This window comes from Cetorhinus maximus, chromosome 1 (genome assembly GCF_964194155.1).
Source record: "Cetorhinus maximus chromosome 1, sCetMax3.hap1.1, whole genome shotgun sequence".
Lineage (NCBI taxonomy): Eukaryota > Metazoa > Chordata > Chondrichthyes > Lamniformes > Cetorhinidae > Cetorhinus > Cetorhinus maximus.
Genome location: NC_135879.1, coordinates 12523796 through 12595884, shown reverse-complemented (window position 1 = coordinate 12595884; position 72089 = coordinate 12523796). Strand labels below are relative to the sequence as shown.

The 72089-nt window shown below is 42.7% G+C and overlaps 1 protein-coding gene across 1 annotated transcript; it reads left to right on the top strand.

Moving 5' to 3' along the window:
- The first annotated feature begins 25813 nt into the window (after positions 1–25813).
- Positions 25814–52614, top strand: ppp2cb (protein phosphatase 2, catalytic subunit, beta isozyme). The gene is made up of 7 exons (XM_078534305.1): positions 25814–26203; positions 37775–37984; positions 39740–39913; positions 41748–41837; positions 46783–46944; positions 50088–50206; positions 51934–52614. The coding sequence occupies exons 1-7, from the start codon at positions 26102–26104 to the stop codon at positions 52004–52006; spliced, it is 930 nt and encodes a 309-aa protein (XP_078390431.1). The 5' UTR covers positions 25814–26101; the 3' UTR covers positions 52007–52614.
- Positions 52615–72089: the final 19475 nt, after the last annotated feature.

Below are 72089 nucleotides of genomic sequence, written 5' to 3'. Positions count from 1 at the left end.
AAAAATGTCCTGGTTGTTGTTCATAAACCCATCTGGTTCACAAATGTTCTTTAGGGGAAGGAAATCTGCTGTTCGTACCTGGTCTGGCCCCCATGATTCCAGATCTACGGCAATGTGGTTGACTCTTAATTGCCCTCTGAAATGACCTAACAAGTCACTCAGTTCAAGGGCAATGATTAGGGATGGGCAACAAATGCTAGTTTTGCCAGCGATGCCCAAATCCCATGAAAGAATAAATATCCTAGAGATCATATAAAAAAGTGACAAGTCACAATCTGTGACCATCTTCTGAACTGGCAGTGCTTTTGTCATCTTGTACCATAGCATACCCAATTCCTGTAGGGAATTGCTGTTCTAACTGGCTTGGAAAAATGTTCAATAAAATAACCCTAATGTCTAGTGACTAGCTATAGACTCACCACTTTACAACACCCCACTCAGCAATGCAAATGAGACACAGATTGAAGGCATTTGACTACTGGGAGGTTGGGAAACTCAGTGTATCATCCCTAGGGCTATAATGCAAGGGAACCTGGAATTAGCAAATAGTATAGGTCATTTAAGGGGCATCTAGACAGGCAGATGAGCAAGGGGATAGATGGTTATGATGATAGATTTAGATAAGGTGAGATGGGGGCGGGCATGACTGGAGCATAAACACCATGGCATTGACTGGTTGGGCTGAATGGCCTGTTTCTGTGCTGTATACCCTGTACCGTACATCCTATGCAACCCTGTGTAATACATGTGCCAGATTGCAACTCCCTCTTTTAACCAACAGTTTATAAAAGCAAAGCCCCAAATATTAATATTTCACCCTCTTATGTTTCCTTCACAGAGGGTGTAAAATACATTGGGATAGATTTTCATCTTTACCATCCAGTGTTGAACATTGCCTGATCAGAGCACAGAGGAAAATTGGTGGGGTTGGGGGCAGTTGCACTGGGGATTTGTTTTCCCTTAAGGAACACAGTTTGTTTCCCCCCCATTCAAGTTAATGAAAGCCAGTAATCCTGGGGCACTATGAAAGGGGCAGTGAGCCGCATCATGGGTTTCTGTCTCTATTTCCTGTGCTTAGTGTCCAGAGAACAGACACAGGGAAATAGTTACTCAATTGTTGAGGAAATAAATTCCCTATAATCACATTACTAAAGGAAATATTTGACTTTAAAACAGTGTTCACAAGAGTGAACTGTATGAAATGACCCGTGTTGGCCTCATCTGCTGGAGACAAGTTGTCTACTGTGTTGCCAACAATGCCTTGTTAAGGAGCCCCTCACATCACTCCAAATCATTCTGCACATGTCTGAGATGAAAACATCTCAGTGGTGCTAAAACTTGACTTTCAGCCTACCGTTTTGAGGCACCATGCCTCTCCTTTAATACCTGCTGTTGTATATTTTATATATTGGATCTATGCAGAGGTGACACTAGTTTATAAATGTGCAGGAATTTTATTTACAGAGTTGTATACAATGTTTTAAAATGTCTATACCATGTTTCAGCTCCCAGCTTCTAGTAGTTTCTGTGTGCCTGTTTACTTTTCTCTGAGTCAACACCCAGACTTAACCAATCAAACACATTCACATAGATCAATTACCAGGCTCACAAAAGCAAACTCAGAACAGTTGAGCACAACACCTGCTCTTGTACGTTCGTTCAATCTTGGTTTCCTCCTCCTGTTGCGGTGACAGGAGTTTCTGAGGTGGCTTGCTGATGAATGCCAGAAGAACCTTGCAGCTGAGTGAGGGGGTACTCCATTATTTTGGGTATGGGCCAGTTGACGTTTATGAAGAAAGTAAAGAGAATGAGGCCACTCTTTATGCTCCCTTGTGGAATGGAGCCCAACTTTCAGAGGACATTTCTCAATGGGGGTGCGAACCTCCTACCAGCTGATCGAGGAGATGAGTTGCCGTGATCTCGGAAGTGGCCCATTCCTCTTATCACTTCAGCAGCAACCAGTCCAAGCACATGAGAGAATCTGGGTAATTCGCATCCAGTTTTGGACTCCACAACGGATGTTAAGGCAATTGAGAGTATACATTAGAGAGCATACAGCGCAGATACACCAGGATGCTGTCTTTTATGAAGAAATACAAATATGAAGAGGGATTGGGAAAAAAGAAATTGAGACTCTTTAGGAATTAGATCAGATGTCAGAGGTTGTCTGATTGGGATGTTTAAAATTTAGAGGGGACGAGAAGGTAGATAGAATTAAACCGTGTTTCTGTTCTGGATCCTATTCCAGTATTCCCGGCCCCATTCCTGACACAAGCAATTTTCGCTGGCAGAGGATAAGGATGCGGTTAGTGAGCCCACTCCCTGCGTTCCCAACCTGGTCGGCTCCATTATGGGGTAGGTATCTCCTAGCCCCTTGCAATTTTTGTGGAGTTGGGCCAACTTCTCCATGACTTGTGGTTCATGGACCCTCAGAGGAGTTGTGAACCAAAGTCTGGATTCAGAAATCTTTTGAAAGGTAAGTTCAAAAGGTCTTACCCATGACCCCCAGCCACTCCTCAAGGCCAATCATGCCACCCATGCCGACTCATGCCCCCCAGACACTTCCCATAACCACTCAGAATCTCCATGCCAACTCATGCCCATTCACCCCATTATGCACTATGCACAAAACCAATGAGTCAGACAATAGTGCAAGCGTGGAACTGCTGAGAGAGAAAAAAATACCCATTCAGAAGTGTTCTTTGAAAAAAACTGCTGTTCCTACAGCCTGATAAAAGTGTGAATCAGACAGACCATTAAAGTATCAATAGCAGAAACTTCAAACTGCTTAGTCTTGTCTAACTAAACATTGTGTGGCTCAAAGATTGCTGTAGGGGTGGGCTTTCTAACCCGCTCACTTCTGCACTCACTCACCCCCCAAGGTCACCTGGTATCTGCTTCCGGGGTTGGCAGACCCCATTCTATCTCATCCCTGCTTTCCCAAAACAAAAATTATGCCATTCGGGCTTTTTAAACTGATGCGGCTCTGCCAAGTTGGAAAATTACCAGATTCGAGTAACCCCCCCGCCGCCATGTCAACATTTGAGAATAGGTTAGACACGTGGCTGAAACCAAGGAAAATAAAGGGACATTAGAACAAAGTGGGCACATGGGATTAGGACTATTGCTTACGTGTCTTATTTTTGATGAAATGATCAAGATGGTTGCTTTTATTTCAGATTCTTTGGAATGTTGAGCTGGATTTTACCTGCCCGTGCCAAGCGTGTTTTCTGCGGGGAGGGTAATGTAGAATAAGCTGGGTGGCTAGCCCTCCATCTTCCTGCCCACGCCCAAACTCATACCCATAATATGCAAGGTGGGCAGGCACTGAAATCAGCAGCCCGCCTGCCATATATAAATGAATAATTAAGGTTCATTTAGGCTTGTTAACGAGCCGATTGACCTGAATAATATGCTGCCCACACCATAACATGGTTGGCCTGGGCAGTCAGGCAGGAAGGAAGAAGGGGCACACCTCATTTGGGTTGTGCCCTGCAACGCATTGGGGGCACCCCCCCTGCCCCCCCCAGCCAAAATGTCAACCCCCTTTCTTCCACACCGCCTGCCTGATAGAACACACCCCCCACTAACTCCTCCTCCCCCCACTGCCTGGGCCCTGGGATCCCTCCCCGCCCTAAAACCATTCGACTTACCTTCTCGGAGAAGCCATGTTCCTCTTCGGGCTTCTTCCTGCAATCCCGGCAGCACCCACTGCTCAGCTCTGGCGCTATGGGGAGTGATGGAGCTGCCAGTCAATTGGATAGCTGGCAGTTCCCGAGGATGGGTCTTCCTCCCGAGTGAGGGGTGGAGGTCCCAATCCTCCACCAATTTAGCCCGCCTGCAGGGTGTTATGGCTGCAGGGCAGGCTGGCATGGAGTGAGTTGGCTTCTGGCTGACTTTAGTTCCGGGTGGGTGGGTTTGGCAAGCAACCCGCCCTCCTGTAAAATTCTTTATGGCTTTTACAGATAATATAAGAGGCAGCCCTGGAGGATAAATGCTACAATATGCTTACACTCACCAAGGGACCTTGTGGTTTTTCAGTTTCACAACATGCAAGTAGAATATTACTGTGGAGGATAAACACCAACGCGGGCTGGTTGAACCAAATGGCCTGTTTCCGTGCTGCAAATTGTTTGTAATTCTCTGAAAAATTAACGAGAAAGATAACATTCTAACAAATAAGTGGCAAAATTACAAATCTCTACCGAAGTAAATTTTTAAACAGATTTTCAAAATAACCAAGATGTGTTGCAAATTTTCTCTTTGGAATAAGTATATATTACCCCAGTTACCTCTAAGAATTTTGGCGATCCAACTTTTAATGAAGACAGTAAGTGTTATGATCCCCAGCTGAGGCTACCCCTGGACAAGTCTGATCCCAGGGTAGAACCCAGCTTGACAGATCCTAACTTTTATTTATTTGTTTAGATACGTGGAGAGTAGCTACTGAACAGAGTCACAGGAGTCAGCTGATGAACTTTTAATAAAGGAATCAAGCATTATTTAACAAGAAAAGATGAACTATATTACAATACTCCTTCACCCACAACTATACCTTTATAGATATATACAGATTTGTAAGGATAACACAATTACAAAGGCTATCTTATACTCTAATGACCACAGTAAGTACACAGTCAATGAAAAGCAATAGTCAACCTGAGGTCAGACACACCACACTCTGAAACCAAGTGACAGATGCCACCTCAAACAGTTATTATGTGTCTCTCCTCAACTCCCCCCAGACGCTTGTCACACTGTGAACCAACCAGTCTCACTGCACTCCGTCTTTCACACAGGGGTTTCCAATCTCCACTCTCCAAGACCTCGCCTTGGAATCTTCTCCCAAACTGACGCTTTCTCTCAGACGTTTTCTGCAAGGGTTCACCTCCAGGGTTTTGAACTCTCCTTCTGATGTTCCTCTTCCCTGGGTCACCACATGCTGTCTTCCACGCACTTTCTCTCACTGACTCAACCGCCAACAGTACACACTGCTTCACATGCCATTACCAAAGAGTTACAGACCTTCTCTCTGGACCTTCTTCCCTCTTGTAAGCTGCTTTAAATCTGCTTTCTGCAGCTTTTGTCTCTTTAAATCTGAAGCTTGGAGCCTTTCTCTCTGCCCCTCACTCTTACCTTCACTTAACAGGACCTTTTCCAGGTTCCTGTTCTTCCTTTGACTAGAAGGTCTTCTTGGGACTTTCTCCTGGATTTTGGGGTATTTACTTTAGCTTGGGACTAGCTATCTGTCCCCTTTGCTCCAGTCTCTCCTGGCAGCTACTTTCAGAATCAACTGAACTCAAAGAGCTTCCAAAATCAAACTGCTGTTTCTCTTCTGTGTGTGTCTGTGGGAGGGTCCTGCCTCTCTGGACCCTGTTGCTAGACAACAGCACTTTTTTTTCACTCTTGTGTTTGCTTAACTTTTTAAGTCATAAAATGCTCAAGAGAAATGCAAGCACCTTTTAAAGTGAAACTAAAACTCAATTTGACCTTTCTGAGCACAGAAATACAAATCAAATTTAAACACTAAAGGTAAAACTCATTCCTAACACCCACACATACAAATATAACTTCCTTAAACTGTCTTTATTTCCTAACATAAGCAAAACCCAGATCATCCAGTTCATTAAAGCCAATCACACTCACAATCTGGCAGCTCTTGGTCCTGAGAGAGTGGGCTACTGTGAAGGAATTTAGCTTGTGGGCTGTCCTATGAGATTTTGATTGACGGCACAGAATGAGGTATAACTGTGGATGCAGACTGGGGAGACAGTGGTGTAGTGGTAAAGTCATTGGACTAGGAATCCAGAGGCCAAGGGTAATGCTCTGGGAACATGGACTTAAATCACACCATGGCAGCTGGTGGAATTTAAATTTAATTAATAAAAATAGAATATAAAGCTAGCGTCAGTAATGGTGACCATGACGACAATCATTGATTGTTGTAAAAACCCATCTGATTCACTCATGTCCTTCAGGAAAGGAAATCTGTCATCCTTACCTTGTCTGGTCTACATGCCACTCCAGTCCCATGGCATTGCAGTTGACAACTGTCCTCTGAAATGTCCTAACAAGCTAATTAATTACAGGGCAATTAGGACTAGGCAACAAATGCTGGCCTTGCCTGTGATGCTCACATTCCATGAAACAATAAAGAATAATAACTGTTTCTTCCTCTCTTTGATGCCTCAAAATACTTAGAGTGCAACTCCTACTATCATGACCTTATTGTACTTAAGAATATATTGTGTAGCCTGATAAAGAAACAGGAGTTCAGGGAGAGCGCAATCCCATAAAGCAGCAGATGTTTAGAGAGAGAGAGAGAGAGAGCCCATAAAGCAGCAGGAGTTCAAAGAGAGAGAGTGTCCCTAGAGCAGCCAGAGTTTGGAGAGAGAGCCCATAAAGCAGCGGGTGTTTGGAGAGAGAGCCCATAAAGCAGCAAGAGTTCGGAGAGAGAGAGAGTGCCCATAGAGCAGCCAGAGTTCATAGAGAGATAGCCCATAAAGCAGCAGGAGTTCGGGGAGAGAGAGCTCATAAAGCAACAAGTGTTCAGAGAGAGAGAGTCCGTAAAGCAGCAGGAGTCCAGAGAGAGCCCATAAAGCAGTGGGAGTTTGTAGACAGAGAGCACATAAAGCAGCAGGAGTTTAGAGAGAGAGAGCCCATACAGCAGCGGGAGTTCAGAGAGAGAGAGCTCATAAAGCAGCAGAGAGAGAGAGAGAGAGCTGGGAGTTTTCAGATAAAATCTAAAAGTTATGTCACAGGAATCCTGTAAGTTGATTGGTTGGTAATTTTAGGCCTTTTAAGACTGGGCACAGAAGAGACAATTGGTGAGTGACAAGTGAGTTATATTATACCAAACTGTATTAAACACATATTAAGGTTAAGGTGTGTCAGTGCAGCTCAGCTGTGTGGAATGTGCATCCTGCGGGATGTGGGAAGTCATGCAGGCAGAAAGTGCCCTCGATGCCTACGTCTGCAGAAAGTGCCACCAACTGCAGAAACTTGAACTCCGGGTTGTGGAACTCAAGCGGCGGCTGGAGTCACTGTGGTGCATCTGCAAGACAGAGGATTACGTGGATAGCACGTTTAGAGAGGTGGTCACACTGCAGCTAAGGGTTACACAGGCAGAGAGGGAATTGGTGACCACCAGAGTATTTAAGAGAAACAGACAGGTAGCACAGGAAGCCCTGAGGCTATCTCAATCTCTAACTGCTTTTCACTTTGCATACTGGCAAGTGAGATGGTTCCTCAGAGGACTGTAGCAAGAGCCAAGTTCATGGCATCACGGGTGGCTCGGCTGCACAGGAGGGGAGGAGGAAGAGTGGAAGTGCTATAGTGGTATGGGATTCCATAGCTGGGGGAGCACATAGGCTTTTCTGCAGCCATAGACATGACTCCAGGAGAGTATGTTGCCTCCAAAGTGCCAGAGTCAAGGGTGTCACAGAGTGGCTGCAGGACATTCTTTCGGGGAAAGGTGAACAGCCAGAGGTCATGGTTCACATTGGGACCAATGACATAGGTAGGAAAAGGGTTGATGTCTTGAAAGCAGATATTAGGGAGTTAGGAAGAGAATTAAAAAGCAGGACCTCAAGAGCAGTAATCTCAGGATTACTCCCAGTGTCACATGCTAGTGAGCAGAAGAATAGGAAGATTGAGCAGTTCAATACGTGGGTGGTGAAATGGAGTAGGAGGGAGGTCTTTAGATTTCTGAGGCATTGGGACCAGTTCTGGGGCAGGTGGGACCTGTACAAGAAGGACGGGTTCATAGATTAAAGATGGCATTGAAGTACTGGAGAGAGAGGATCTTACAGAGGGGTCAAGGATTGAATCTCTCTGGCTAGAGGTAAGGAATGAAAAAGGTGCAATAACATTGATTGGTGTAATATATAGACCACCAACTAGTGGAAGGGATGTAGAGGAACACATTTGCAAAGAAATTTCAGAGAGTTGCAAGAATTATGAAGTAACAATAATGGGGTACTTCAGTTACCAAAATATAGACTGGGATAGGAATAGTGCAAAGGAACAAGAGTGGCGAGAGTTCCTGGAATGTGTTCAAGGTAATTTTCTGCATCGGTATGTTTCTGGTCCAATGAGGGGGTGGGCACTGTCGGACCTGGTTCTGGGGAATGAGTTGGCCCAGTTGGATCAAATATCAGTGGGAGAGCATTTAGAGGGCAGTGACCATTGTACTATAAGGTTTAGGTTGGTCATGGAGAAGGACAAGGAGCAATCCAGAGCCTGGATAATTAATTGGGGGAAAGCCAACTTCAATGAGATGAGAATGCATGTGGGTCGAGTGAGTTGGAATCAAATGTTGGCAGAAAATACGGTAGCTGGACAATTGGCCACCTTCAAAGAGAAAATATTGCGGGCAATGTCTTGAAGGGGAAAAATAGGACAAATAATTCCAGAGTGCCCTGGATGACGAAAGAGATAGCGGTGAAGATGAAAAGGAAGAATTGCGTGTACGACAGATATCAGGTAGAAAATACAATGGAGAATCAGGCCGAATATAGAGGGACCAGAGGGGAAGTGAAGAAACTAATAAAAAAAGCAAGGAGAGAGCATGAAAAGAGACTGGCAGTGAACATAAAAGGGAATCCCAAGGTCTTCTATAAGCATATAAATAACAAAAGTGTGGTAAAAGAAAGAGTAGGGCCAATTAGGGATAAAAAAGTGGACTTGCACATGGAGGCAGGAGAAATAGTGGAGGGATTAAATGAATACTTTGCATCTGTCTTTACAAAGGAAGAAGATGTTACCCAGGCTGAGGTGAGAGAGGAGGTAACTGGTACACTGGAAGAATTTACAACTGTGAAGGAGGATATGATAAAAAGGCTATCTTTACTTAAAATAGATAAGGTACCAGGACTGGTTGAGATGCATCCAAGGGTACTGGGGGAAGTGAGAGTGGAAATTATACAGACATTAGTGATAAGCTTCCCGTCTTCCTTAGATACAGGGGTAGTGCCAGAGGACTGGAGAATTGTGTATGTTACACCCTTGTTCAAAAAGGGTTGCAAGAATAAACCCAGCAACTACAGACCAGTCAGTTTGACTTCAGTGATAGGGAAACTTCTGGAAACTATAGTTTGGGTCAAAATCAATAGTCACTTAGACATGTGCAGGATAATTTAAAAACTCCAGCATGGATTCATTAAGGGAAAATCATGTTTAACTAACTTGCTGGAATTTTTTTGAGCAACTAACAGGTTGATAAGGACAATTCTGTTGATGTCGTGTAAATGGATTTTCAAAAGGCATTTGATACAGTGCCACACAACAGACTTGTGAGCAAAATTCTAGCTCATTGAATGAAAGGGAGATTAGGCACTTGGGTAAGAAATTGTTCAAGTGACAGGAAACAGAGAGTAGTGATAAATGGTTGTTTTTCAGATTGGAGGAAGGTCTGTAGTGGAGATCTCCAGGGGTCAGTTTTGAGACCCTTACTCTTCCTGATATATACTAATGTGCTAGACTGTGGTGTTCAGGCATGATTTCAAAATTTGCAGATGATACAAAGATTGGAATAGTTGTCAACTGTGGTGAGGATAGTCATGACCTTCAAAAGGACATAGACATGTTGGTGGGTTGGTGGCAGATGAAGTTCAATGCAGAGAAGTGTGAGGTGATTCATTTTGGCAGGAAGAATATGGAGCAACAGTACAAAATATAGGGAGAAACTCTGAAGGAGGTGCAGGAACAGAGGGATCTTGGTGTATGTGTACGTAAGTCATTGAAGATGGAAAGGCATGTTGAGAGAGCAGTTAATAAAGCATATAGTCTCTTAGGCTTCAATAATAGAGGCATTGAGTACAAGGGTAAAGAGGTCATGTTGAATTGGTGTAAGACACTAGTTAGGTCTCATTTCGAGTACTGCATCAAGTTCTGGGCATCATAACTGAGGAAGGATGTGAAGGCATTGGAGAGAGTACAGAGGAGATTGACAAGAATGATTCCAGGGATAAAGAACTATAGCTACAAGAATAGATTGGAGAGGTTGGGACTGTTTTTCTTGGAGAAAAGAAGGCTGAGAGGAGACTTGATAGAGGTATGTAAGATCCTGAGGAGTATGGACAGGGTAAATAATGAAAAAGTATTCTCACTCAAGACAGCATCAAGAACTAGAGGGCACAGATTCAAAATAATTGATAAAAGGAGTAAAAGTGATATGAGGAAAAGTTTTTCCACCCAGAGAGCAGTTGGAGTCAGGAACAAAGTTCCTGAAAGGGTGGTGGAGGCAGGTTTGATCGAGGTATTCAAAAGGGAATTGGATTACTATCTGCAAAGAAAGAATGTGCAAGGTTACGGGGATAAGGCAGGCAAGTGGGACCAGGTAGAATGCTCTTTCAGAGAGCTAATGCAAACTTGATGGGCCGAATGGCCTCCATCTGCAATATAAATATTCTGTAATTCTGATTGAGTTACTGTGTAATGAGTACACAAATAGCTTGACAATAGAAATAATTAGCCACGCTGACTGACTTGGACATATCTCGCCGTTCCTTCAACATTGCTGGGTCGATATTCCGAAATTTCCTTCTTAACATTATTTTGGGATCATTACCACAGGGCTGCATGGATTTAAGAAGAAGTCCCACTACCACATTCTTGGAGCAACTAGGGATGGAGAATAAATGCCGGCCTTGCCATTGATGCCCACATCCCAAGAATAATTTAAAGGTCGTTAGAAGTTGCATGAGAATGAGCCAAGGTGACTGACCCTCTAATGTCATGGGCATTATCAACCTTCTCCACTGGTGGGTTGTTGATTTTAATGGGCCCGAGTATTGTATCCCACTTAATCAAAGTGGAGCAATGGCAGCCCAAAAATCATGGGAAAAGACATACTGCCCCGACCCTCCTGTGACCATGGCAATTCAGAGGGAGATTGTGGCGTAGTGGTACTGTCACTGGGCTAATAATTCAGAGGTCCAGGCTAATGCTCTAGGGACAAAAGCTCAAATCCCACCACGGCAGTTGGTGGAATTTGAATTTAATAAATAAAATCTGGAATATAAAGCTAGACTCAGTAATGGTAACCATGAAACTATCATTGATTGTCATAAAAACTCACCTCATTCACTAATGTCCTTTAGGGAAAGAAATCTGCCATCCTTACCTGGTCTGGCCTACATGTGAGTCCAGTCCACAATATGTGGTTGACTCTTAACTGTCCTCTGAAAAGGCCTAGCAAGCCATTCAGTTCAAGGGCAATTAGGGATGGGCAACAAATGCTGGCCTTGTCAGCGATGACCACATCCCATACAAGAGTAAAGGAAAAGAAAACCTTCCTCTTGGTCTAGCTCTGGTGGCTGCATCAAGCAATAGTACAATTTCAAATGGAATATCTGGATCTTATGATATTCTGGGAATAATGTGTGTCGCACGTGTCCCATCCAGTATCAGCCAAAGAGGATCCCATAAGTAACTCTGTTTGTTTGTGTGGGGCGGGGACATTGCTGCTCTGATTCCTCTCAGCAGTAGCGATTGCAAGGTTGCGAGATGCTATCACAGAATCTTTACAGTGCAGAAGGAGGCCATTCAGCCCATAGAGTCTGCACTGACTCTCTGAAAGAACATTCTAATTAGTCCCCCACAACCCTGCCTTATCCCCTTAACCTTGCACATTCTTTCTTTTCAGATAGCAATCCAATTCACTAGTGAATACCTCGATCAAACCTGCCTCCACTACCCTCTCAGGAAGTTTGTTCAAAGTGGGCTGGCTGTAGAGTGGTACTTGAAACAAGCCTGAAGCCCTGTCTTTTGGCCAGGAAGGTGTCACGATTCAGGCACACCTCAAAGGAAAAACTGGGAACTTGGGTATTTACAGAACATTTATTGCAGTTGGCATAGAGGATTGTGAGGGCAGAGCACTTAGAACAAAACCAAAGAGGCTAGATCGCTTCACACATCCATAACAGAGTCCATCTGATTTTAAGGGATTTAAATTAATGCATAACTTCAGTTATATGAAGAGAGTAGAGAAAATTGGACTGTTCTCCTTAGAGCAGAGAAGTTTAAGGGTGACTTGCTAGAAGTGTTCATAATTATGAAGGGCTTCCAATGGAGTAAATAAGAAGGAACTATTCCTCTAGCAGGATGGGCGGTAACCAGTGAACACGATTTAAAATAATTGGAAAGTGGAGAGTGGGACTAATTGGATAACTCTTTTAAAGAGCTGGCACAGGGACATAAGGATTTATGAATAGATGGAAAAAGAGCATGTTGCGTTGCTAGACAATTCCACCTCAACCCTAATTATCCTCTAAACCCAACTGCAAGAGGAAAGTATGTCCCATACTTTTGGAAAATCAGCATGGAGTGGCTATGAGCTATAGCTAACCTGATTGGGCCCGAGGAAATCTTTGATCCGTTCTTACCATTATTATCTATTCCCCTTTTGTTTATTGTTTCCTTTATTTTGCATAATAAAAATACATTTTTTAAATTTGTAGGTCGCTGGCAATAACCTGAAGAGCCCAGAGTGCGCAACATCCTCCCGTACACAACAAGCTTCAGTGTGCACTTCCTGATCTCTAAGTTGGAATGACAAGTACTAACACAAAACTAAATAGCAAGGGTGAACATTTTCACAATAAATAAAAAAACCTACAAGCAAATGTGATCTTGGTAAAACGGATTGATATTTGAAGTAGGATTACCTGTTTTACTTGCTCTTCACTGTGGGTAACTAGGTAATTACAAGCTAGTCTACACGAGTTAAAATTAACAAATAGTGTAGTGGGGCACTGTATAAATTAGTTCATACTTGTGTGTAAGTGCAAAGTTTGCAGCACATAAAAATGGACAAAAAAACACTCCTGTCTGGTCAAAATAAATGTCTGATCAATGGAATCATGACTTAAATAATACCAATAGGTCTTATAAGAGGAGCAGAACAAAGCACAGCAAGTGTGAACTTTGAATTTTCCACTGGTTTACTGGGAGTACGTTTACAATGTGTTCAGTGGGTTTCAATTTATTTTAATAGGAAAGCATTTTATTCTGTCTCTTTGAATAATAGCAATAGTCTCGGAATTGGTAGCAGTCTGTGTACTAGATGCAAGGCAACAGGAAATAACCACAGCTTGTTGAGCACAATAGAACCTTGAAGTATCTGGGAAATGAACCTTTTTTTTTGCTGATGTGCTGCTTGGTGTTTTAATTTAATAATTTATTTTGCCATGTCTGTTGGAATTTAACTACGTAATGCTCTTTTTTTTGGTTGGTTTTGAAAAGAATCCAAAAATGGAACATAAGTTTGATCCCAAAAATAGTTATTTTGTGGTGATTTTTCCAAAGTGATATTTTCAAGGATGCTGGAACTTGCAAATGGCCTGTGGGTATGCTTTCAGAATTCTGATCTTCCCTCTGTTTATAACAGAGAGGGGAAACACATTCTGACGTGGTATTTTTTTCAGAAGTGCACTAGAGCACTCTGAGACAATTAAAAGTTCATCATTCCCAGTTGAATTCTCTTTAATTTGTTAAAGACCAAAAATAAACACGGAGTCAGATAAAAAAAAGCTTGTGTTTCCCAGTCATGGGAAAATTCCGATTCTTGATATACTTGTCGTGACTGTTTGCATTTTTGAGTGTTTATTATTTTTCTGTCTCTGTTTCTGAGATAAATGTGAAGATGTTGCAATGATGCATAACTTTTTCATTCCATTGCCACCGTTAATGAGTCTAGTGATGCATATTGGTGTGATGTGTGCCACCTATTAAGAAACGTGAGTTGGTGTGTATTTTTATACCTTACTAAGCTTTTGCATTTGATGGAAATACACATTTGATATGGTGCCTGTGTTAAGTGCTTTATTAAACAATCTCCTTTTGAAAAGCAAATAAAGGCTATTCAGGGGCCTTTACTTCATTGGGCCCAGGTTGAGAAAGTCTATCATAAACCTGTAAAACACAAAACTTATGCAACATCTGCAGAAATTATTTAATTTTTACCAATGAATCACAGAAAATGACACCACTGAGGAACACTTCACTATTCTATGAATATCTACTTTAAGCCTTTGCTCAGTGTTACAACCCACTGCGTGAAGTCACCTATTCCTGAAACTATGAAAGACAAAGAACTTGCATTTATATAGCACCTTTCACAACCTCAGGATGTTGCAAAGCACAGCATGGCCAATGAAGTACATTTTAAGTGATGTCACTGTTGCCACGTAGGGAAAGCAGCAACTAATTTGCACACAGTAATGTCCCACGAACAGCAATGAGATAATAACTAGAAAATTTATTTTAGCAATGTTGGTTGAGATATAAATAGTAGCCAGGACACCTAGAAAAAAAACCCTGCTCTTCTTCAAAATGTCAACCTGTGAAGGGAGATGGGGCCTCAGTTTAACATCTTAACTGAAAGATAACACTTCCGACACTTCAGCGCTCCCTCAGTACTGCACTGAAATGTCAACCTGGATTGTGTTCTCAAGTCTCTGGAGTGGGACCTGAATGTCTGACCTTATGACAAAGATGAGAGTGAGCCATGGGTAACACCTATCAGGTTTTGTAGCATCTCAGAAACTGTTTCCAAGAACCCACCAACCAGGCGGGTTTCTGTGCACTGAAACACCATCCATCCCTCTGGTGGCTGCAAACTTCATTCTTCCTGCAAGATGCCAACATTTCCTATTTTGAGCCTTATTGCAGAGAAGTGCAGCAGTCACTACTGTCACACACACACACACACACACACACACAGTTTTACCTGTGCATTTATAAAAAATGGTCACTTTACTTTCATAAACAAAATGGAGAATGGACAATCCGTTTCAAAACAAGATGGAGTTGAGAGGTCAGGTGACCACCCTTCGTCTGCTGATATACCTGGAACTGCACACGGCTGGAAGTTCACCAGCTAGTATGATCAGGACATTAAAATGCAAATGACCTTTTGGGTCACTCCATTGAGGAGACATTAAAATGCAACCGATTTTTCCTATGCATTTAATGGCTGCTATTGTCCAAATACCTGCAGAAACTAGTGCACAATGGTCCTGCAAACATCTTGGCTACAAAATGGAATTCCCCAGAATGGTACTGAGGAGGAAGCCATCCTATCACAAGGAACTGCAAATTGCTGAAACGCAAACCCTTTTGTGTGCCAATGCTTAAGCCATCAGAGACCATTTGTGTGGACAATGGCAAAAAAGATGCTATGTTCACCTCTCGGAAGCATAGAGCCATTGAAAATTTATGGTGCAGAAAGAGGCCATTCAGCCCATTGTGTCTCCACTGGCTAAAAAAAAAACTATCTGCTTATTTTTAATCCCACTTTCTAGCACTTTAGCCAGGTCCATAGCCTTACAGGTTACAGCACTTAAGGTGCAGATCCAGGTATCTTTTAAATGAGTTGAGCATTTTAACCTCAACCACCAATTTAGGCTGAGTGAAAAAGTTTCTCCTCATATCTCTTCTAATTCTTCTACCAATCAGCTTAAATCTATGCCCTCTTGTAATTGACCCCTCAGCTAGGGAAAACAGGTCTTTCCCATCGAACCTATCTAGGCCCCTTATAATCTTGTGCACCTCAATCACATCACCCCTCAGTCTCCTCTGTTCTAAGGAAAACAACCTTGGCCTATCCAATCTTTCCTCAGCTTCAATCTTCGAGCCTTCGTAACATTCTTATAAATCTCCCCCTGTACTGTCTCCAGAGCAATTATGTCCTTCCTGTAATGTGATGTGACCAGATCTGTACACAAAATTCCAGCTGTGGTCTAACCAGCAGTTTATACAGTTCCATCATTACTTCCTTGCTTTTGTATTCTATACCTCATCCAATAAAGGAAAGCATTCCATTTGCTTTTTTTTTTTAACCACCTTTTCCACCTGCCCTACCACCTTCATGGACCTGTGGACATGCACTCCACAGTCTCTCACTTCCTCAATTCCTCTTAATATCCTCCCATTTATTGAGTATTCCCTTGCTTTCTTTGCCCTCCTCAAATGCATTATCTCACACTTTTCTGGATTGAATTCCATTTGCCATTTTCCACCCACTCAACCAACCCATTGAGATCATTCTGGAGACAACAGCTATCCTCTTCACTATCAACTACATGGCCAATTTTTGTGTCATCTGCAAATTTCCCAATCATGCCTCCCACAGTTACGTCCAAATCATTAACACGTACATCAAACAGCAAGGGCCCCAACACTGAGCCCTGCGGAATGCCACTGGAAACCACTTTCCATTCCCAGAATCATTCATCAGCCATTACCCTTTGTTTCCTGTCACTGAGCCAATTTTGGATCCAACTTGTCACCTTCCCCTGTATCCCATGAGATCTCACTTTTTTGACCAGTCTGCCATGTGGGACCTTGTCAAATGCCTTACTAAAATTCATGTGGACAACATCCACTGCGCTACCCTCATCAATCCTCCTTGTTACTTCCTCAAAAAATTCTATTAAGCTAATAAGACATGATTTTACCCTAATAAAACTAAGCTGACTATCCTTAATCAGTTCATGCCTTTCTAAGTACAATTTATCCTGTCTCTCAGAATTGATTCCAATAATTTGCCCGCCACCAAAGTCAGACTGACTGGCTTACAATTTTCTGGCCTATCCCTTGCACCCTTTTTAACTATGGGTACAATGTTCGCAGACTTCCAATCCTCTGGTACCTTGCCTGTATCTAGTGAGGATTGGAAAATGATCCTCAGAGCAATTGTTATTTCTTTCCTGGCTTCCTTTAACAGCCGGGATACAATCCTTCCAGCCCGGGTGATTTATCCACCTTCAAGGATGTCAGTCGCTCCAGTACTTCCTCTCTCATTATGCTTAATGTTTCACAGTCCTCTTTAACTAGAATGTCTGCATCATCCCTCTCCTTAATGAAGACAGAGACAAAGTACTCATTTTGAACCCTACCCAGCATCAACGCACAAGTTACCCTGTACATCTCTGATAGGCCCTACCCTTTCCTTGGTTATTCTCTTGCTCTTAATGCGCTGGTAAAACATCTTTGGGTTTTCTTTGATTTTACCTGCAAATATCCTTTCTTTGCTTTCCTTATTTCCTTTTTTTGCTTCATCCCTGTACTTTCTATACTCCTCTAGGCTTTCTATAGTATTAAGCTTTTTGTGACTGTCATAAGCTTTATTTCTCTGTTTTATCTTACCCTGTATGCTTCTGGATAACTAGGGAGCTCAAGATTTGGCAGTACTGCCCTTTTTCTTTATGGGGATATGTCTACACTGTTCCCATAGAATCTTGTTTTTGGCAGAAACCAGGATGTGATAAGGAACATTCATTAACACATTTTGAGAGCAGCTTTAGTCAGTCAGTTCATCTGGGAGACAAGGAGACTCAGATGGAATAGATCCAGCCCAGCAAAAAAAGACCCTACCTAAAATCCATCCACAGGCAGAGAAGTAGGGCTGGCCTTTTATCTACTGGTTTGAAGAACCAGTCTTTGCTACAAGAGCTCGGCTACAGCAAACCAGTCAGAAACCTGCTGCTGCAAATAGTTAGCCACCATGAACTTGTCATCTGAAACTTCCAACCTCCATTTCTTCAATGAACCAAAAGGAATCAACAGGCCTGCAACATTTCATGCTTCCATCTTGAAAGACTCAAGTAAAACAATGCATTTTTGGACTTTTCAAAAATATAAGTGCATGCTACCTCTTTTGTAATCGCCTTTTCTTCTGTGTGTCTTTGTGCCTGTGTGAGTGGGTGCTGTTGCGAATACATTCGGTTGTTCAGAAATAAACATTTGTTCTTCCTTTTTTTAAACTTCTGAGAAAACCTGCCTTTAGTCTGTTCTTGAGAGTCACAGTACTCAAAGGGTTAAAACACTCGTTGCAAACACAGCTATCTGCGATCAGTCAAGAAGGGGGAACCATGCTACAGTCTCTCCCCTGTCTGTAACACTTTGCAAAATGTGACCATGAACAATCCATACACTGCAAAAACACTGAATACATCTGAAGATTTCCTATAAACTGCACAAGATTGTATGTTCTTCGTTAGACACCTGGTACACAACACTGGATTCATTTCTGCAAATAACATCCAATTTTTGTTTGCCAAGGGTATTAAGGGATATGGAGCCAAGTCAGGTAAATGGAGAGAAGATACAGATCAGCCATGATCTAATTGACTGATGGAACCTTCTTCAACCGGATTGCAGTTCTCTATTTTAGTTGATTCTGTGTGAATTGAACCCAAGCTAAAATCCAAGATCTTTCCCACCTATTCTCTAAATTCAGGCCCTTCTTACCAGTTTGAGAGGGGTACCACCGCAGGTTCATTCTCTGGCCTTGGGAAATTTGATTCTTAAAGATGTGATTGACATTTAGCGTTGTATGTAAAGTTCAACTTTTTAGCTTTGTCTGCATTATCATTGGTGCATTAGTTGATGTCATTTGCCAATCATTTTTGCAATGTTGCCTTTGGAACCCTGTTGTCTTTGGATCCTCCAATGGTAGCTGTGAGGGGGAACAAAAGCAGATACAACTGCACCTCAGGTTCTAACATAAACTCAGCCTCATCCAGGAGCTAGGTCCCCAAGCCTAGACACACCTGACTGAGGCTGTCAGAAGAAACCTGTATTCACCATTATGTTTCACACTGGTTGCTTTCATGGGTTTATGCAGTCTCCTTGTAACTACTACAGGGACAGCCCTATCGATGGCTGTGAGTTCACACTCCAAAGACTTGAGCACATAAGCTAGGCCGACACTTCAGTCAATTCTAGGGTTGTGCTGCACGGTCAGAAGTGCTGCCTTTCAGATGGGATGTAAACTGAGGCTCATCGAGATGAATGTAAATTATGTCACTGCACTGCCTCAAAGGGCAGAGGCGTTTTCCCTACTGCCCTCTTCAATATTTATCATCAACCAACACCACTTTAAAAATAACATTATCCAGTGATGATTTCATTGGTGTTTGTGGGACCTTGCTGTGCACATACTGGCTGCCACATTTTTGACTTTATTGGTTGTAAAGCAACTTAGACATCCTGAGATCCTGAACAGATATAAATTCAACTCTTCCTTTTTGTTATCCGTTCTTTCTTTGATGTGCAAATCAATTAAGAAACTGACCCATATTTCTGACAAGCTGAGATTTAAGGACTTTCTGTGTTTGCTGTTCTTTATGACAGGCCTATTTAATACCTTCACACTGCAAACTGGGCTTCACATTCACAAGGCTGGGATATAATGAAGATATTTTTAGTTGCATTATTAATTTAGCAACTCAGCTCTTTGCATTCAAATATATATTCAATTGAATGGTTATTGTCATCTTTAAATTCTATGAATAGACCTGTGATAGTAGAGTGAAGCCCAGGGACGGCTATATGTACTACCAATAACTAATGTGCTGAGTCATGGGTTGCAAGATTCATTGGCTAATTGTTAAGTCATGACTCAGTTGTTTAAAAATCAATTCTGCATATAAAGATCACCAGTTTCATTACAATATGCAGTATTTGTTCAATGCTGAGTTGATATATTTTACACATTGTAATCAATCTTCCATTAACAAAGAGAGTCAAAATCATGTGATAAAAGCAAAAAACTGCGGATGCTGGAAATCCAAAACAAAAACAAAGATACCTGGAAAAATTCAGCAGGTCTGGCAGCATCTGTGGAGAGGAGCACAGTTAATATTTCGAGTCCGAATGACCCTTCGACAGAACTAAGTAAAAATAGAAGAGAGGTGAAATATAAGCTAGTATAAGGCGGGGGGGGTGGGACAAGTAGAGCTGGATAGAGGGCCAGTGATAGGTGGAGATAACCAAAAGATGTCACAGACAAAAGGACAAAGAGGTGTTGAAGGTGATGATATTATCTGAGGAATGTGCTAATTAAGGGTAGAAAGCAAAACAAGCAAGGTACAGATAGCCCTAGTGGGGGTGGGATGGGGTGAAGGAATCAAAAAAGGCTAAAAGGTAGAGATAAAACAATGGATGGAAATACATTTAAAAATAATGGAAGTAGGTGGGAAAAGAAAAATCTATATAAATTATTGGGGAAAAAAGGGGGGGGAATCGGAAAGGGGGTGGGGATGGAGGAGAGAGTTCATGATCTAAAATTGTTGAACTCAATGTTCAATCCAGAAGGCTGTAAAGTGCCTAGTTGGAAGATGAGGTGCTGTTCCTCCAGTTTGCATTGAGCTTCACTGGAACAATGCAGCAAGCCAAGGACGGACATGTGGGCATGAGAGCAGAGTGGTGTGTTGAAATGGCAAGCGACAAGGAGGTCTGGGTAATGCTTGCGGACAGACCGAAGGTGTTCTGCAAAGCAGTCACCCAGTCTGCGTTTGGTCTCTCCAATGTAGAGGAAACCGCATTGGAGCAACGAATGCAGTAGACTAAACTGAAGGAAGTGCAAGTGAAATGCTGCTTCACTTGAAAGGAGTGTTTGGGCCCTTGGACGGTGAGGAGAGGGGAAGTAAAGGGGCAGGTGTTGCACCTTCTGCGGTTGCATGGGAAGGTGCCGTAGGAGGGGGTTGAGGTGTAGGGGGTGATGGAGGAGTGGACCAGGGTGTCCTGGAGGGAACGATCCCTGCGGAATGCCGCTGGGGGGGTGAAGGGAAGATGTGTTTGGTGGTGGCATCATGCTGGAGTTGGCGGAAATGGCGGAGGATGATCCTTTGAATGCGGAGGCTGGTGGGGTGATAATTGAGGACAAGAGGGACCCTATCATGTTTCTGGGAGGGAGAAGAAGGTGTGAGGGCGGATGCGCGGGAGATGGGCCGGACACAGTTGAGGGCCCTGTCAACCACCATGGGTGGAAAACCTCGGTTAAGGAAGAAGGAGGACATGTCAGAGGAACTGTTTTTGAAAGTGGCGTCATCAGAACAGATGCGACGGAGGCGAAGGAACTGAGAGAATGGGATGGAGTCCTTACAGGAAGTGGGGTGTGAGGAGCTGTAGTCGAGGTAGCTGTGGGAGTCGGTAGGCTTGTAATGGATATTGGTGGACAGTCTATCACCAGAAATTGAGACAGGGAGGTCAAGGAAGGGAAGGGAAGTGTCAGAGATGGACCATGTGAAAATGAGGGAGGGGTGGAAATTGGAAGCAAAATTAATAAATTTTTCCAGGTCCCGACGAGAGCATGAAGCAGCACCGAAGTAATCATCGATGTACCGGAGAAAGAGTTGTGGGAGGGGGCTGGAGTAGGACTGGAACAAGGAATGTTCCACATACCCCATAAAGAGACAGGCATAGCTGGGGCCCATGCGAGTACCCATAGCCACACTTTTTATTTGGAGGAAGTGAGAGGAGTTTAAGGAGAAATTGTTCAGTGTGAAAACAAGTTCAGCCAGACGGAGGAGAGTAGTGGTGGATGGGGATTGTTCGGGCCTCTGTTCTCTCTCTGAATTTACTGCACTCCGTTCTCTCAGGTCCAACCCTGACATTGTCATCAAACCCGCTGACAAGGGTGGTGCTGTTGTTGTCTGGCGCACTGACCTCTACCTCGCAGAGGCTGAGCGTAAACTCACAGACACTTCCTCCTACCTCTCCCTGGACCATGACCCACCACAGAACATCAAGCCATTGTTTCCAGGACTGTTACTGACCTCATCTCATCTGAAGATCTCCCTTCCACAGCTTCCAACCTGATAGTTTCCCAACCTCGGACGGCCCGCTTCTACCTCCTACCCAAAATCCACAAACACAACTGTCCTGGCAGATCGATCGTTTCAGCCTGTTCCTGCCCCACGGAACTCATTTCTTGCTATCTTGACTTCATTCTCTCTCCCCTTGTCCAGTTCCTTCCCACCGACATCCATAATTCCTCTGACACCCTACATCATATCAACAATTTCCAGTTCCCTGGCCCCAACCGCCTCCTCTTCACCATGGACGTCCAATCCCTCTACACCTCCATTCTGCACCAGGATGGTCTGATGGCTCTCCGCTTCTTCCTCAAACAGAGGCCCGAACAATCCCCATCCACCACTACTCTCCTCCGTCTGGCTGAACTTGTTCACACACTGAACAATTTCTCCTTAAACTCCTCTCACTTCCTCCAAATAAAAGGTGTGGTTATGGGTACCCGCATGGGTCCCAGCTATGCCTGTCTCTTTATGGGGTATGTGGAACATTCCTTGTTCCAGTCCTACTCCAGCCCCCTCCCACAACTCTTTCTCCGGTACATCGATGATTACTTCGGTGCTGCTTCATGCTCTCGTCTGACCCTGGAAAAATTTATTAATTTTGCTTCCAATTTCCACCCCTCCCTCATTTTCACATGGTCCATCTCTGACACTTCTCTTCCCTTCCTTGACCTCTCTGTCTCAATTTCTGATGATAGACTGTCCACCAATATCCATTACAAGCCTACCGACTCCAACAGCTACCTCGACTACAGCTCCTCACACCCCACTTCCTGTAAGGACTCCATCCCATTCTCTCAGTTCCTTCCCCTCCGTCGCATCTGTTCTGATGATGCCACTTTCAAAAACAGTTCCTCTGACATGTCCTCCTTCTTCCTTAACTGAGGTTTTCCACCCATGGTGGTTGACAGGGCCCTCAACCGTGTCCGGCCCATCTCCCGCGCATTCGCCCTCACACCTTCCTCTCCCTCCCAGAAACATGATAGGGTCCCCTTTGTCCTCACTTATCACCCCACCAGCCTCCGCATTCAAAGGATCATCCTCCGCCATTTCCACCTACTCCAGCATGATGCCACCACCAAACACATCTTCCCTTCAACCCCCTGGCGGCATTCCGCAGGGATCGTTCCCTCCGGGACACCCTGGTCCACTCCTCCATCACCCCCTACACCTCAACCCCCTCCCACGGCACCTTCCCATGCAACCGCAGAAGGTGCAACACCTGCCCCTTTACTTCCCCTCTCCTCACCGTCCAAAGGCCCAAACACTCCTTTCAAGTGAAGCAGCATTTCACTTGCACTTCCCTTCATTTAGTCTACTGCATTCGTTGCTCCCAATGCGGTTTCCTCTACATTGGAGAGACCAAACGCAGACTGGGTGACTGCTTTGCAGAACATCTTTGGTCTGTCCGCAAGCATTACCCAGACCTCCCAGTCGCCTGCCATTTTAACACTCCACCCTGCTCTCATGTCCACATGTCCGTCTTTGGCTTGCTGCATTGTTTCAGTGAATCTCAACACAAACTGGAGGAACAGCACCTCATCTTCCGACTAGGCACTTTACAGCCTTCCGGATTGAACATTGAGTTCAACAATTTTAGATCATGAACTCTCTCCTCCATCCCCACCCCGTTCCGATTCCCCCCCCTTTTTTTTCCAATAATTTATATAGATTTTTCTTTTCCCACCTACTTCCATTATTTTTTAATGTATTTCCATCCATTGTTTTATCTTTACCTTTTAGCCTTTTTTGATTCCTTCACCCCACCCCACCCCCACTAGGGCTATCTGTACCTTGCTTGTCCTGCTTTCTACCCTTAATTAGCATATTCCTCAGATAATATCACCACCTTCAACACCATTTTTGGCCTTTTGTCTGTGACATATTTTGGTTATCTCCACCTATCACTGGCCCTCTATCCAGCTCTACTTGTCCCACCCACCCCTTAAACTAGCTTATATTTCACCTCTCTTCTATTTTTACATAGTTCTGTTGAAGGGTCATTTGGACTCAAAACGTTAACTGTGCTCCTCTCCACAGATGCTGCCAGACCTGCTGAGTTTTTCCAGGTATTTTTGTTTTTGTTCAAAATCATGTGATGTCTTTAGTGGGAAAGTTACTAGAATCTCTCAGATAAAAGCAAAAAACTGCGGATGCTGGAAATCCAAAACAAAAACAAAAATACCTGGAAAACTCAGCAGGTCTGGCAGCATCAGTGGAGAAGAGCACAGTTAACGTTTCGAGTCCGAATGACCCTTCAACAGAACTAAGTAAAAATAGAAGAGAGGTGAAATATAATCTGTTTTGAGGGGGAGGTGGTGGGACAAGAAGAGCTGGATAGAGGGCCAGTGATAGGTGGAGATAACCAAATGATGTCACAGACAAAAGGACAAAGAGGCGTTGAAGGTGGTGATATTATCTAAAGGAATGTGCTAATTAAGGGTAGAAAGCAGGACGAGCAAGGTACAGATAGCCCTACTGGGGGTGGGGTGGGGGGAAGGGATCTTATCTCTACCTTTTAGTCTATTTCGATCCCTTTCCCCCACCCCATCCCCACTAGGGCTATCTGTACCTTGCTCGTCCTGCTTTCTACCCTTAATTAGTACATTCCTTTAGATAATATCACCACCTTCAACACCTCTTTGTCTTTTTGTAAGGGTGAGGTGAAGCATCAGAATGTTAGGCATGAGTCCTTATTGTTGCTGTTGAGTGATGAGGCTGTGGTGCATTGAGCAATGTGAGAGGTTGGTGGCTTGGTGAGTAGGAGATGCAATTGGAAAATGCCTTCATTGACCTTGACCACTCTCGTGAGGTCATTGAACTTTTTCTGGCACTGCAGCCAGGTTCTCAGGGTCATCGTCCTCAAATTCACTTCCCTGACCATTTGTTCCCATACTCTTTGTAGTGTAGGCTTTGAGAGTCTCCTGAACCCAGGTGGAAACATGACCTCCCTCTTTCTTTTGACCTCCTTGAGCAAGGCTTCCAGGAGTGCATCAGAAAACCTCTAAGCACTCTTCCTGTCCTGTTGCTCTCTTAGCTGTCTTCTTTATTTATCCAATTTTGTTTTGAAATTTATCATTGAATTTGCTTCCGCCACCCTTTCAGGCAGTGAATTCCAGATCATAGCTTGCTGCATTTTTTTTAAAGTTTTCATGTCTCCTTTGCTTCTTTTGCAATTAATGGCCTTCTGCTGCTGGAAATATATATTTTTATTTACCCTCTCTAAATAACTTCATTATTCTGAACCCGAAAGTGGATTTTCCCTTAACCTTCTCTGCTGCAAGGAGAACAAGCACAGTTTCTCTCGCCTCTCTTTATAACTGAAATCTTATACTTGAAAGTCAGAGATGCAGGGATTAGAGAAAGAGCAGAGGTGTGGGAATAGTTGGATAGCAATAAAAACTAAAAACTGCGGATGCTGGAAATCCAAAACAAAAACAGAAATACCTGGAAAAACTCAGCAGGTCTGGCAGCATCGGCGGAGAAGAGCAAAGTTGACGTTTCGAGTCCTCATGACCCTTCAACAGAACTAAGTAGAAATAGGAAAGGGGTGAAATATAAGCTGGTTGCGGGGGTGGGGGGGTTGTTGGGACAAGCAAGCAGTGATAGGAGATAACCAAAAGATGTCACAGACAAAAGAACAAAGAGGTACTTCACTGCTTGTTTGTCCCAAACCACACCTCCCCCCTTAAACCAGCTTATATTTCACCCCTTTCCTATTTCTACTTAATTCTGTTGAAGGGTCATGAGGACTCGAAACGTCAACATTGCTCTTCTCCGCCGATGCTGCCAGACCTGCTGAGTTTTTCCAGGTATTTCAATAATTGGATAGTTCCTTCCAAGAGGCGGCACAGGCATATTGGGCCAAAATGCCTCCTTCAGTACTAAATTATTCAAAAAAGTTGCAAGGGATGGGGTGGTGGTGGTCAACAAATATTGCACAGGGTAAGTGGATTCAATTGGGGGGGGGGGGGGGGCGGGGTTCGCAGAGGTTGCATAGTCAGTCCTCCCGCCCTGAAGGTGACGCAGGTGGCTGGCGGTGGCACCAGGAGAATCACGTGCTGGAGGGCGGAGCAAGAGGGCGTCACGGGGAACAGGAAGGGGCGGGTCTTTATCTGCGTGTGTGTGTGTGTGTGAGAGAGAGATGCCAATGGGGTGACGTCAGGCGCGAGGAAACGAAACGAAAACAGCCTGCGCTCGCGCCCCTCGAAATCGGCTTTCAACCGACCTTCATCCGCGTGAGCGCGCGCTCCCAGCCTTATGCCGCGAGTTTACGTAAGTGCGTGCGCGCACCACGGAGCCGCGCGCCGGTTTTTTTCTCTCTCCTTCCCCACAGTCACAGTGACGGACGGTGCCGAGATCCTCAGGGGTCCCGAATTCATGTAACTTATTTATAATTAAATTTTAATCCCCCCCCCTCCCCTCTTTCCTTTCCCCAAGCTTTTTTTTTCTTTCCTCCTTTCCCTACTAATTTAAAAAGCTGCGCTCCGGCAATTATGGACAATAAGGCGTTCACCAAGGAGCTGGACGATTGGATCGAGCAGCTGAACGAGTGCAAGCAACTCAACGAGAACCAAGTGCGAACCCTGTGCGAGAAGGTGAGGGGGACGCGGGGAGCGCGAAGGAAATCCAGAGGCCCGAGGGCTTCTCCACCGGCGTCTGTGTGAGGGGTGCGAGCCGAGAGGTCGCGGCTGCGCTGCCAGATACTGCGCTCTCACCGACTCCTCCCCCCCACACCCGGGCGGCGAGGCTCGGCGCGGCGACGCGCCGTTCTGGCTGCCAAATAGTGAGACCGCAGCGGCACCGATCACCCTGGCCCCGCCCCCCTGGCTCGTGGGTGGGACTTCCGGTCCGCCGTCGTTTCCGGTCATGAAGTGGGGGAGGGGAAGCTGGGCAGACACCCCCTTCTCTCTCTCTCTCTCTTCTCTCTCCCCCCCATCCAGTCCCAATCCACTGTGTGGGCTACTTCTGTGTTCCTCATACCTGACACTTCGAAAGACGATTGCAGACATTTGCTTCGTGCAAACTCCAATGCAATCACCTCTTGATTTTTTTTTTCCAATGCTGTTTTCATTGAGGCACAAGAAGGAGGCCATGTGGCCCATCGAGCCTGTGCTAGTTCTCTGTGGAACAACCTAGTCAATTCCACTCTTCCATTCTTATCCCCTGGGTCTTGCAATATGAATATACAATAATGTTTATCCTTTTGTTAGAATCATAAGCTGGTGCAGTACAGAAGCAGGCCATTTGAGCCAACATAGCCTTTGCTAACTCATTGAAAGATCTATCCAATTAGTCCCACTCCCCTGCTTTTTCCTTATCGCCCTGAAAATTTTAAAATGTATATCCATTTCCCTTTTGAAAGTTACTATTGATTATCATTCCACTGTCCTTTAAATGTGGAGCATTGCGAATCATAAATTGCTGTGTAAAAACATTTCTCCTCATCTCCCTTCTGAGTCTTTTCCCATCTGAAATATTTCTGTTAAACCTCCCTTTAATCATCTCTATTCCAAGGAGAATAATACCAAATTCTCTGGTCTTTTCAAATAACTTTAATCTCTCAACCCTGTTACCATTCTGGTAAATCTCCAAGGTCTTGGCATCCTTTTTAAAGTGTGGTGCCCAGAATTGGACCAAGTGCTCCAGCTAAGGCCAAACCAGTGATTTAAAAGTTTAAGGGTTAACGCTAAAACAAAATACTGCAGATGCTGGAAATCTGAAATAAAAATAGAAATACCGAGCCAGTCAGGCAGCATCTGTGGAGAGAGAAAGAGTTAACTTTTCAGGTTGATGACCTTTGCTGTCTTTTGCGTCATAGTTTCTTTACAATGAAGTGCACATTATTTGCATAGTTTTCACATAATTTGTCCTATTAAATGGTTGGTAGAAAGTCAAATTGTTAGTTGGATGTTAATTTGCCTTTTGCTATGAAAGGTTATAATCAAGAATTTTGGTTGTAGTTGCCATATTTAGCAATATAAATTAATGTTCTTTTCATCTTGGGATTGAAATTCTAGTAATGAATGGAATGGGATCGCCGTAGCTTAGAAGCTCAAATCAGTGTAACTTTTCTAGTTTCCATTAAGCACCATGGAATTTTTTTAGAGGTCGTTTTTATTTGTTTTTAGTTTCTTGTTTTGCTGTTAATTGTTTCACCTCATTTTCCATCCACTGAATCACTTGTTCATTCATTAGTGAAGATTTGTAACGATAAACCTGACTATAAACTACAACTATTAAAGGAGAGGTGGGAGGGCAAAAATGTTAGTTGGACTCCGATGATAAATTGTCAAATTTTGTGCCATAGGAGGACATTACAGCATCAGAATCACAGAATTGTTATCAGTGGGGACTAAGTTGTGATAGCCCATATCAAACCCTTGCATGTGGCAAGAAACTCTATCCAATTAATCTGGGCTGGAATCGGACCCAGAGGTCAAAGGACAAATGTTTTAGCCAGACTATATATTCTCAAAGACTTGTTGTCCAGGTGCTATCTGTGAGAAACAGCCAAAGTGGTTTTCCCAGTTACTGTAACTCAAAACATGCAAGTATTCATGCCAATGTTGAAGTGAATGCGTTTTAGCACTGGATTGTAAGATGTTCTCAGGATTCTCTAGACGGTTATTTCTGTTGGATCAGTGCTTTCACTTCCCTGTATTTGCTTCATTGGTTTGGGTGGAGGTTTCATCCCTACTCCTTTTTGTTCCATTTGCTTCTCCTGGCTATGCACTCTTGCGAACCTGTGCTGGTACCTTCAATTGTAGGTAGTGTAGAGACTGGGATATTAGCCATATGAATAAGGATGTGCTTCTGCTGCATTGCTGTTTTATCTTTTATTGCACTTTTATTCAACAACTAAATTTGCTTTGCTGAATAACAATACAATTAGTCTTAACCAATGTGCAAAACTCTTTTCTTAAGTTGTGTTTAAAGTACTTCGAAATTCCGGCTAAGTCACTTACTGTCTGTTGCCAAATCAATGGCTATGTAACCTTCCAGCCCTTTGCAGTCCTGTATTTGGAGTACTAGGAGTTATGTCAGTGACGCGGTTCTTAAATCCCCTCCTCTGAGAAGGCTTCCGACTGTATATTTGTGCTTGATAATAGACAATGGACAGAAAAACTAATCCCCCGCTCCGTTCAGCCTCACTGGGATGAGTATCCTGTCCTGTTGAAAATTGCAGGTGCAAATTATCACTCCATGGTGCAGTGACACATATTGCTGTGTCTGTTTTTGCTCTGAAAAAGGATTGTACAGTTTCAAGCAAAGGACTGGGCAATGTCAGCACCAGATAAGCTTTTTTTTGTCACAGAAGCTTAATCTTAATCTGTGTTTCTATGGACATTTATTTTGAAGAATGCTTTCTCACATTTATTGCCCCATGTTTTTACATTAAATTTATCCTAATAACCTGCAGTCAAAAAACAGTTGCAGTAACATTTATGCATTGAGCACTGTAAATTCTCACTGCTTGTTCCGTTTACTTGTCAATCATCCAGGATCTGTGATATGATATAGTACTGTAGGACAGGGTTGATGCCCATTTTTGATCTTTAAAGAATGTGTTTAGAGCCAGAAATTATAATCAGGAGAAACTGTAATGAAAAGCCTATATTTCTCAGAAGAAAATACTTTTCCTTGTTTGTGACCTTTAGTAGGAAAATACTTAATCCATTCAGAAGACTATAACTGGGCCTTGTTAACAGTTCAGTACCAGAAAAAAAATAACTCACTAAAGGTACAACACAATTCAAATAATGTCACGTTATTCTGGATATTTCTGATGTTGAAAATTGATTTGTTGACTGACCCAGATAGCTGTTAAGCCAGAAGGCACTGTTTCTTGCTGTATCCTAGGTGTCGGGGGGGGGGGGGGGGGGGAGAGAAATTGTGTAATAGAATAAAGAATAGGAATCACGCTACAGACAGTAGAGCAGAGCATGATTATTAGCGTCTCCCTGTTTCTTTAATTCTTAAAAGCTACCATCAGTTCTTTGAATCTGTTTAGGTGCATCTAAGGACCAATTTGTTAAAACAATTACAAACTACGGCTACTTTAACATGCCAATCCGTAAAATCTAGCTGGAGATGTATACATGCAGCAAAGCCATGTTGATTAGAAGAATATATCAGTGTGTGTCAACACAGAAATTTGATTATCTTGCTTTGAACATTTTTGATTTTGGTTTGACTACATTGTTTTAGAAATGCTGCATTCCACTCCAAGCAAAAACAAGTTTAGTCAACTATAGAGCAATGCCACCCACAATAACAGTTCCTGCAAAACCTACAATTTTATCAGTCATTTTTAAACAGCTATTTAAAGCTGAACACAAAGCGAAGTAGCAATTTTAGATTTTGTAATTACAGGGCTTGTAAGTCATAGCATTCTCAACCACTATGTGGTCCTTTTTATTTTATCCATTCAGGACACAGTATGAAATCGTCCCCCACTTCTTGCCTGAAACCTGGACAAACAGCATTTCTTAAAAACATGTCATGGCCAGCTGGAAGTCTTTAGAATAACTAGATCTTGCTAAATTCTGGGTAACATGAGGCAGCCAAATGAACCGTTAATTTGTTTACATTTTTCAGGAAACATGGTTTGCTTATGTCGTTATTGACAGAACTGTTCAGTTGATTCCATGGGGCTGAATGTCTGATATAGTTGAAAGTTGAGTTCACTAATCCAGGAGTGGAGTGTGCTACCTGCCAGGACTAGCTAGGAAGACAATGCTAGATGGTGACCAATTGTCCTTTCCAAAAGCAATGGGAGATGAAGGGGCCATGCAGGCTGAATGGTGACTGCAACATTGTTTGACAGCTAATCATGATAGAATAAACACAACTTTATTTAGGATACTAAAATTGGAATGAGTGAGCATTTGAGATATTGCACAGCCTAGTTAAACACCCTTGCCTGGTGCTGTTGCTGTGAAAATACCAGTATTTTTACATTTCAACATGTTATGCATGCATCTGTTCAAAGCAAATTAAGATACTGAATACATCAAACGAGGCAACAGTAGAATTATAGATTCATGTTCTATGAGGTGTATGTCACAGAAAGACTAGGCTATGATTTATACAAAGTTTTTGATAGGTCTTATTTCATATTCATCTCTGGTATGATAGCCTGGTTGGAATGGCTCAAAGCCACTTTACTGATTGAGTTGCTTAGGGATGTATCCAGAGTTGTGTGTAGAGTTTGAGTATTAAGAGGGTTGGTGAAAATGGAGGCCAGTGATGCAATATATGTTTTTGGCTATACTCAAATTGATCCCCTCTCATATCTGTTGTAAATCAGGTAGCGTTCAACTATTCGTAGTTTAATTCATGTTGACCGAGCGGAACCTAAGGAAATTTATTCGCTGTGAAAAATTCTGATTCAATCTGGGATAAACTCCACCTCCAGAAGGATGACATCTGGCCTATCACTTTATAGCAGTGTCCAGAAATAAGAGAACAGCTTAATGGATCTTAAATAGAATTGGTGAACACTTTGAGGTCTATAGAATTGTTTGTTTAGAAGTTGGGGGTTAAAATTGCTAATTGATCGGCAAACCTCGGGGCTAGTAACCGGAAAAGTTGGCCAGTGATCTTGACTCTTCTGATAGCTATCCAGGAATCACTGGAATGTATGTCTCTGGATGTTGGCTGAGGACTGGATCACAGACTTGGCTTCCTTCACAGAGTTCAAGCAGACTTCCAACACTTGCCTTATAAGCTCTCACATGAAAAATGACCACTTGGGTGAGGTAGTGGCTGACTGCTAGTACCTGAGTACCATGCCCCAAGAGAGTAAGACCTGGATTGGCCAGGATGGGTTAATTTCATTATCAGGTAAATTTTCTCTTTCTATACTGGGAGTGGAAGTTGGGGAACTAGCACTCTGTGTTCTCTCCCGTCTCTGATTGTAGCTCAAGATCTTAAAGAGATTTAAACCCGAGCATGAGAATTTTAAACTAAAGGCCATGGGATCCAATGTAAGTCTACAAAGACAGGTGAGCGGAATACGATATGAGCAATAGAATTTTTGATAGCCTTAAGCTTACTAAGGATGGATGATTGGAGACCTGCCAGGAGAATATTAGAATAATCAAATCTTGAGGTGGCAAAAGAGGGTTTCAGCAGCAGATATGCTAGGTCAGATGTGGATGATGTTAAGGAGATGATGGAGGTGGTCTTTGAAACAAAGTGGATTTGGGGGTGGAGGTTCAGTCCTGGGACAAATAGGAAGTATAAGTGGCAAACAATTTTGTTCAACCCAACACTGTCCTAAGTGGTGGGCTGGAATCGGTAGCAAGGGTATGAATTTTATTTTTCAACAAAGAACAGTGGTTTATGTTTAACAACTGTTTAGCTAGAGAAAATTGTAGTTCATCCAAAGCTGGATGTCAGGCAAGCAATCTGACAGCACAGTTTCTGTGACTCAATGCCTTATCCAGCTGATCCATTGAGAGTGCATGACCTCAAAATGCTCCTGTCCCTGTGAATACCAGCAAGAAGTTTACATCCAATCTAAATGCAGTTAACTGATGTCATTCGGGGGCAAAAATAAAAATAAAAACAAAAAACTGCGGATGCTGGAAATACAAAACAAAAACAGAAATACCTGGAAAAACTCAGCAGGTCTGGCAGCATCGGCGGAGAACAAAGTAGACGTTTTGAGTCCTCATGACCCTTCAACAGAACTAAGTAAAAATAGGAGAGGGGTGAAATATAAGCTGGTTTAAGGTGGGGGTGGTTGTAGGGACAAGCAAGCAGTGATAGGAGCAGATAATCAAAAGATGTCACAGACAAAAGCACAAAGAGGTGTTGAAGGTGGTGATATTATCTAAAAGAATGTGCTAATTAAGAATGGATGGCAGGACATGCAAGGTACAGATAGCTCTAGTGGGGGTGGGGTGAAATAAGACTAAAAGGGCATAAAAGGTATAGATTTAAAAATAATGGAAATAGGTGGGAAAAGAAAAATCTATATAAATTAATGGCAAAAAACAAAAGGGAGGGGGAAGAAACGGAAAGGGGGTGGGGATGGAGGAGGGAGTTCAAGATCTAAAGTTGTTGAACTCAGTATTCAGTCCGGAAGGCTGTAAAGTGCCTAGTCGGAAGATGAGGTGCTGTTCCTCCAGTTTGCGTTGAGCTTCACTGGAACAATGCAGCAAGCCAAGGACAGACATGTGGGCAAGAGAGCAGGGTGGAGTGTTAAAATGGCAAGCGACAGGGAGGTCTGGGTCATTCTTGCGGACAGACCGAAGGTGTTCTGCAAAGCAGTCGCCCAGTCTGCATTTGGTCTCTCCAATGTAGAGGAGACCGCATTGGGAGCAACAAATGCAGTAGACTAAGTTGGGGGAAATGCAAGTGAAATGCTGCTTCACTTGAAAGAAGTGTTTGGGCCCTTGGACGGTGAGGAGAGAGGAAGTAAAGGGGCGGGTGTTGCATATTTTGCGTATGCATGGGGAGGTGCCGTAGGTGGGGGTTGAGGAGTAGGGGTTGATGGAGGAGTGGACCAGGGTGTCACGGAGGGATCAATCCCTACGGAATGCCGCCGGGGTTGGGGGGGGTGGTGAAGGGAAGATGTGTTTGGTGGTGCATCATGCTGGAAATGGCGGAGGATGATCCTTTGAATGCGGAGGCTGGTGGGGTGATAAGTGAGGACAAGGGGGACCCTATCATGTTTCTGGGAGGGAGGAGAAGGCGTGAGGGCGGATGCGCGGGAGATGGGCCGGACACAGTTGAGGGCCCTGTCAATGACCGTGGGTGGAAAACCTCGGTTAAGGAAGAAGGAGGACATGTCAGAGGAACTGTTTTTGAAGGTAGCATCATCAGAACAGATGTGACGGAGGCGAAGGAACTGAGAGAATGGGATGGAGTCCTTACAGGAAGTGGGGTGTGAGGAGCTGTAGTCGAGGTAGCTGTGGGAGTCGGTAGGCTTGTAATGGATATTGATGGACAGTCTATCACCAGAAATTGAGACAGAGGGGTCAAGGAAGGGAAGGGAAGTGTCAGAGATGGACCATGTGAAAATGATGGAGGGGTGGCGATTGGAAGCAAAATTAATAAATTTTTCCAGGTCCCGACGAGAGCATGAAGCAGCACCGAAGTAATCATCGATGTACCGGAGAAAGAGTTGTGGGAGGGGGCCGGAGTAGGACTGGAACAAGGAATGTTCCACATTCATTCATTCCGGGGCAAATGGCCTCCTTGCTTGCCAGTATTTTACTCTAATGTTTGGGTGTAGTACAAAATTTCACATGACCACCCTGATACTTCACTGAAATCTTAATGACATATGGGCAATATATGTTGAGCAGATCATTGTTTGTAAGTAAAAGTATGGCGATTAGGACAATAGCTTTTCAAGCTCTGGATATTGGTCTTCAATCCAAATAAGGCTGTTGGGGTGAAATCCCTTTGGTTTGCTGATGTCTCATGTCCAACAGCTGTGCTAAGTAAAGATTGGCGCAACTTGGGCTTCTCGGAATCAGACTAAGCTACAGTATTTAGCCCATCAAGTCTTCCCTGCAATCTTGTTCATGATAGCTCTTTCTTTCTAATTCCAAATCCCTGCCATTTCAGCCTTATCTTGGTGTAAATGGTAACCAGTATAGAAAACTAACTCCAGGACATTAAATTTAACTGTGATAACAGATTCACTAGTAAACTTTTAATTTAGAACGAACATAAAGAATGTTTTCTGGCTGGATGATCAGCATATGTAATGGAGAAATGTAGAGAAGAACCTTAATCCACGTTATTTAATAAATAGCTGGACGCTGTGTTAGGTCTTTGTGGGTGAATGAGCTTAGTGCCATTCATCTATATCTTTCTTACAAAATGAGTTCGGGCAATCGTCAACCTAAACCACCAATAATTTGCAACATTTCTCCTAGAAGCCTGTTTTGGAAAATAGAAAAACGGAAGGAGCATGTTCACTTAACATCTTCCTTCCACACCACACCCCTCTCCTGGCCTTATCTGTTGTGTTGCCTTAGGGAGCTGCCCAGAAGTGACTAGCTCACTAGCCTGCCCTTTCATATCTCTTAGTTACACCCTTGCAGGATGCTAACATGATAACAGGAAGTGATAACAATAATTTAAAATACCATACCCCCAAATTATTTTTAAAATCCATTGCAGGTTCCAAAATGGCTATTTGTTGCCTGCTGCTGATTTGTAAATTAAATGGGATTGGAGAAGTTACGTTGAGTCATCAGACTTGGTTAACTGTAGTTTATATTAGATGACAAGATGCTTTTATTGCTCCTGAATGCTGAGAAGTGAATGTATTTTTTTTTTTATTATTCGTTCATGGGATGTGGGCATTGCTGGCTAGACCAGCATTTACTGCCCATCCCTAATTGCCCTTGTTCAGAGGGCAGTTAAGAGTCAACCACATTGTTGTGGGCTTGGATTCACTTAGGCCAGGCCAGGTAAGGACGGCAGATTTCCTTCCCTTAAGGACATTAGTGAACCAGATGGGGTTTTACAATCAACAATGGTTTCATGGTCATCAGATTTTTTTTTTAATACCAGATTTTCATTGAATTCAAATTTCACCAACTGCCGTGGTGGGATTCGAACCCCCAAGAACATTATCCTGGGCCTCTAGAATACCAGTCCAGTGACAATAGCACTATGCCACTGCCTCCCTTCTTATGCCACCAATAGCTATATTTTCTCTTTTTTTAAAAAAATTGCTTGTTTGCTCGATTCCACAGAAGTAGAAATACAAATATATGAATTAGGATCAGGAGTAGGTCACTTAGCCCCTCGAGCCTGCTCTGCCATTCAATAAGATCATGGCTGATCTGATTTTAACCTCAACTCCACATTCCCACCTACCCCTGATAACCTTTCACCTCCTTGCTTATCAAGAATCTATCTAGCTCTGCCTTAAAAATATTCAAGACTCTGCTTCTACCGCCTTTTGAGGAAGAGTTCCAAAGACTCTGTGCTCTCTGAGAGAGAAAATTTCTGCTCATCTCTGTCTTAAGTAGACTAAAAGGTTAATAAGGAGGGAAAATTGGAGACCAAGAGAAAGTTAGCTAGAAATATAACAACAGATAGTAAGAGTTTCTATAGATGTTTTAAAAAGAATAGAGTTAACAAAGTGAGTCTGGGAAATTAATAATGGAAAATAAGGAGATGGCAAATGCATTGAATGGGTATTTTGCCTTGTTTTTAAACAGTGACCCTTAGTTCTAGATTCTCCCGCAAGAGGAAGCATCCTTTCCACATCCACCCTGTCAAGACACTTCAGAATCTTATATGTTTCAATCAAGTCGCCTCTTACTCTCCTAAACTCCAGCAGATACAAGCCTAGCCTGTCCAACCTTTCCTCATAAGACAACCCTCCTATTCTAGGTATTAGTCTAGTAAACCTTCTCTGAATTGCTTCCAACGCATTTACATCCTTCCTTAAATAAGGAAACCAATACTATACACAGTACTTCAGCTGTGGTCTCACCAATGCCCTGTATAACTGAAGCATAACCTTCCGACTTTTGTATTCAATTCCCCTCACAATAAACAATAACATTCTATTAACTTTCCTAATGACTTGCTGTACCTGCATGCTAACATTTTGCGATTCATGCACAAGGACACCCAGATCCCTCTGCATCTCAGAGCTCTGCAATCTCTCACCATTTAGAAAATATGTTTCTTTTTTATTCTTACTTACAAAATGGACAATTTCACATTTTCCCACATTGTACTCCATTTGCCAGATCTTTGCTCACTCACTCAACCAATCTATAATCCCTTTGTAGCTCCCTTTTGTCCTCTTCACAACTTGTTTTCCTACCCATCTATGCGTCATCAGCAAATTTGGCAACCATACCTTCGGTGCCTTCATCCAAATCATTTATGTAAATTGTAAAAAGCTGAGGCCCCAGCAGTGATCCCTGTGGCACACCACTTGTTACATCTTGCCAACCAGAAAATGACCCATTTATGCTACTCTCTGTTTGCTGTTAGCTAGCCAATCTTCTATCCATGCCAATATGTTACGCCTACACCATGAGCTTTTGTTTTTCACAATAACCTTTGATGTGGCACCTTATCAAATGCCTTCTGAAAATCCAAGTACAGTACATCCATCATTTCCCCTTTATCCATAGCACATGTTACTTCAAATAACTCTAATAAATGATTTCCCTGACACAAAACCATGTTGACTCTGCCTGATTACCTTGAATTTATCGAAGTGCCCTGCTATAATGTCCTTAATAATAGCTTCTAACATTTTCACTATGACAGATGTTAAGCTAACCGGACTGTAGTTTCCTGCTTTCAGTCTCCCTCCCTTTTTGAATAAAGGAATTACTTTCACTATTTTCCAATCTAATGGAACCTTCCCTGAATCTAGGGAATTTTGGAAAATTAATACCAAAGCATCAACTATCTCACTAGCCACTTCTTTTATGACGAAGTCCATCCAGCCACAGGGACTTGTCAGCCCTAAGCTAAACAATTTGTTCAGTACCACTTCCCTGGTGATTGTAATTTTCTTGTGTTCCTCCCTCCCTTCCATTTCCTGATTTACAGCTATTGCTGGGATGTTGCTAGTATCCTTTATAGTGAAGATTGATGCAAAATAACCTTTCAATGCATTTGCCATCTCATTTTCCATTAATTCCCCAGACTCACTTTCTATAGGACCAACACTCACTTTGTTAACTCTATTCTTTAAAAAATATTTAAAGAAACTTTTACTATCTGTTGTTGTATTTCTAGCTAACTTTCTCCTTGTTCTCCAATTTTCCCTCCTTATTAATCTTTTAGTGATTCTTTTCTGTTTTTGATATTCTGTCCAATCTTCCAACCTGCCCCACCCATCCTTGCACGTTTGTATTCTTTTTCTTTAAATTTGATACTATTTTTAACTTATTAACCACGGATGGTGGGTCCTCCCCTTGGAGATTTTCTTTCTCATTGGAATGTATCTATTTTGTGTATTCTGAAATATCCCTTTAATTACATCAAGCATAGTTTTCTAAACTCTCATTGGAATAACAAGTTAGTTTGTGGTTCTTTGAGATGTGCTGGATGAACTATTTGTGTAGTGTAATAATTGTCTTAACATAAGACTGTTTTATAACTCATTATGTCTTAGTGACTTCAGTAAAATAAATTTCTCTTTTTTGCTTCCATAGGCTAAAGAAATTCTTACAAAAGAGTCGAATGTACAGGAGGTGCGATGTCCTGTCACAGTGTGTGGTGATGTCCATGGGCAGTTTCATGATCTCATGGAACTATTCAGAATTGGGGGCAAATCTCCAGATACCAATTACCTTTTCATGGGAGATTATGTTGACAGAGGTTATTATTCCGTTGAAACTGTCACACTACTTGTAGCATTAAAGGTATGATATTTCCTTTCCACACTGAATGGTCTGCCTTATGTTATGCATTTTGCACTTGATGTTTCCTCAGTGAATGTTTACCTGGCGAAGTCCCACAGATTTGTTTGAAGTACTAATAAAACTTGCTCAGATTCATTTATACCTTGCTGAAGGAGATAGCTGAAGAGAAAGTGGAGGCGTTAGTGGTGGGTGATCTTTCAGGAATCACTAGAGTCAGGGAGGGTCCCAGAGGACTGGAAAATCGCTAATGTAACCCCCCTGTTTAAGAAGGGAGTGAGGCAAAAGATGGGAAATTACAGGCCGATTAGCCTGATCTCGGTCGTTGGTAAGATTTTAGAGTCCGTTATTAAGGATGAGATTTCAGAATACTTGGAAGTGCATGGTAAAATAGGGCAAAGTCAGCATGGTTTCATCAAGGGGAGGTCATGCCTGACAAATCTGCTAGAATTATTTGAGGAAGTAACAAGTAGGTTAGACAAAGGAGAGCCAATGGATGTTATCTACTTGGACTTCCAGAAGGCCTTTGACAAGGTGCCGCACAGGAGGCTGCTCAGTAAGATAAGAGCCCATGGTGTTAGAGGCAAGGTATTAGCATGGATAGAAGATTGGCTGTCTGGCAGGAGGCAGAGAGTGGGGATAAGGGGGTCCTTCTCAGGATGGCGGCCGGTGACTAGTGGAGTTCCGCAGGGGTCAGTGTTGGGACCACAACTTTTCACTTTATACATTAATGATCTAGATGAAGGAACTTCATCTGAGGGCATCCTGGATAAGTTTGCAGATGATACAAAGATAGGTGGAGGGACAGGTAGTATTGAGGAGGCGGGGAGGCTGCAGAAGGATTTGGACAGGTTAGGAGAATGGGCAAAGATGTGGCAGATGGAATACAATGTGGGGAAGTGTGAGGTCATGCACTTTGGTAGGAAGAATAGAGGCATAGACTATTTTCTAAATGGGGAGAGAATTCAGAAATCTGGAGTGCAAAGGGACTTGGTAGTCCTAGTCCAGGATTCTCTTAAAGTTAACTTGCAGGTTGAGTCGGTAGATAGGAAGGCAAATGCAATGTTGGCAATTACTTTGAGAGGACTAGAATATAAAAGCAGGGATGTGCTGCTGAAGCTTTATAAGGCTCTGGTCAGACCACATTTAGAATATTGTGAGCAATTTTGGGCCCCGTATCTCAGGAAGGATGTTCTGGCCTTGGAGAGGGTCCAGAGGAGGTTAACGAGAATGATCCCAGGAATGAAAGGCTTAACGGTATGAGGAACGTTTGAGGACTCTGGGTCTATACTCGATGGAGTTTAGAAGGATGAGGGGGGATCTGATTGAAACTTACAGAATACTGAAAGGCCTGGATAGAGTGGACGTGGGGAAGATGTTTCCATTAGTAGGAGAGACTAGGACCTGAGGGCACAGCCTCAGAGTAAAGGGAAGACCTTTTAGAACAGAGATGAGTAGAAACTTCTTCAGCTAGAGAGTGGTGAATCTATGGAACTCATTGCCACAGAAGGCTGTGGAGGCCAGGTCATTGAGTGTATTTAAGACCGAGATGGATAGGTTCTTGATTGCTAAGTGGATCAAAGGTTACGGGCAGAAGGCGGGAGAATGGGGTTGAGAAACTTATCAACCATGATTGAATGGCGGAGCAGACTCGATGGGCCGAATGGCCTAATTTCTGCTCCTATGTCTTATGGTCTTGCTCTGACATCTAGCTATTGGGAACATGGCTGAAAATTAATTGCATTTCTTTAAACACAGGTTCGTTATCGGGAACGTATCACAATATTGCGAGGGAACCATGAAAGCAGACAGATCACACAAGTATATGGGTTTTATGATGAATGCCTAAGGAAATATGGAAATGCCAGTGTTTGGAAGTACTTTACAGACCTGTTTGATTATCTCCCTTTGACAGCCTTAGTGGATGGTCAAGTGAGTAAAATGTGTTCTTATTTATTTCCCTTTTTCATAAGGTTTCATGAAGTGGTTTCCATGTTTTCAAAGCCTACTCAGTGGTCTGACTTGAGGCTTTTATTTTGACAGTGCTGTGATTATCTGATGTGCTTTTCTGCTACTGTCAATAGCATGTCAAATACAAAAGTCTCAGTCTGCATAATTCCAATGGTGTACACTTTCAAGGGAGTCTGGAGACCTGCCAAAAGGTTAGATGTCTCCTGTCCTTGTTAATTAACCGTGGGAGCCAGTTCAGTACATCTGTCTGGTTTACCAGTGTGGTTGACTCTTAATGCCTGCTGAACAAGGGCAATTAGAGATGGGCAATAAATGCTGGCCTAGCCAGCAATGCCCACATTTCATGAACGAATAAAAAAAACCCTCTTAAAATGCTTCTCAATGTTAAATGCTATGTTTTATCCTAACCATTTTTAATAGAGTAAATAGTTATCAACTGTTCTGATGTATCTAGCGATTAAGCAATACGAACAGACATACAATTTTGGAGCAGGAGTAGACCATTCGGCCCTTCAAGCCTGCTCTGCCATTCAGTAAGGTCATGGCTGATGGGATTGTGGCCTCAACTTCACATTCGCCTATCCCCAATACCCTGTGACTCTCTTGTAACAGTGTAATTCCTAGGAAGGGTGCACATGATTGCTTTCAGAAAAAAACTGTTCTGGTAAGCCCTTTATTCACTTTAGAGCGGGTGAATTTGTCATATGTATTCGTTATAATTCAGATTTAGGTAACTTAGTCCCTTCAAGACACTTCGTAGATGCTTAATTAGATAAATAGGTGCAAAGCCAAAGAAGGAGATACTGGAAAGGCTCGATCCAGGAGTTGGGTTTTAAGAACTGTCCTTTTAGAGGAGAGGAGGAGAGGTTTAGGGAGGGAATTCCAGAGTGTGAACCTAGACAGCTGAAGGTGTGACAGGAGACCCAGGGTCTCTCGAGTGGGGAGTGTTGGAGAGGGGAGGGGAGGGGAGCATGGTCATGGGCTGTTACAGAGAGGAGCAAGCCCATAAAGGGATTTAAACACTAGGATCTGAAGTTTAAATTAAGGTAATGTAGGTTGCAAGAACAGGTGATGTGAGCAGGATTTGGTGCCGCATAGGTTATGGACAGCAAAGTTTTTTTTTTGCTGAATTCAAAGATTGGAAGCTGGATGATGGAGCATTGGAATATTTGAATCTGGGTGAAGGTTTCAGCAGCATATGAGCAAAGAAAGCAATGTTATAGAGGTGGAAGTAGGTGCCCTAATTGGAGGCATTCAAGCATGGTGGTGTGACGAAGAGAGGGTATAGATTTAGGAGGTTTCATTCAAGTAGTGGACAGCAAAATAACCAGCGCCATATCCTGAATTGGTAGGTTTATGTGCACAAGTAGATGCAACTAGAGGTTCTCCTGAATATCATCTAGGCTCGGAGTTGCCTTAGGAAACAGCGCCCAACTCCCATTTCCAATTGGTGAATAAATCAGCTCAGAAGCTTCGCTATTCCTGGAACTTGCTTGTACCTGTTTTCTCTTGTGTTCCTGTAAACATTGTAAATCTAGGAAGGATTAAAAAGGAAAGTTAGAAGACAAGCTGTTGATTTTTTTGATTTATTTCAAACTTTCAATCAAAATTAATTAAATGAGTAGGATTTGGGAAGAGCATTTCATTCTACAATCTTTAAAGGAAATTAAGGCTGTGTATGTAATACATCTTGTATTTTTGAAAGTTTTTATTTTACAGCTCTGGGATTTTTCAACATACCTTTTTCACATGAATACAGTACTGTGTTCACCTATTGATAATTTGGTGTCCACAGATTTTCTGTCTGCATGGCGGCCTCTCTCCATCCATAGATACATTGGATCATATTCGAGCCTTGGATCGTCTACAAGAGGTGCCTCACGAGGTGAGTTCCTGCTGTTTGGTTGCCATCGATGCCGTAGTTTTATTTTCAAATGGGTGCAAGAAATGGAAATGTCAGAGCCCTTTGGGTTCAGAAATGGTTAACAAATGATTCACCCTCATTGTCTTTGGCCCAGTGTTGACAGCATACAATTGTAATAGATGGCAACATTCACTTCTATAGTAAGTGCAGAAAAGTCTGACTTGACAGTGCTACTTTTTTGGAGGAAAGAGAAGGGGCAATCATGGTGTTCTCTGGAATGTTGCAAACTCTGTTGTAGTGTGTCTGCTGCTGTATAGTGTTCTATTTTATATTGTGTTCTCTGGGAAGTTAAACTCTAAATGCATACATCTGTTTCACTTTTAGCAGTTTATTGAATTAGGCCATATCGAATTGCCTTCTGCTTTTCTTTTACAGTCTTGTGAGCTATTTGTTTGGATCAGTTTTAATTCCCTTCATAACTTTGGAACCAAGTAGGTGAGAGCCTCAAGGCCTCTGACTTCTAAAGAAAATAAGCCAATTCTCTTTAACTTTTCACATAATGTAACTTCCTGATAATTAGGTCATCCTTGTTACTCTTGTCTATGCTTTCAAAGGCAGCAAAATCTCTTCTCTGATTTGGTGGCCAAGACTATACACCATGCTGCAAAATAGGGTCTGACCAATATTTTGCCCAGCAGCAAGACAACCTCTCTTTTTGATGTATACACCTTCCCTCAGTAGAAGTAACTAGGTATTATATTGAGAACTTCATTAATGTTTATGCTATATCTGACATATACACAACTCTTGGCTGGTAAACTGCATGACTATTTCATTTACATGGTTGATTCCTTGTTATTACCTAGACTTGTATTGAATTCTATGCATCTATATGAGCTCAGCCATTTAAAAAATGAGTTGGGTTGTATTGTACAAATATATAAATTAGGAGCAGGAGTAGGCCGTTTGGTCCCTCAAGCCTGCTCTACCATTTGATAAGGTTGTGGCCTCTGCTTTCCTGACTACCCCCTATATGCTTTTGACTCTCTTTTATCAATCAAGAATCTATCTTACTCAGCCTTAAAAATATTCAATGACCCTGCCTCCACAGTTCTCTGGGGAGGAGAATTCCACAGACTAACGACCATCTGAAAGAAAAAAATTCTCCTCATCTGTTAAATGAGAAACTCCTTATTTTAAAACTGTGCCCCCTAATTCTAGTCTCTCTCATAAGGGGAAATATCCTCTCAGCATCTGCCCTATCAAGTCCCCTCATGATCTTGCATGTTTCAACAAAATCACCACTCATTCTTCTAAATAACAATGGATACAGGTCAACCTTTCCTCATAAGATAACTCTTTCATCCTCTGAATCAGTCAAGTGAACCTTCTCTGAACTGCTTTTAATGCAGTTATATCCTTTCTTAAATAAGGAGGCCAAAACTGTACACAGTACTCCAGATGTGATCTCAACAATGCCCTGTAGCAAAGCCTCCCTACTTTTTTTTCCATTCCCCTTGCAATAAACAACAATACTCCATTTACCTTCCCAATCACTTTCTGTATCTGCATACTAACCTTTCGTGATTCATGTACCAGGACACCCAGATCCCTCTTCACCTCAGAATTATGCAATCTCTGACATTTAAATAATATACTGCTTTTCTATTCTTCTTTCCAAAGTGGATAAGTTCACATTTTCCCACACCCCATCTGCCAAATTTTTGCCCACTCACTTAACCTATCTAAATCTTTTTGTATATGCTTTATGTCCTCATCACAATTTATTTTCCTACCTACTTTTGTGTCATCAGCAAATTTAGCAACTATACCTTCAGTCCCTTCATCCAAGTCATTGATACAGATTGTAAATAGTTGAGGCCCCAGCCCTGATCCCTGTGGCACTCCACTCATCACATCTTGCCAACATGAAAATGACCCATTTATCCCTACTCTGTTTCCTTTTCGCTGACCAATCTTCTATCTATGATAATATGTTACCCCTTACACCATGAGCTCTTATTTTCAGTAGTAACCTTTGATGTGGTACCTTATCAAATATCTTTTGGAAATCCCAAAACACTAAATATACAGGTTCTCCTTGATCTGCGTTACTTGTCACTTGCTCAAAGAACTCTATTAAATTAGTCAAACATGATTTCCATTTCACAAAACCATGTTGTCTCTGCCTTATTGCGTTAAGATTTTCTAAGTGCCCTGCTATAGCCTCCTTAATAATTGATTCTAGCATTTTTCCTATGACAGATGTTAGGCTAATTTTTCTTTATTCTTTCATGGGATATGCGTGTTGCTGGCTAGGGAAGCATTTATATTACCCACCCCTAATTGACCTTGAGAAGGTGGTGGTGAGCTGCCTCCTTGAACTGCTGCAGTCCATGTGGTATAGGTACACCCACAGTGCTGTTAGGGAGGGAGTTCCAGGATTTTGACCCAGTGACAGTGAAGGAATGGCGATTTAGTTCCGAAATCAGGGTGGTGAGTGGCCTTGGAGGGGAAGTTGCAGGTGGTGGTGTTCCTTGCGTCTGCTGTCCTTGTCCTTCTAAGCGGTAGAGGTCATGAGTTTGGAAGGTGCTGTTGTAGGAGCCTTCGTGAGTTGTTGCATTGTATTTTATAGATGGTACACACTGATGCCACTGCCTTGGTGGTGGAGGGAGTGGATGTTGAAGCTGTTGGATGGTGTGCCAATCAAGCGGGCTGCTTTGTGCTGGATGGTGTCAAGCTATAGAAGTATTCAACATTCTGAGGGGTATGGACACGGTAAATAGTGAGAGATTGTTCCCACTCAAGAAAGCATCAAGAGCTAGACGGTACAGATTCAAAATAATTAGCAAAAAGAGCAAAAGTGAGGTAAGGAAAATATTTTTCACCCTGAGGGTGGTTGGAGTCTGGAACGAACTTCCTGAGGGGGGTGCAGGCAGGTTTGATCAAGGGATTCAAAAGGGAGTTGGATTGCTATCTGAAAAAAGACAATTTGCAAGGTTATGGGGATAAGGCAGGGGAGTGGGACTAAGTAGAATGCTCTTTTGGATAGCCAATGCAGACTCGATGGACTGAATGGTCTCCTTCTGCACTGTAAAGTTTCTGTGATTTCTGAGCTTCTCGAGTGTTGTTAGAGCTGCACTCATCCACACAAGTGGAGAGTATTCCATCGCACTCCTGACTTGTGCCTTGTAGATGGTGGACAGGCTTTGGGGAGTCAGGAGGTGAGTTACTCTGCACAGAATTCCCATCCTCTGACCTGCTCTTGTAACTACAGTATTTATATGGCTGGTCCGGTTCAGTTTTTCGGCAAAGGTAACTCCCCAGGATGTTGATAATGGAGGAATTCAGCGATGATAATGCCATTGAATGTGATGGGGAGATGGTTGGATTCTCTCTTATTAGAGATGGTAATTGCCTGGCATTGTATAGCACAAATGTTACTTGCCACTTATCAGCCCAAGTCTGGATGTTATCCAGGTCTTGCTGCAAATGGGCATGGACTGCTTCACTATCTGAGGAGTCGCGAATGGCGCTGACCATTGTGCAATCATTAGTGAACATCCCCACTTCTGACCTTTATGATGGAGGGAAGGTCATTGAAGCATGAAGCAGCTGAAGATGGTTGGGCCTAGGACACTACACTGAGGAACTCCTGCAGTGATGTCCTGGGACTGAGATGACTGACCTCCAACAACCACAACATCTTCCTTTGTGCTAGATATGACTCCAGTCAGTGGAGAGTTTTCCCTTTGTAGTTTACCCCACTGGCCTGTTAGTTTCCTGCTTTCTGTCTCCCTCCTTTCTTGAATGGAGGAATTACATTCGTTATTTTCCAATCTGATGGGATCTTTCCAGAATCTAGGAAATTTTGGAAAATTACAACCAATGCATTTACTATTTCCGCAGACACTTCTTTTAAGACCTTAGGATTAAGTCCAACAGGTCGTGGAGACTGGTCAGCTTTTAGTTCTAATAGTTTTCTCAGTACCCTTTCCCTGGTGATTGTAATTAAGTTCCTCCATCCCTTTCACCTCTTGATTTAGAAGTATTTCTCGTTATTGTTCCTCGTGATTTGACCTTCCTTCAATGCGCTGTCATCTTCAAATTTGGGAAATTTGCTTAATATGCCTTTGTTCTAATTATTAATAGATGTTAAAAATACCAAGGATCCCCAGCCAGACCATTGAGGTTTCTTCTGTCAAGCCTGAAGGGTCTGGGGTGTACTATTGGAAAAAAAGCTGGCCCTCTTCTCCTTAGCAGTGCTGATGCTCTGCTCATGCCTTTTTTTCTATGATTCTTTTTTGTCTTTAACTTTTGATTCGATATATTCCAGCCCTCCCTCCTTTCCCGAAAGCATTGACTCATTTGTTGGCATGCACTTCCATGTGTACTGTGCAGTACTTCCCCCAAATGGCCATTATACACGTCATTGTCTAGCTTTTTAAAAATAACACATTACCAGCCAAAGCAGCCAACTTATGTTCGATGTCTATGCATGATGCCCATACTCTTCCAACAGCTTCCTGGATAGAGGTCATTAGGTATAGGGATGATGGTCTCTCTAACTGAGAGGCATTGAAGTCAACTGTAGAACTCTAATGCCACCCTAACTGAGATCGGCTAACTCGGTACAGCCTAAGGATTGCACTTGTGATCTTGCTAGGTATGGCTCACTACTTGATGTCTTTGCCAACTGAGCAATCGGAGAGCTTTAAAATTAATCGCTTTCAACTTGTCACTCGTGATGTGAAAACTGCTTTGAGTGTGTAATATACTTGAAATATAATCTGAAGTGAATGTATTTTTGCATTTAACCTTATCTTATTTATTGTTTAAAGATACAAGTTTAAAACTGTCATTTTATTAGCAAGCTGCTCAGTGCAGAGCAAATGTGTGTATTGTGAGCAAGATTTTATAAAGACTTGTATAGCTGTATGAGTCCTGTTACTTTCTATTCAATCAGGGTCCAATGTGTGATTTGTTGTGGTCGGATCCTGATGATCGTGGCGGTTGGGGGATTTCTCCTCGAGGTGCTGGATACACTTTTGGACAAGATATTTCTGAAACTTTTAACCATGCAAATGGACTTACTCTGGTGTCTCGAGCTCATCAGCTTGTAATGGAGGTAAGGGAAACTACACCTAAACTACAATTACACTGTCACTTAAATGGAGCATGAAACAATTCAACCTGTAGCTCCAAGATTTAAGTAGGTCAACATTGGGTAGAATCTTCTGCCTGTCGGGCGCGGGCGAGCGTGGAACTGATTGCCACCCGCAATTGGCTGCGCGCCACTATTTTACATGGGCGGGCCAATTAAGGCTCGCCCAGCGTGACATGCGCCCAGTAGTGCTCAGTGCTACCTGTGTGGGCGGGAGGAGGAGGGAGTGTCAGGGCCTGCGTTCTTTTGCTTATGCGCGCAAAAGAACATAGAAATCTCCCTGAGGCACGGAGCTGTCTCAGGGCGAATTTTAATAAAGAAAGTAAAAAATCATTTACACATTTCCCCTCATGACAGTGCCACATGAGCTGGGACGTGTTTATGAAATAAGCAAAATTTATTGATTAATTTAATAAAACCTTCATGAAACCTCATCCCGCCCATGAATGAGGTTTCATGAAAAATGTGAAGGCCGCTTGACTCTTTGCCTGCCCGCCAACCTTAAGGTTGGACGGGCAGCATTGAGAATTAGTTTAATTGGTGTATTAATGGCCTTAACAGGCCTTTGACAGTTTGGTGGGTGTGCAGCCTCCTCCGGCACATGCCTGCTGAACGAAAGATCTGAATGATGCGCAGTGACGTTGGGGCGCACGCCCGATGTCACCGCACGTCATTTTACACGTAGGTGTGCGGGGCCCGCCCCCACACGCCGAACAGAAAATTCTCTCCATTATGTTTATACTGTTTCCCCCTCAAACCTCTGGTTTAAAAAAAAAAATCCTTTCCAGAACTCGCCTATTTCAATATAGACTTGCTCTAAAACCATGTAAAGTGGAAACTGATAATTGCCCTGGTAATTTAACTGCAGCTAATCTGGCTTTGTATCAAAGCTGAAATCATAGGAATTGTGCCAACTAAGCATCAAACCATTATTTAAAAAAGAGAGTGGCTATACTTGGCTGATAAAGGTACATATGTTCAATATTTTCCATTTTATCCTGCCTTCTGAATGTCCTGTTTTAGAATTAATTTAAAGTTGGGCTAATACCTAATGTGGTCTCACAAACCAAGAGGAGCACAGTCCTGTACCAGCTGCTGAAAATTCATAAAAGCAAAAGAAATAATTTGAAGTGTTGTGGGCAGATAATCAACCAGGGAACCCATGATGTACAAAATTCCAGTCACCCTTGTGGCTAAAGTTTATGGATTCTGAACACCTTGTTAATCCAGGCTGCCCATGAAATGCAACAATATGAATAAGTGCATTTTTAGAATGTTAAAATAGTTGGTGGTTTCTGTAGTCCTCGGTTACTTGCTTAATAATGCTCCAGAATTAGTATTGAATTTAGGAAGATGTTACAATCTCTGTAGAGACATGTAACTTTTAAAATCAAATCCAAATTCCTAGTTATTAACTGAAAAAAAACAAAGGGAAAGGAAAACAACTTTTACTGACAAGAGAAAACAAGCATTATTAACTTAATATTTTATCTCATAACTTACGCTTTAAACCAAAATTCCAAACAGAACTCTCCCTGTTCTACTTTTAATTTTAACCGAGACCTCTTTTTATGTTACAGTTTCTTGAGTGTATTCAGATCTCCTGGAACCAAACTAACTTGTGTCTCAGCTCCCAAGGATTTATTGTGGTTTGTCTCCTTTTCCCAGTTATCTTCCAGGGTGAGGGGTTTCTTGGGGATTCTTCCACCAGCATCCAGCTAGGTGAATCCTCCAGCCCTATTTCAACACGCCGTGAATTTGAATTTTCCCAGCCTGAGCATGAGCCCCACAAGCATCCTTGCATAGTGACTCCAAATCATAAACACCCCTGGTTCCTGAGGCCCTCTGCTCCTTGTTCTGGCTGTTGGTATATTCTCCCTCTGATATACCAAAACAACAACAAAAAAAATTCCTAACCCCCACAGCATGTCTCCATGGCAAGTGACACACTTGGCCTGTTCCCAGATAGAAATGCAAATTAATTCAGCATAAAAGGATACTTTAAAAACTTTTTTCCTTTGTTTAGCAGGTACCTTCAAACCTTTCTTTGATTTGGGGAAATTACATGAATAATTTAAACCCCCTGGTTTATAACTTAACTTCAAACTTTCTCCCAAGATGCTGACACATAGCCCATCTCCTCAAGAGATATTCAGAGAGACCACTATAATCCCAGGTGTGAATATATCTCTCTGTACCATCTCTCAACACAATAAGACTTCCCCATTAATCTGCGACTCCAGGCCTATCTGATTAGCTATCCAGACCAAGCTTTCTTGCATCTATCCTACATTTAAAAATTACAGTTTCCAAAATAAAAAGTAATCCCATAATCTATTTGTAACTAAGAGGAAATGGCTTATTTCATTAGATAGCAAAACCAGTTGCTATTATTGAACAGTACATGGATTCTTCATGGACTGTATAACCCACTGTGTATTAATACTGGTTCTGCTATTGACCAATTGTCAAATCTAAATATGAATTTGTTTAATAACTTAAACCATGAAGAAAAGCAGTTGAGATTTAAGGGAGAAGAATATGCTTCCTTTAGATTTTTGAAGTCTTTTAATAAACTGAATTTCTTGTGCAATGTACATAATGCAAAGCATTGATGGTTAAGACCAAGGAATCCATCTCTGCGTTCTGCTAAAGTAGTGCCTGTATATGGGAAAAGTAAACTGCATCTGTCTGGTAATAGCAAACTATTTTCAACATATGGAGCTCATTCTTCTAAACCTGAGGCAATTACAAGTATTCTCATAACGCAGTGTAATTTAGATGGCTTATTTAGATTCATTACCATTTACAAAAGGTACCCTGTCTGATCCTGGTATTCTATGGAAAGTTAGCCAAATTGTTTGTAAAAAAAAAACTTAGCCCCTCTAGTGCCCTCTATCATACTTTATATACATAACCTAGTTTGACAAACAGATGAATTGTTATCCTGGGACTCTTAAAGATCCACTGGATCACTCAGGTACTGTGGAAGAGCTTTAGTGAGATTACTCTGAGCATTTTAATGGGGTATTTTATTGCATCATTTCCATGAGGAGTAAGGATTTTTTTAGCAAGATGTTAAAGATCTTCCAATTGTTTGATCCCAGGGATACAACTGGTGCCATGATCGAAATGTGGTAACGATATTCAGTGCTCCAAATTATTGTTATCGCTGTGGTAATCAAGCTGCTATTATGGAGCTAGATGACACGCTGAAGTATTCTTTGTAAGTATAATTAAATTAAAGTTTAAGGATATTTTCACATAGATACTTTGTTTCAGACTGCATTCATAAAAAAAAACTTGTCCAGTTTCAGCAAAAGGCTGAAAATTGTTTGGGTTGAAGGTGATAGACTTACGTTCCCATCTTTCAGCGCTAGATTTAACTTGTTCATATAGTAAAAGCTTCCCACTTTTGTATCGTAACTGGGGCAACCCCATGAGCCCTGTAGATACATGTGCAAAACATCAAATAAAAATGGGCACAGTGGCCCAAGGATGTGGCCCACTCATGGGAAAGTAACTTTGTCATCGCTGTGATGCAGGTTCAAGTTCTCATGTTGGATCAACACCAGACATGCCCAGGACTTAACCTGAGAAGGATGGAGAGAGAATGCATTGAATCACCTTTAGTTCCATTGCACCACTAAGCAACTAATGACATAATATGAAGGGGAAAGTAGGAATAACTTACCGCTTGTGCTTTTGACTAGAGAGTCTGTAATGAGAAGAGGTGCATAAATGCTGGATACAAATTATTCTGTTCCCTCCCTCCCTTTCTCTTCCTTCGCTTTTCTGCTCTCCAAAAGATTCATTAGCCCAACTACTATCCATTTTTAAAAAGTCTTGATCGCTGACTTGTGCTAGGTTGCAGTTCCCCAGGTGTTGGCTGCTTGCAGTACCTTGCCCCAGGTGCTGGATCAGGTGCTCTGGCTAATGTTTGACTTCTGTAGTCTAAGACTACTGAAACCAAATGGATCATCTATTCTCCAGTGCAAATTAGCAGTTTGATGCTTTTTAGCTCAGACTGACAGCCTGTGTCTTCATTTCTTTAATAATTTTTGAATAACTCTTCTCCTTTCCAACATTTGTGAATGTTTTTAATGTGTCTTCATCTCATGACTTGAAACCTTGTGAAGGGAAATCAACTTGTTTGTCTAATTTAGGGTTATTGACTCCGGCAGTTTGTAAATATATTATTAAACTAGGTTATAATCTTCAGGTTTGTGGAACCTTAATTAACAGCACTACTTATTTAAAAATAAAACTATGTAAATACAGGTGCTCTGACTTTGCTGTCCTCATACTTAAAATCTTTTGAAGCTGCTGAGCATCTTCTGACCAGGAGGTCTAGTCTACAGGGTACAGTTGTGCTCAGAAGTGAAATAATTAATAATGTCTTTACTAATCACCAGCTATTTAAACTCAGGTGTTTTAAAATAGTTAACATTGGCTTCTAGTACGTTGCTACAACACAATATATAACTTAAAATAGACCGCTTGGGTTGTTTGATTTTACTTTCAGTACACCTTCCTTGCTGGCTCTATACTATTTTAGAAACCCTCCTCCTTGTTTTTTGTACATTGTACGTTTGTGACTTTAGTTTTAGAATTGCTTTCTTTTCTTGTAAGATGATCTTCACTTTCTGTTATTTTGGTGAGTTGAAAGTTGCAGACTGACCAAGCCAAGATTTCATTGCAGAACTTTCTTGACTAGAGAATTTAATGTAAAATAGACTTCTAATTTTCAACTTTCATTGAAATTAATATGTGAAGCATGTGAAACATTAACTTTTTTTAAGACCAACAAAAGCACTTTAGAAGAGCAGCAGATATTTAAGTGGCTACCTTTTTCCTGTTCTAAGCCTGTTTGATGCAAAATAGTAAGTTTGTACACTGGTGCCTTTTAATGTTCTTTGGTTCATGTATTAAGTGCAATTCCTTTCCTCTCAGCCTTCAGTTTGATCCAGCGCCTCGCCGTGGGGAGCCTCATGTCACTCGCCGTACTCCAGATTATTTCCTGTAAAGAGTTCTTAATTGTACACTATAACCACGCCAGCAGGTCACCTGCTACAGAAAAAGCAACAATAATTTAACTGTTTTTCTAAAATTACTCCTGTTTGTCACAACTTAATAGCATTAAACACGGACCAAATGTGCCATACTGAAGGTAGTCCTATGCCTGGAGCATTGAGCACAATTTAATAGAGATTATTATCTCTGTTTTGTTTCAGTATGGAAAATATGATATTCAATCCCAACAGTCAGATTTTGCCTGCTGTTCCTTGTCATTTTGTTTAACCCAGAGACTGAAATATTGATGTACAAATCTATAATAAATCGGTCCAAATGCAACAGTCATGACATTTTTAGTTGTAGTTTTACCAGGCATGTATTGCTTTCCAGTCCTTTTTTTGTTTTCCAAGAGGCACACAACACCTAGTCTGAATGTATGCTACGAACGCTTGAAGGGGACTCGCAATGCCCCTTCTGGAGTGTTTGAGAAAATGTCCCTTTTCAATGTTTGAATCACTGTTCTGTGTTACTGTACTTTTTTCTGTATATATTTGGCATAAAAGTGCTTGCAACTTAACTTGGTGTATTTGAACAATAAACTACTTCAAATAACAGTCACTGGGTTTCCGTAAAATAATTTAGGTAATTAAATGAAAAGTTGTAGCTTCTCTACAATTGAACTTAAATCACAGTTGTTATGAGCAAATATGCGCAAACTTTCTTAAGTCTTGTTTAATTTTTTCACTTAGATTTTCTTCTTCCTCTAATAAAATACAAAACTTGAACCTTTGACTGGTTAACGTGGTCTCATCCATTCTTTCCGAGACATTTTACACCTTGATATCTACAATCAGTTTTTTAAAATCATAGGTTGCTTCCAAAACTTCTCAAATCATTCTGCCTTTCTTTTAAGGAGGATTTCTGTATTGGGAATCATTGTTAGTGGGTGTCCTGTTATGAAACTTCTCATTTTCTAGCCTATCTTTGTTTTACAGAAACATTTCAATTTTATTAATTCAAAAGTGGTATAAAATGTGATTCTATGGCTGTGTCTCTTAGCTGGTCAGTAGACTACATCAACAGTCAAATCGATGAATCAAACCTGATTAAATGTTTAAATTACAGAAGCAACATTGTTTCTTCTTTAAAGATTTTCCAAAGCTAATGGCACATGGCACACTTTGGTCAATGTTAGGGGCTTATTGTAATTCATATTTATTGCTAAAATATTTGTCTCAATTATAAAATGCACTGTTAGAAACACCACAGCTTAAAGGGTTAAATTATGAGGCATAAACTCATGAGGGATAATCTAATTGAAATGATAAATTCAACAGGGTAGATACAGAAAAACATAAGAGCCCAGAACAAGAATAAGAAGGCACAAACTTCAAAAAAATCTTAAAAGCACCAATGCATTTCTACTCAAAACAAAAACAGAATTACCTGGAAAAACTCAGCAGGTCTGGCAGCATCGGTGGAGAAGAGAAGAGTTGACGTTTCGAGTCCAATGACCCTTCAACAGAACTGAGTGTAGTTAGGAGAGGGGTGAAATATAAGCTGGTTTAAGGTGGGGGGTGGGGTGGGGGGAGAGAAGTTGAGGGTGGGGTGGTTGTAGGGACAAGCAAGCAGTGATAGGAGCAGAGAATCAAAAGATGTCACAGACAAAAGGTTCAAAGGAGGTGTTGAAGGTGGTGATATCTAAGAGAATGTGCTAATTAAGAATGGATGGCAGGACACTCAAGGTACAGCTCTAGTGGGGGTGGGGTGGAAAGATTGACAAGGTATTAGTTGTAGATTTAAAAATAATGGAAATAGGTGGGACAAGAAAAATCTATATAAATTATTGAAAAAAACAAAAGGGAGGGGGAAGAAACAGGGTGGGGATGGGGGGAGGGAGTTTAAGATCTAAAGTTGTTGAATTCAATATTCAGCCCGGAAGGCTGTAAAGTGCCTAGTCGGAAGATGAGGTGCTGTTCCTCCAGTTTGCGTTGGGCTTCACTGGAACAATGTAGCAAGCCAAGGACAGACATGTGGGCAAGAGAACAGGGTGGAATGTTAAAATGGCAAGCGACAGGGAGGTTTGGGTCTTTCTTGCGGACAGACCGCAGGTGTTCTGCAAAGCGGTTGCCCAGTTTGCGTTTGGTCTCTCCAATGTAGAGGAGACCGCATTGGGAGCAACGAGTGCAGTAGACTAAGTTAGGGGAAATGCAAGTGAAATGCTGCTTCACTTGAAAGGAATGTTTGGGCCCTTGGACGGTGAGGAGAGAGGAAGTGAAGGGGCAGGTGTTGCATCTTCTGCGTGGGCATGGGGAGGTGCCATAGGTGGGGGTTGAGGAGTAGGGGGTGATGGAGGAGTGGACCAGGGTGTCCTGGAGAGAACGATCCCTACGGAATGCCGCCAGGGTGGGTGAAGGGAAGATGTGTTTGGTGGTGGCATCATGCTGGAGTTGGCGGAAATGGAGGAGGATGATCCTTTGAATGCGGAGGCTGGTGGGGTGATAAGTGAGGACAAGGGGGACCCTATCATGTTTCTGGGAGGGAGGAGAAGGCGTGAGGGCGGATGCGCGGGAGATGAGCCGGACACGGTTGAGGGCCCTGTCAACGACCGTGGGTGGAAAACCTTGGTTAAAGAAGAAGGAGGACATGTCAGAGGAACTGTTTTTGAAGGTAGCGTCATCAGAACAGATGCGACGGAGGTGAAGGAACTGAGAGAATGGGATGGAGTCCTTACAGGAAGCGGGGTGTGAGGAGCTGTAGTCGAGGTAGCTGTGGGAGTCGGTAGGCTTGTAATGGATATTGGTGGACAGTCTATCATCAGAAATTGAGACAGAGAGGTCAAGGAAGGGAAGAGAAGTGTCAGAGATGGACCATGTGAAAATGATGGAGGGATGGAGATTGGAAGCAAAATTAATAAATTTTTCCAGGTCCCGACGAGAGCATGAAGCAGCACCGAAGTAATCATCGATGTACCGGAGAAAGAGTTGTGGGAGGGGGCCGGACTAGGACTGGAACAAGGAATGTTCCACATACCGCATAAAGAGACAGGCATAGCTAGGGCCCATGCGGGTACCCATAGCCACACCTTTTATTTGGAGGAAGTGAGAGGAGTTAAAGGAGAAATTGTTCAGTGTGAAAACAAGTGCAGCCAGACGGAGGAGAGTAGTGGTGGATGTGGATTGTTCGGGCCTCTGTTCAAGGAAGAAGCTAAGGGCCCTCAGACCATCCTGGTGGGGGGTGGAGGTGTAGAGGGATTGGACATCCATGGTGAAGAGGAAGCGGTTGGGGCCAGGGAACTGGAAATTGTTGATGTGACGTAAGGTGTCAGAGGAATCACGGATGTAGGTGGGAAGGGACTGGACAAGGGGAGAGAAAAGGGAGTCAAGATAACGAGAAATGAGTTCCGTGGGGCAGGAACAGGCTGACACGATCGGTCTGCCAGGACAGTTCTGTTTGTGGATTTTGGGTAGGAGGTAGAAGCGGGCCGTCCGAGGTTGGGCGACTATCAGGTTGGAAGTTGTGGGAGGAAGATCTCCAGAGGAGATGAGGTCAGTGACAGTCCTGGAAACAATGGCTTGATGTTCCGTGGTGGGGTCATGGTCCAGGGAGAGGTAGGAGGAAGTGTCTGCGAGTTGACGCTCAGCCTCCGCGAGGTAGAGGTCAGTGCGCCAGACAACAACAGCACCACCCTTGTCAGCGGGTTTGATGACAATGTTGGGGTTGGACCTGAGAGAACGGAGTGCAGTAAGTTCAGAGAGAGACAGATTAGAATGGGTGAGAGGAGCAGAGAAATTGAGACGGCTAATGTCACGCCGACAGTTCTCAATGAAAAGATCAAGAGAAGGTAAGAATCCAGAGGGAGGGGTCCAGGTGGAGGGAGAATATTGGAGGTGGGTAAAAGGATCCGTTGAACGGGGAGAGGACTCCTGCCCAAAGAAGTGAGCACAGAGACGAAGACGGCGGAAGAAGAGTTCAGCATCGTGCCGAGCCCGAAATTCATTGAGATGAGGGCGTAAGGGTATGAAACTAAGTCCTTTGCTGAGCACTGAACGTTCAGCATCGGAGAGGGGAATGTCAGGGGGTATAGTGAATACGCGGCTGGGGCTGGGATTGGAAGATGGGGTGGGGACGGAGGGACAAGCAGGGGTGGAGGGTCCCCGATGGGTGTCGGTGTCGATGAGTTGTTGGAGCTTGCATTCCTTAGCACTTGAGAGAAAGAGAAAAAGTTTCTTGTTGAGGCGTCGGATGAGGCGAAGAATAAAATGAAACTGGGGGAACGCGCAGCTTTGAAAAAGGGTGCGGCGGTGCTGCTGGAGGGAGAGGTCGAGTGTGTTCATATGGCGGCGCATGGCACTGAGTGTGGATCTCAGAATGCGATGGGACTGCATTTCTACTGTCTGGCTTTGGTGAGGCAAGGGATAGTGAGCTGCTTTAGAACTTTTAAAAGGCTGTTGTCCTCTAAGCAATTGATCCTAGGGCAGGTGTTACATGGCTGGGGAGAGAGGTTGTAAAACAAGTTATTTTTAAACTATCTAATCTCATATGACTCAAATGGGCACATAGTAAGTAAGCGATTTGAAGGGAAAGTGTTTTACACACATTGTTAAAACTTGGATCACTTTGCTAAAGAGAGCGGTTTTGAGTTTGAGAGAAAATTGGATATATGAAACCGAGGAAGATAGTAGACTATGGGGAGAGCATGAAGCAGAGATTAGTTTTGGATCAGCTCTAACAAACAGCCATCTGGTCTATTCAGTAACTTTCTATGGGCCAGGAGTGGAGGCTGGAATTAAAGGGTCCCTCAACTGGGAAATCCTGGCCTCGATGTTTAGGTGTACTGAAGAAAATGGCCACTTCCTTAAGGTACAATCAGGCCATTAACAGCCAAAGAATCATTTATGATAATGGCAGAAGGGAAAAGTTTTTTAATTCTTTATCTTTTAAAATTATTTTAGACATTCCAGCCCCAACCTCCACCATGCTCCTGTTTGCTGGATTTCAACTCATATTTGTCTATCAACTCTTGTAAAATTCCCAGTAATGAGTGGGGCCAGTAAATAAATAAAGTCTGGTGTGCGTGCGTTCAACCTTGAAGCCAATTATGCAACTACAAAATTGGAAGCTTGCTTAGGTCTGTCAAGCGTTCCTGGCCACAACATGCGAGACGTGAACATAACCACAAATGAGGCTTGAACAGAAATGAATTAACGTGATGAAAGCATTGAAGAATGTGGTATCGTAAGTCTATGCTCAGCATGTGTTTCCCTAACCCCTGCAACTCAATCAACATTTGGTTCCAGTATTGGGTGGAATTTTTCTGACCTCTTCATCCCATCTTTTTGGTCAATAATCCATGCTATAACTTGAGGGATCCAATTACAGCCTTAAGAGGACCTGCTGGTGGCCATATTTAAAATGAGACCTTATGTTTGCCTTTGGCCTTGAGTGTGAATGAAAGATGGTCTACAGATAACAGCTTCTCTTCCTTTTCAACTTGCAGAATTCAAAACAGCAAAAGGCTTATGGACGCTCTCTGGATTGCAAACAAGAAAACATTGCCATTGCTTGTAAGGGTCCATTGCTTGTAAGGGTCCCTTCCTGTTTACATCATACTCTGTCTGAAAACAGCTATTGCCCCACCCTTCATAGGCCCCCTGCACAGAAAACCTGTGCCATTTAATTACTGAGGTATAATGTTAGGGTTAGTAAATATAAGATAGTCACTAATAAATCCAATAAGGAATTTATGCAAAACTTCCTTACCTAGAGAGTGGTTAGAATGTGGACCTCATTACCCCAAGAAGCTATTGAGGCTATTAGTGTAGATGCATTTACAGGAAGCTATTAAGAAGAAAGGATTAGGAGAATATGGTGATAGTTTTAGATTAAGTATGGTAGGAGGAGGCTCATGTGGAGCTAAATCACCGACATAGACCAGTTGTGCCGAATGGCCTATTTCTGTGCTGCACCTTCTATATCATTCTGTGTATATACAGGATGCACTGCAGCAACCCGTCAAAGCTTCTTCAACTGTTGCTCCCAAATCCATGACCCCCCATACCATCTAGAAGTACAAGGGTAGCAGGTGGATGGGAATGGGAACTGCAACACCTCGCAAGTTCCCCTCCAAGTCACACACCATTTTCATTGTCACTGGGTCAAACCTGGTATTTTTTCTACATTTCTACACCTTCACTACACAAACTGAAGTGGTTCAAGAATGCCCACCACATTCTCAGGTAAATAAAAGCAAAATACTGCAGAGGCTGGTGAACTTAAATAAAAAGAAAGTGCTGGAAAATCTCAGCCGCTCTAGCAGCATCTGGGAAAGATAAATAAAAGTTAACGTTTCAAGTCCAGTATGACCCATCTTCGGAAGCACCTTCTCAAGGACAATTAAAGATGGGTAATTAATGCCAACCTTACCAGTGGCACGCACATCCTGAGAATTAATTTTTAAAAATCATCCCATTGCTATTTGTTGAACCTTGCTGTGTGCAAACAGATACACAGGGCAGTGTGTATAACACAGCATAAGAGTGCATTTTTTCCACCTGTCAAGATAGAGATTTCAGATTCATTTCAGTAGGCTGAGTTCTTTATGTGATAGGTTGTTTCGTGTAAATCTGTTTTGAAATGTGGCTCATAAACAATTTAGATACCCTTGTGACATTTTAACTGATTGTCACCAGGCACAGAAAGACCTTTCAATTGATGTCACATAAATGGACATGGTTAAGACCATTAACACATCTGCACATATAAGTAAGCAGCCCTTCAGTACAGCAGCAATTGATGGAGAGGCTGAACAATGCTATTTAAAGATCAAAAGCTCCAAAGCCAGTTTTATGATTCAAATACAAATACAGGCTACGTGACGGCAGAGACTTGATGCCTTGGTGGTCATTGATTTAGAAATGCAACTCGACTTTGAAGTTCGAACCCACATTACACATTGTACTTGCTGTAAATCATTAACCTTTTGACTGAAAAACTGCCCAGCCTTAATCTTTTTTTGTAATGTAGTTGCTGTTGAACGGTACATGATATATACTTACCGAACAAAATCAACTATATTTAATGGACTTCAGGATTTCTCAAAAGGTGGAAAGGTTTTTCTAATTTACCTCTGAATCTGAGTTCATCTTAGGTCAAACTTCGTATGATGTTTGCTGCTTGCTGTGAGGCGGTGTCACCTCTCAAGGAATAAAAACAGAAATACTGGAAACGCTCAGCAGGCCAAGCGCTTTGTGTGGAGAGAAGTTAGATTTAATGCTTCAGGAACTGTCAAGTTTGATCACGTGTGTGCTGCTCAGTTTGCTAATCTCAGCTGTGGCAATGGTGGTGGGGCTATAATTCACCTCAGCATCCCTCAGGTAGGGAGGGTAGCTAACATCAGTCAGGATCACTGCTCCTGATAACAGTCCTGCTAGAAAGTGAAGGTTTGTGAAGTCAAGATTCAACAGAATTCTTTTACATCTGAGTAGAATTGAAAAGCTTCCCATTGACTTTTCCTCTGGGTTGTTGGCAGCAGTATCCAAGAGATTAATTCTTTAATCCGGGCGTCTCAAGGACAATTGGGGAAGGTTGACAATGCTGGGATGCTCAAGGAAAGGACCCCAGTCTTAACTCTGGTAGTATGTTATTGTCAGGAGGAGTGAAGTTAGGAAACACTTCCACAAGCAAAATACGGTAGAAGTTTGGAACTTTATTCTGCAAACAGCAGGTTAATTGTTGATTTTAAATCTGAGATTGTGAGACTTTTGTTCACAAAAAGTATTAAGGGATATGGGGCAAAAGATGTATGGATTTAGGTCACAGATCAGCCGTGATCTCATTCAATGGCAGACAGAACAGGCTCAAGGGGCTAAATGGCCTACTGTTCCTATGAACTCAGACTAGAGATGTGATTTTAGTGTTTCTGCTAACAGTTTAACAACACTGGAGCGGTGTGTTTATAGTCATGATAGGTGTTTTTTTACATAGAAGATTGTTAGGATACAGAATGTCCTATCAAAAACAACAGTGGACAGAAATTTTCGCTCGGCGGGTGGGCATGCACCTGACCCGCTCGGGTGTGAAATGATGCGCACTGACGTCGGCCGAGCATGCCAACATCAACGCGCAGTTGCACGATAGTTCAGTCAGCAGGCATGTGCCAGAGCCAGCAGCACCCCCGCTGACAATTGAAAGGCCTGTTAAGGCCAATAAATTATCAATTAAATTTTTCGCTGTCCGTCCAACCTAACGGTTGGCGGGCAGGCAAAAAGCCCAAGCGGCCTTTGTATTTTTTTTTGAAACCTCATACACGGGCGGGATGAGGTTTCCAAAAGCAAATAAAAACGCTTAATTTTTCATTAATAACGTCCCTGCTCATGTGACAGAGTCATATGAGGGGACATGGTTTATTACATTTTTATTTAAAAATTTTTTTTACAGATCTCATCTAATGTTATATAGGGGAGAATTTTCTCCCTGTCGGGTGTGGGGGGGGGGGCGGTTGTGTAGGGGCGGGCGTGGGCGGGCGCGCAGCCAATCGGCGCCCCCGATCGGCTGTGTGCCGCCATTTTATGTGGGCAGGCCAGTTAAAGCCCGCCCAGCGTGATGCACGCCCAGAAGCGCTGTGCGTTCCCTGTGCGGGTGGGGGTTGCCTGAGTCGGGAGTGCACTGTTTCAGTGTTGAAAATTTTCTTATGACATGTCTCTTCGTGTGAAACTGTCACATGAGCTGGAACACGTGCATTAATTTTAATAAAAAATTTTCTGAAAATTTTAAATCATTCATGAAACCTCATCCCGCCTGTGGATGAGGCTCCATGAAAAATGCGAAGGCCGCCTGGGCTCCCTGCCTGCCAGCCAACTGTAAGGTTGGACGGGCAGCTCAGCTGATTGCCTTAATCTGCTTTTTAATAGGCCTTTGACAGTTCAGCGGGCGTGCAGCCGAGTCGGCTGCGCGTCTGCCGAACTGAAAATCTAAATGACGCGTCGGGGCGCACTCCAGACGTCACCCCTCATCATTTTATGCCTCACTGAGCAGGCCCCGTCCCCGCTCACTGAAGATTCTGCCCATAATGTTATGTCTCATCTCTAGCCGTAGTCAGTAAGTCCACGCTTGCAAAACAGAACATAGGCCAGAATTTTACATGTGGCCTGCAGGCGCGCGCCCAACACGCATGAGTGTAATATGACGTCAGGCGTGCGTCCCAATGTTAATGCGCACTCGCGCAATATTTCGTTCGGCGGGCACGTGCTGGAGACGGCTGCACACTCGCTGATAATTGAAAGGCCTATTAAGGCCATTAATGAGCTAATTAAATTGAAATTTACGGTGCAGGCGAGAAAGCCAAACGGCCTTTACGTTTTTTAGGAAACCTCATCCATGAGCAGGATGAGGTTTCCTAAAGCTAATACAAATTAAATACTTTATTTGGAAATTAAAAACATGTACCATCTCATGTGACACAGTCACATGAGGGGACATGTTTCATTACATTTTTATTGTATTCATTTGTTAAAAAAGTACTTCAATCTCCTTGAGGCAACTCCATGCCTCAGGGAGATTGAAGCGCTCTTTTTGCACGTGAGGCCCAGCTCTCCCTTCTACCCATGCCCGCAGAGGTAACGCTGAGCGCTGCTGCTCACGATCCACGCAAGGTGGGCCTTAATTGGCCCGCCTGCATGAAATCGCAGTGCGGAGCCGATCATAGGCAGCAGTCGGCTTCCCAACCGCTCCCGCCGAGCCTGCCCAACGAGGGAAAACTTCTGGCCATAGCGTCCAACATTAGATGTGATTCCATGATTGGACAAAATTTGCTAAACAATCCTGATTGTGCTAAGAATTACACTGACAACCAATTTAAGATTATCAGTCAGGCTCATAGCATAGCTCACTTACATGTGCTAGAAGCTACATATATTTACACATAGGGTAAACAGAAAGAACACATCCATGCATTCCACTCTTTTCAACTATGACTTGGGGGGACAGCCATTCCCTGGTTCATTCCCCATGGTAATGTCGTGACCGAACTAAATCAGCCTGCCTGGTTTGAATTTAAACAAAAGCTTGGCAGTTGACTGTTCCCTGGTGCATTCTCTATGGCAACACCACTATCAATCAGAGTCCACTTGCCAACCAATCAGCACCCTCTGTTAATGCTGTATAACCTCGTTCCTCCTTTGAGATTTGGCATTCTTGTGAATCTGTCCTGGTGAGTGCAAGACAAAAAGCTTCAACAGCATGTCTCTTTTTTCAGCAATACTCAAGTTGTGTAAAAACAATAGTGTTACATAGGGAATTCCAGGATATTGACCTAGCTATGATGAAGAAGTGGTGTAATAAATGCAAGTCTAGATTGTGTGCAACTTAGAAGTACTGGTGCTCCCACAAATGAGTTTTATTTTCTTTATTACAAGAGTGACCATGTTCCAAATGTCCTTAATTGAGATTGGGATGTCCTGAGAACATAAAAGGTGCTATGTAAATGGAAGTCCTTTATTTATTTTTCTTCTTCTTTCATAGTTCCCAAGGGCAGAATAATTGGGACACAGTCAAAGGGCATCAACAACCAGCTGCCTTGGTTTTGGCTTGCTTTTCAATGGGCCTGTAAAGGCTTTTGTCAACTTTCATTCATCGCATCTCCTGCCAAAAGCCAGTGGCAAAGTCAGAAAGTTGTGATGTAGCAAAATGTCAATTGCAGTGAGCAAGGCATTACAGTTCCCACTACTTATCATAGGAAGCCATCTATATCAGGCACATAAGACCATAAGACATAGGAGCAGAAGTAGGCCATTCGGCCCATTGAGTCTGCTCCGCCATCAATGAGATTATGGCTGATCTGATAAATCCTCAACTCCACTTTCCTGCCTTTTCCCCCATAACCCTTGATTCCCTGATTAAAAATCTGTCTATCTCAGTCTTGAAAATACATAACGACCCAGCCTCTACAGTAAAGAATTCCACAGATTAACTACCTTCTGAGAGAAGAAATTCCTCCTCATTTCTGTTTTAAATGGGCATCCCCTTACTCTGAGATTATGCCCTCTGGTCCTAGACTCTCTCACAAGGGGAAACAACCTCTCAGCATCTACCCTGTCAAGCCCCTAAGAATTTTACATGTTTCAATAAGGTCACCTCTCATTCTTCTAAACTCCAATGAATACAGGCCCAACCTACTCAACCACTCCTCATAAGAAAATCCCTCCATCCTTGGAATTAACCTAGTGAACCTTCTCTGGACTGTCTCCAATGCCAGTATATCTTTCCTTAGTTAAGGGGACCAAAATTGTTCACAGTATTCTAGGTGTGGTCTAACTAATGCCTTGTATAGTTTTAGCAATTTTTATACTCCATTCCCTTTGAAATAAAGGCCAACATTCCATTTGCCTTACCTATTACCTGTTGAACTTGTATGTTAGCTTTTTGGGATTCAAGCACAGGGACTTGCAAATCCCTCTGTGCTGCAAACTTCTACAGTCTTTCTCCATTTAAATAATATTCAGCTCCTCTATTCTTCCTGCCAAAGTGCATAACCTCATATTTTCCCACATTATATTCCATCTGCCAAGTTTTTGCTCACTCACTTAACCCGTCTATATCCCTCTGTAGACTCCTTGTGTCATCCTCTCCACTTGCTTTCCCACCTAGTTTTGTGTCATCCGCAAACTTGGCGATAGCACATTCACTTCCCTCATTTAAGTCATTAACGTATATTGTAAATAATTGAGGCCCCTGTGACACTCCACTAGTTACAGGTTGCCTTCCTGAAAATGCCCCCCTTATCCCAAATCTCAGTTTTCTATTAGTTAGCCAATCCTCTATCCATACTAATATACTACCCCCAACACCATGGGCTCTTATTAAGTGGCCTTATGTGCAGTACCTTATTGAACGCCTTTTGGAAATCCAAATATATTACATTTACTAGTTCCCCTTTATCTGTCCTGCTCATTACCTCCTCAAAGAATTCTAATAAATTTGTTAGACATGATTCCCCCTTCATGAAGCCATGCTGACTCTGCTAGATTAGATTATGTATTTCTAAATGCTCTGCTATTACATCTTTTATAATAGACTCCAACATTTTCCCATTGACAGATGTTAAGCTAACTGGCCTATAGTTACCAGTTTTTGTCTCCCTCCTTTTTTCAATAAGGGTGTTACATTTGCCATTCTCCAATCCTCTGGGACTTTTCCAGAATCTAAGGATTCTTGGGAGATCACTACCAGTGCATCCACTATCTCTGTAGTTACTTCCTTTAATATCCTAGGATGCAACCCATCAGGTCCAGGGGACATATCGGCCTTTCACTCTATTAGTTTCCCTAGTACTTTTTCTCTAGTGATAGTAATTGTATTTATTTCCTCCCACCACCCCCTCCCACTCTTTGCCCCTTGATTATTTAGTATTTTTGCAATGCTATTAGTATCTTCTACCGTGAAGACTGAAACAAAGTATTTATTCAACTCCTCTGCCATTTCCTGTCCCCATTATTATTTCCCCAGCCTCATTCTCTAAGGGCCTATGTTCACTTTGGCCTCTCTTCCTTTTCATATATTTAAAGAAGCTCTTACTGTCCGTTTTTGTATTACTTGCTAGTTTACCCTCAGTTTATTTCCTCCCTCTTTATTATTTTTTTGGTCATCTTTTGTTGGTTTTTAAAACTTTCCCAATCCTCTGGCATACCGCTAACCTTTGCCACATTGTATGTTTTTTCTTTCAATTTGATACTGTCCTTAACTTCCTTGGTTAACCTTGGTTGGTTTATCCCCTTCCTTGAATCCTTCTTCCTCACTGGGATATATCTTTGTTGAGATTCATGAACTATTTTCTTAAACGTCTGCCATTGTTCCTCAACCGTCTTTTCTGCTAAACTGCTTTCCCAGTCCACTCCAGACAACTCTACCCTCATTCCATTGTAATTACCCTTATTCAAATTTAACACAGTTGTTTCCGACCCAAGTTTCTCGCTCTCAAACTGAATGCTAAATTCTACCATATTATGGTCACTGTTTTCTAGGGGATCCTTTACTCTGAAATAATTTATTAAACCTGCCTCATTACACATTACCAGATCGAAAATAGCCTGATCCCTGGTTGGATCCACAACATATTGTTCTAAGAAACTGTCCCAAATACACTTTATGAATTCTTGTTTATGTCTACCTCTGCCAATTTGATTTTCCCAATCTACATGAAGGTTAAAGTCACCCATGATTAAGGTACTGCCTTTTTTATATGCCCTCATTATCTCCTGATTTATTCTCTGTCCTACAGTATAGCTACTGTCAGGGGGCCTACAGACTGCTCCCACCAGTGTCTTCTTCCCCTTGTTATTTACCTTATATGGTTTGTACATCTTCCAATCTAAGATCCTTTCTTGCTATCGTACTTATTCCATCTTATGCTAACAAAGCTACCCCACCATCCTATCCTTCCTGCCTGTCTGTTCGAAAAGTCACATACCCCTGAATATTTAGTTCCCAGCTTTGATGATCTTGCAACCATGTCCCCATAATGGTTATAAGGTCATACCCATTAATCCCTATTTGTGTCATTAATTCATTTATTTTGTTCTGAACACTACGCACATTTAAGTAAAAGGCCATTAATTTTGCCTTTTTACCATTTTTTCCCCCTTTTGACCCTATTTGCAGCTCTTTATTAATGTTTGTACACCTGTCCCTTCCTGTCACACTCTGGGTATCATTACCTGAATAGCTGCCCTGCAAGGCTGCCATATCCTTTTGCTTTGTAAGCCTACGTATCCCCTTTCTAGAACTCTCTCCCCTCTATTTAGCTTAAAGCCCTCTCTATAGCCCTAGTTATTCGGTTTGCCAGGACACTGTCCAAGTGAAGCCCATCCCACCGGAACAGCTCCCTCCTACTCCAGTACTGGTCCCAGTGCCCCATGAGCTGAAACCCATTCCTCCCACACCAATTTCTGAGCCACGCATTTAACTCCTTGACTTTATTTACCCTATGCCAGTTTGCCCGTGGCTCAGGTAGCAATCCCGAGATTATTACCTTGGAGGTTCTGCTTTTTAATTTAGCTCCTAACTGTTCAAATTCTTTCAGCAGAACCCCCTTTCTAGTCCTATCAATATCATTGGTACCAACATGGATGGCAACAACTGGATCCCTCCCCTCCCGCTCCAAGTTACTCTCTAGCCCTGACGAGATGTCCTTAACCCCAGCACCGGGCAGGCAACACAGCCATCGGGACTCACGCTCACGGCTGCAGAGAACAGTATCTATCCCCCTAATTATACTGTCCCCTACCACTACTACGCTTCCATTTCCTCCCTTGAATGCATATTCCATTTTCCAGCACTTGGCCTGTAGCCCTGTATGCTTGAATGGCTACCTGTACCACGGTGCTGTGGTCAGTTCGGTAACTATTAGTCACTACCACAGGAGTCAATTAAAAGGCACTGCTTATAACATGGCAAATTTGGGAAGTTCAACAGGTTCTTTAATACTTTTGAGCCTCATTAATCCCTTGTGTTTGTGAAATCAACCCTTTGACTCAGTAACTGGGTTCATCAAAGACATCAAGATAGAGTCATGAAGGGAGAGCGGAAGTGAAAAACACACAATAGAAACTTGTTTGAATTCATAGGCTGCTGTTTAATCCTTAGCACCTGAATATTGTTTGATTTCAGCCTGCCGAGAATATGTTAGCTTCAGTCATACAGCACGGAAAATCGTGTCCATGCCAGCCAACAAGCGCCTATCCATTCTAATTCCATTTTCCAGCACTTGACCTGTAGCCCTGTATGCTATGGCGTTTCAAGTGCTCATCTAAATATTTCTTAAATGTTGAGAGAGTTCCTGCCTCTACCACCCCCTCAAGCAGTGTGTTCCAGATTCCCACCACCCTCTGGGTGAAATTTTTTTTCCCTCAAATCCCCTCTAAATCTATGCCCCCTGGTTATTGAGATCTCCGCTAAGGGGAAAAGTTTCTTCATTTCTATGCTCCTCATAATTTTGTATACCTCTATCATGTCCCCCCTCTGCCTTCTCTGCTCTAAGGAAAGCAACGCTGGCCTATCCAGTCACTCTTCATTGCTGAAACGCTCCAGCCCAGGCAACATCCTGGTGAATCTCCTCTGCACCCTCTCCAATGCAATCACAACCTTCCTATAGTGTGGCGACCAGAACTGCATACAGTACTCCAGCAGTGGCCTAACCAACGTTTGATATAGCTCCAACATAACCTCCCTGCTTTTATATTCTATGCCTTGGCTAATAAAGGCAAGTATCCCATATGCCTTCTTAACCACCTTATCTACCTGTGCTGCTGCCTTCAGGGATCTTTGGACACGTACACCAAGGTCCCTCTGATCCTCTGTACTTCCTAGGGTCTTACCATTCATTGTGTATTCCCTTGCCGTGTTGATCCTCCCAAAATGCATCACCTCACACTTCTCAGGATTAAATTCCATTTGCCACTGCTCTGCCCATCTTACCAGCCCATCTATATCATCCTGTAACCTAAGGCTTTCCTTCTCACTATTTACGATACCACCAATTTTCGTGTCATCTGTAAACTTACGGATCATACCTCCTATATCCATGTCTAAATCATTAATGTACAATACAAACAGCAAGGATCGTAGCACTGATCCCTGCGGTACGCCACTCGTCACAGGCTTCCAATCGCAAAACAACCTTCGACCATCACCCTCTGCCTCCTGCCACTAAGCTAATTTTGGATCCAATTTGCCAAACTGCCCTGGATCCCATGGGCTCTTACCTTCTTGACCATTCTCCCATGCGGGACCTTGTCAAAAGCCTTACTGAAATCCATGTAGATTAAATCAACTGCATTACCCTCATCTGCACAACTAGTCACCTCCTCGAAAAATTCAATCAAATTTGTTAGATATGATCTCCCCTGACAAAGCCATGCTGACTATCCCTAATTAATCCCTGTCTCTCCAGTGGAGATTAATCCTGTTCCTCAGAACCGTGCCGTACCACCTGTCCCTGGTGGAAAAATTTACGCTGAGGTTCTACCTGTCCCCGGTGTTGCGAAGGATGGGTCTGGCCACGCTGCCGCGGAACGCTCCAAGTAGTTGGACCGTGCCGTACCACCTGTCCCTGGTGGAAAAATTTATGCAGAAAAACACCTTTGACCACAAGTCCATCAGGCAGTGGTCAGCACGTAACGTCCTAGAGGCCCTGAGGGATAAGGAGAGGGTGGACCCTGTGGGATGGTTCCCCGAGCAGACTGTCAAAGTCATTTGGCAGAATGCCTCATCGCCAGAACTTTCCAACAAGCACCAAGACGTAGCTTGGCTGGTGGTGAGAAAGGCCCTCCCCGTCAGATCCTTCCTACACGCCAGGAGTCTCACCCCCTCTGCACGATGCCCTCGAGGTGGCTGTGGTGGGGAAGAGACCGTTGTTCACCTCCTTGTGGATTGTGCCTTTGCAAAGAAAGTCTGGAGAGAGATGCAGTGGTTGCTGTCGAGGTTCATCCCGAGCAGTTCTGTGACACAGGACTCTGTGCTCTACGGGCTGTTCCCAGGGACACACACCGAGACAAACATCAACTGCAGCTGGAGGATCATCAACTCGGTGAAAGAGGCGCTTTGGTCTGCCCGAAACTTGTTGGTCTTCCAGCACAAAGAGTTGTCCCCGACCGATTGTTGCGGACTGGCACAATCCAAAGTCCAGGACTACGTGCTGAGGGACGCACTAAAGCTTGGGGCAGCTGCCGCAAAGGCGCAATGGGGAAGGGTCGCTGTCTAAGACCTTTCTACCACAGCGCACCGAGAGACTGGGAACTGTTTAGAGCCCCTCGGGCTGTACAGATCAAAATGAAAGGCTGTAAATGACTGTAATATTGTTTGTACTGATGCACCTGGTGATACATTTTGTAAAAGTTTAACCTGGATTGTACCCTTGTAATGTTGTTTTTGAAATGGTTTTGAATGTGATTGAAGATTTTTATGAATAAAGTATATTTTTACAAAAAAAAAAAAAAAAATCTTGCTGTCACTGTGCGTGTACCCTTGTAATGTTGTTTTTGAAATGGTTTTGAATGTGATTGAAGATTTTTTATGAATAAAGTATATTTTTACAAAAAAAAAAAAATCTTGCTGTCACTGTGCGTTGGTGGTTGAGGGAGTGAATGTTGAAGGTGGTGGATAGGGTGCTAATCAACCGGGTTGCTTTCTCCTGGGTGGTGTTGAGCTTCTTGTGTGCTGCTGGAGCCACACTCATTCAGGCCACATTTCAGAATTATTCAGAATTGTGACAACATTAAAATTGTGATATAGTAATGCAGTTCCTCTTTCCAGTCACTAGAGGACTGCCTTTCCCTTTTAGCACACGGGAGATGTGCAGTGCAAGGAGGAAAAGCAAAAAAAATGTAAATTTGGAAAAAATAATGACGTTAGACTTTGGTAGCACTTGGTTAAAGAATGATTCCACTGCTTAAATTACAGCAAATGCAAACAAAATAGAGGTTGTAAGATCAAGTTTTAAAATGCATCCAGTGTATCGATGCTAATTAGAAAGGAATGTGTGTAAAATATTAAGTGGTCACCTATCTCATGGAAATCACGCAAGAGGTGAAGGTTTCATACAGAACAAGTTTCACTGCTTACTAGCAGTATAACTTTCCGTTATTATCAATATAACTTAAAAGGACACTGACATTTGTTCATACTATGATAAAGCAATGCAAGTAGGGTTGGCAACTCTGGTTGAACGTATTCCAAGATGTTTAATTGCATGACCTCCCACCTTAACCATCTAAGTCCCACATTCTAGCCATTGATTGCCCAATATGTCCATCCTGGCAGTAAAAGTAGCAGTGCCAAGAAACCAGTGATGGACAGAAAGAAACAGCTTGCATTTATGTGGTGCCTTTCGCAATCTCAAAGTGCTTTGCAGCCAATTAATTACTTTTGAAGTGTAGTCACTGTTGTAAGAAGAAAAGTTGGAAATTTGCAAGATCCCATATCTGCAATGAAATAAATGACCAGAGAGTGATTGAGGGATAAATGTTGCCCAGAAATGTTGCTCTTCTTCAGATAATGTTATAAGATCTTATACATCCACCTTAGAGGCCGATGGCAGAGGGGTCAAAATGATATAACACTTTTGAACTATGTGCAGGGAAAGATCCCTGCACTGGAGGACCACGGTCCACTCAATATTGGACATCAAGCCTAACTTAAACGAGACCAGCGAGCTGAGAATTTCTGCAGTATGTCCCCAGCCAGATCACTGGTGAAGCGGATGTGAATTTCAGGCTGCTGCATTGCCATCAGCTGCCCTCTGGTAGGTCCTGGGGAGTTGATTCGAAGGGAGGGGCGACTGGGAGGCAACCATAACCTCTTTCCTATCTGACATTATCCACCTTTTTCAGTGAAGCCAGGACAGTATTTGGGACTGTTGTGTCTGCTCCTACACATATACAGTTTACTGGTTAGGCTGCACGTGGGGACTTGGTGGCCCTCATTGCCGCTGGTCTGGCAGCGGCTAGTGAGGCAGCCCAATTCTTGGACGGGGTCCCAAAACAAACATTATGCTTATGCAAACAACCTAATGCCTGTTTCACACGCAGGCACCGGACACCTATACTTCAGTCTGATACTGATATATTGATATGGTAGGTGGTGCACTTGCAGCACATAAAATGCACATATTTGTTGCCTATCCTTGTTGGACACTCAGGCGCTTTAGCCATTTTAAGTCTGTAAAACGAGCACAACATCAAGGAACTTCTAGGGCAGGGCCTCTGTTTAACACTTCATCCGAAAGACAGTACCTCCAACAGTGCAGCATACCCTTAGCACTCAACTGAAGTGCCAGCTTATATTGTGCTCATGTTTCTGGAGTGAGGCACGAATTCACAATTTTCTGGCTCAGGGCAGAGTGTTACCATGGAGCCAACAAGGCTGATATCGACTATACCACAACATTGACTGCGTTATACCATTAAAGCTGGAAACAAACTAAGATAAAAACAAAATACTGCGGATGCTGGAAATCTGAATTAAAACAGAAAATGCTGGAAAAACTCAGCAGGTCTGACAGCATCTGTGGAGAGAGAAACAGAGTTAACATTTTGAGTCTGTATGACTCTTCTTCCAAGCAAACTATATGATTATTTCTTTAAAAATTGTTTCAGAGACATAAATGGCTATCAATTACATCCAAGCCAAACTCTCATACCTTTTAAAATCAAATCTTTAAAACAATGGAAACTCATTTTGCGAAAAGGGAGGAAAAACCTAAACATTACTGACCAAAACCAAAAGGCTAGAGTCCAAAATGAAAGCACACCAATAGCACAAATTCTTGGCTACAGCGCAGCAATAGCCACACAGAAACCAGGGTTGATATTTTAAGATTTATCTCTATAATAATCACCATGAACCAAACCACAAAGAATATGACAGTTGCTGAGAAAGGGAAGGTGATCATGTGGATACCCAAACAGAACTGTTCTAACCGTGTAGACACAGCTCACACAAACAAGGCAGATCTGCAGCAGGTAATGTAAACACCACAATTCAGTCATATTATCACAGAACGGCAGCTGAAGCTAAGGAGCATGTTTTAGAAAGCTCAAAAAAATGCTGTGCAAAACACTTGGCCAGATATGGCCATGCTGACCGAGGACTTCACTAAGAGCCGAGTGCTGTGCTACATCTGCAGCTGTTCAAAACTGGCAGTTGTGATAAAAATTGTCATGAAACTAACATTTTTTCATTATATTATTGTGGTTTATTGTAAAGTAGATTTATGGGTGTGTGAGTGTAGATGGTTCTGGCTGTGTGGTTTAATTGAATTAGTCAGATAGACTACAAGTTTGAAATTACCAAAAGAAGTTAGGGATAAAAGGCATTTGAAATGCTAATGAGTAAACATGGAGGGGGGCTTAGCATGTAGGGTGTGAAGGAAATTTGCAGATTCATGATAAGTGAAGGGATTGTTTGGGTTTCAAAGGGATGATAGGATGTTTACAGCTAACAAGAAAAGCAAAGCCAAGCAGTATGTTTATTTTTCCCAAGGGTATTGATCATATTGGCAACACAAAAAGATTTTTATATTATGGGAAAAGTAAATTTCC

Bases quoted from the DNA above. Each gene is read 5' to 3' on its own strand.
- ppp2cb (XM_078534305.1), top strand. From the start codon at position 26,102: ATGGACAATAAGGCGTTCACCAAGGAGCTGGACGATTGGATCGAGCAG. The intron at 26,204-37,774 runs GTGAGGGGGACG...TTGCTTCCATAG, and splicing joins TGCGAACCCTGTGCGAGAAG to GCTAAAGAAATTCTTACAAA. The intron at 37,985-39,739 runs GTATGATATTTC...CTTTAAACACAG, and splicing joins CACTACTTGTAGCATTAAAG to GTTCGTTATCGGGAACGTAT.